Source organism: Sminthopsis crassicaudata, chromosome 2 (assembly GCF_048593235.1).
Source record: "Sminthopsis crassicaudata isolate SCR6 chromosome 2, ASM4859323v1, whole genome shotgun sequence".
In the NCBI taxonomy this organism is placed as follows: domain Eukaryota; kingdom Metazoa; phylum Chordata; class Mammalia; order Dasyuromorphia; family Dasyuridae; genus Sminthopsis; species Sminthopsis crassicaudata.
In genome coordinates this window covers 598,261,949-598,334,037 of record NC_133618.1, presented here as the reverse complement: position 1 = coordinate 598,334,037, position 72,089 = coordinate 598,261,949, and the positions used below count along the sequence as shown (strand labels likewise).

At 34.6% G+C, this 72,089-nt stretch overlaps 1 long non-coding RNA gene across 1 annotated transcript; it reads right to left on the bottom strand.

Moving 5' to 3' along the window:
- Nucleotides 1-25,688: 25,688 nt before the first annotated feature.
- Nucleotides 25,689-45,979, bottom strand: LOC141553761 (uncharacterized). Its single transcript, XR_012485632.1, has 4 exons — nt 45,895-45,979; nt 28,396-28,509; nt 26,908-26,983; nt 25,689-25,712 (listed from the first exon to the last, which is right to left on the bottom strand). It is a non-coding gene; the product is annotated as an uncharacterized LOC141553761 (long non-coding RNA).
- Between the last annotated feature and the right edge of the window lie 26,110 nt (nt 45,980-72,089).

Genomic DNA, 72,089 nt, shown 5'->3' with positions numbered 1-72,089 from the left:
AATGATTTCTTCACTGACTTGTATTTGGACCAGCACGAGTTGAAGCCTATTGTTTAAGCAATAAGAAATTCGAGGGAATTTGCCTGCCAGGTGGGTTTTTCCAAACCCTCAGTGCTAAACTTCTCCACATGTGAACAAGTGTTTACAGTTTTAAAGATGTGTTGAGTAATTGCACATGCGAAATATCTTCTCTTGAATGTTCCCAGGGTACAAGGAGGCTTTCTGGGAGAACACCCTGGTTGACAATGAAACCTTTTGCTTTTCTTGACTTTGTACTGAAGGAGGCACTGGTTTGTGTTGAAATACAATTGGTAGCATTTGGGTTTTTGTGGTCCTTGTACAACTACTGGAAGACAGTGTCATAGTCCTCTCTTTACTTATTCAGATGAGGAACTAGAGCCATAGAACCTTGTCTTCCCAGAGTTCAAGTCCCCCCCCCAAAAATGCTCAAACCATGTGTTTTAGCAAAAAGCCTCATATTTTGGAATGGTTACAAAACCTTGACTCTTGTATACTCATATTTCTCGACTATCTCCTTCATAGTTTTCTTGGATTGTATGAGATATAGCTACACCAAACAATTGAAATAGGGGTCAGAAGACACAGAATCCAGTGCTGATTCTGTATTTATATACTATATAACTATATAAGTTACATATTTATATACTATAAATCATGACACTTTCTTAAGCCTCCATTTCACCAACATGGAATAATTCATAGAGGGTCATTCTTCAAATTGTAGAGTTATAACAATCTGCATTTTGAAAGGGATTCAGAAACCATCTAGTCCAACATCCTCATTTTACAGATAGGGAAATTGAGGCAAGGAAGGTTGAGATTTGCTCAAGATCATGCAAAACCTAGGTTTTAAATTCTGCATCTGATTTATATTATCTATTTGATTATAGAAAAGTCACTATTCCTCAGAGAATCAGGGAACTTTCTCAAACTTTAAGAGTTGCCTTATAGAAAATCTTACAGAAATAAGTTTCCTATAAGTCATAGAAATATGCTTTAAATGAAGTTCTCACACTGGAAGTTCCCTATGTTGATGAAATTACAGAATCATAGACTTGTTGATCTCTAAGAAACAATAATACAAACCAGGTTATTCAAAAAGACACCCAGGAGCAGAAATTGTCACAAGATTAGATGTGGGAGAAATCATTTCTAGCCATAGGGATTAATGGAAGCTTCATAGAAGATGTATCCTCTGGCACTCTATGATTCTATGACTTCAGCTTCCTAAACTTCATCTGTAAAAGGGGTTAATTACAGCTGTCCTGTAGAGTTACTATGAGAATCCAATGAAACACTGACTAAAGAGTACTTTTTAGCAATACAATTTTACACTCCAATACTTCAGTGGGGAAGTATCCAAACAGAATAATATCAGCCACCTTGTCTACCTTTCAGAGTTGTTATAAGGAGCAAAGAATACAACTCATGAAATGTGCTTTGCAGAGTTAAGGCTCCCTGCTATTGTATTCTTTCTTTGCTGAAAAAGAAACATTTGGTGTTTTCTCAAAGGTTTTTAAAAGACTTAAATACTTAACACTTACTAGCTGTGTGACCTTAGGCAAGTCATTTAATCTAAAATTGCTTCACAAAAAAAAAAGGAAGAAAGGAAGAAAAGAAGAAAGGAAGGAAGGAAGGGAAGGAAAGAAGGAAGGACAAAAGGAAGGAAGGAAGGAAGGAAGGAAGGAAGGAAGGAAGGAAGGAAGGAAGGAAGGAAGGAAGGAAGGAAGGAAGGAAGGAAGGAAGGAAAGAGAAAGAAAGAAAAAAAGAAAGAAATGTTTAATTAGACTTTCTCTTTCCATTCTCCTGTTTAGTTTTTCCCAATGTTTTATTATTTTGTTTTCTCCTGACACCAAATCACCATGGATTTCTAAGTTAGGGGACAGGAAGCATATTGTTCTTGATCCCAGAATATCTATTTTTTAAAATAAATGTTCTTTTTACCATTGTTGCTTCCAGTTAATTTGTCTAAAAGCTTTTGCTGGCCCCTTTCTATTAGTTGTTTAATTTCCATCCTGATTAAGGCTCAGATTAAAAGATTCTACCATATTTGTAAATTAGTAGAAGATATTTACCAGGCAAATGATATACTTTCCTAATCATCCTCAACCCACTCCTTAGCAATACTTGTTGACTTTACCCCTGAAGTATCCAGGCAGTGAAATAAAAAAAAAATCAGTACCGAATATTGTTCATTTGTTTTTATGATGACATTTATTAAGTGCCTGACTTGAGGGACAACTTGGTTTAGTCAACAGCACTCTTAACATGGAGTCAGAAACACTTGCATGCAGGTATTGTTTCTGTTACTTTCTAATTCTATCTGTTATCCTCTTTAGGCCCAAATTCCTAAATATAAATTAGCCGATTAGATGAAATAGCCTTTGAGGTCTACCTAAATATGTGATTCTGGAATGGGAGAGATATAAAAATATTGAATGGGGAATGAGAGAAAGATGAATAAATCATAGTATAAATGCACACACACAATCACACACACAACTTTAGACTGGTAAAATTGGTACTATGTATTATTGTTGTTGTTGTTGTTGGGCCTTCATTTTCAAAGAGGACCAAAAGACATCACTGGGTGATATCTTGACTCTCAAGTGAATTGAATATAAGCGAGGCAGAGTTGTGCAAAATCATTAGTTTCAGGCTCTTTTCCTGATTCATCAAAGTCTGTTGGCAGAATAAAAGCTAAAAGATATATGATAAACATTAGATTATGTACAGTAGGAGTGAAAAGTGCTATTAAATCAGATGAGAGAGAGATCACATATCTCTGTAAGCAGATATGAGCTATGTATGTTTATTGATTAATTGATAATCTCTTTCCCAAGGTCCATCTGTCTAAATTTGCCTGAAATTCAACTTACAGAGTCATTTAAACACTAAGACTTCATTTAAACTAATTCATTTTCATACAATAGATAATGTCACATTTATATTGCATTTTCATATTTCCATCATTCTATCTTTGATGAGGTAATAAGGAAACCTCAAAATGATGAGGTAACTTGAACCAAATCATAAGATAAAAACCTAATAATGAGGTATATACCTCAATAGGATTAAGTGAGGTCTAATGGCAGGATTTGGGGTACAGGGAGTCACATGGAGCTCCCCTGCAACCCCCTTAGGATTCGGCGCAAGGATACAAAGTTAAATCAGGTCTACTGGCGCCGAGAGTCCCCTGTAAATGAATTTACAGGCCCGAAAACCTAGATGGGTAAAAGATGTTTATTGCAGGGTTTGGAAGCAAGGTTAAGGTCTGGTTAGCAAAAGGCATTAGATAGAGGAAGATATACACCGAAAGCGGCGGGGACAGAGAATCTCTGATGCAAGCATCTTGGCTGGCATCTTTCAACTCTCTGACCAAAGATGGTTCTAGCTTTGCTCTTTTTATCTGCTTGAAGAAGTAATGGGCGGAGCTCAGGTTAATTCCTAGAAGGCCAGATTTTTGGCGGGCTTTATCCAAGCCAGCTCAGATCCAGTGGGGGGCTGGGTACAAGCCCAGACTAGTTTGACCAGATCAAAGTCCAAGTCCCAAATGGAGTTGGAGATCAAACAAGGAACATCAAGGGGCTACCGCCCTCAACATCTTTACAGCATCCCTGTCTTGTAGGTAGAACAAATATCCCCACTGAACAAAGTAAGGAACTGATTCTCAGAGAGCTTATATAGCTAGTAAGTATTGAGGTCATAGTTACAGTAATTCCCTTCTCCTTGATGGTCCTTCAGTTTTCTTATCTGTAAAATAAATGGGTTTTTACTAGATATTTCTAGCTCTCAGATCTATAACTCCATGGCCTAAATTCCTATGACTTCTAATAATGCAGGATTTCAGAGAGGAATATTGACATGCTCAAGGATCATAGGATCATAAATTGAGAACAGAGAGGGACAAGAGAAGCCTTTTCTTTTAGGCAAAACTGAAGTCCAGAAAAAATTAATTAGCCTGTCCAGCATTACAAACTCAATATCACAGTACAGCTTTGACTTAACTCTCCTACTAACTCCATGAGTAAATTAGGTATCAATATGATGGAAAGGGGTGAATGTGTGTGTGTGTGTGTGTGCGCGTGTGTGTGTGTGTAAGAAAGAGAGAGAGAGATAAAGAGAGAGAGAGAGAGAGAGAGAGAGAGAGAGAGAGAGAGAGAGAGAGAGAGAGAGAGAGAGAGGCAGAGACAGAGAAAGGGAGGGAGGGAGAGAGAGACAGAGTGATAGAGCTACACACAAAGAGAGAGAGACAGAGACAAAATTACAGAGACAGATGCAGAGATAGACAAAAAGAGGGAAAGAGAGACAGACAGATAGGGTTATTGAGAGAGACAGAGACTGGAAAGATAGACAGACAGACAGAGAAAGAGAAAGAGATAGAGATAGAGAGTCGGAGGCAGGCACAGAGAGAAAAAAAGATCCAGAAAGGAGACAAAGAGTTATAAAGAGAGAAAGAAAAAGACAAAAAAAAAGACAAGAGACAGAAATAGAGACACAGGGAGAGACAGAGAGAAACAGTGTTACTGAGAGACAGGTGGAGCTACAGAGACAGAGACAAAGACAGGCAAAGCTACAGAAAGAGACAGATGCAGAGAGAGATACCGAAAGAGACAGAATAGAAACAGACAGATAGACAAAGAAAGAAACATACAGTATTACAGAGACAGACTGGAAAAAGAAAGAAACACACACAGAAACAGAGACAAAGAACTATACAGAGAGAGAAGAAGAGAGGGAGGAAGGGAAGGAGGGAGAAAGAGAGGAAGGTAGGGAGAGAGAGAAGGAGGGAGGAAGGGAAGGAGGGAGAGAGAGGGGGAGGGAGAGACGGAAGAAAGGAGGGAGAGAGAAACAGTGTTACTGAGAGTCAGAGGTGGAGCTACAGAGACAGAGACAAAGCTACAGAGACAGATGGAGAGAGAGAGAGAGAGAGAGAGAGAGAGAGAGAGAGAGAGAGAGAGAGAGAGAGAGAGAGAGAGAGAGAGAGAGGATAGAGATAGGGAGGGACAGAGGAAAGGAGGGAGGGAGGGAGAAATACAGAAAGAACTATTATGTTGTAATACTAATCTAGCATGGTATCATGATTGGGAGGGCCAGCTTGCAAACGGTGATGCTTCATTAAGTCCATGGAGAACCTCTGCTTTAGTTTGCAATCAGTGCCTGTCTATGAAGTAAGGACATCACTGTTCCTCTGTCTTGTCAAATCTTCAGATGAATAATGCCTCTAAATAGTAGTAATGATGATGATAGTGATAATGATGATAAGTGTTTTACATCCATTATCTTATTTGACCATCATTCACACTGTGAGTAGTATATGAGTATTATTATCATTTTACAGATGAAGTCTGAGTATGACAGACAGTAAATGGCTTTCCTAAGGTCACTCAGGTAGAAAGTGAGACAGGATTTGAAGGCCACTCTTCCTGCCTCCAAGGCTAGTGTTCTCTGTAATCCCTGGCTGCCTGAAAGCTGTGGATACCACTCCCACTACTAGCACTTGGATCTTCTCTAGCCTTCTACTGATGTTCCATGGGTCAGCATGGCTGCTGTAGCCTCTTTTTCTGGCCATAATGCTTGAAGTCATCTTTTAAGGCTCTTAGGTGGTGGGGATAAGTCGATCAAGATCAATTGTACATGTTTTATTGAGTGTAGATTTTGCTTCGCACTTAGCAAATTCTCCATCCCTTCATCTTTGCTTTCTTTTTTTTTTCTAAGAGTTTCCAGCTAATTCTGAATTATAATCTTCTTTGTACATAGTTGTCTACATGTTGTCTCCTCCATTAGTGTTAAGCTCCTGAAAGGCTAAGACTTTTTAAAAATTTAATCCCTTGTCCTTTTTTAATACAAAGAGCTTAGTACAGTGCTTGTTTTATTGTCAGTATTTCCAAATGTGGATGGACTTGACCCAGGAGTTTAGGAGACTTGACCAATGTCACCTATCCAGATAAGTGCTGGGGCCAAGTTTTTTTTTTCTCTGCACCTCAGTTTCCTGCCTATAAGATGACTTATTGGTTAGATGAAACCCCTTAAAGCCTTCAAACCTTTAAAGCAATATTTGGACCCAGATCTTCCCAATTATTCACTATTATTCATTGCTTCTCAATGGAATGAACAGCAACAACAAATCACTCTTCTCTAATCAGGTTTACCTGTTCCAAAGCGTGTGGACATTGTATTGCCAAAATTTTCACATCAAGAGGTCATTGTCAGGGATATATCAATATCAACAAGAGAACTTTAAAACTATTGTTTTTGTGGTGCAACAGTGTTCCTTGTTTGGAAATACACAGAATTTATAAATATGTTCCTGGGTTTTCTTGGATCTGAACATATTGTGAGTCTAGGGATTTATTTAAAACGAACAAATTGTTTTTGTAAATTGTGGCTAAACAAAAGAACTGTTTTTGGAGTCCTAAGTAAAAGAAACATTGTTTATTAGCTCTTGGGGGTGTGGGCTGGAAATGGATAGTTTCATAGGGGTTTCTAGGGGTGAGCACGGTCACCCATCTCTTCATGACTTGTAAGCATGTAGAAATAATGGCTCGAGCAATACAATGTAACCTCTATCCATCCATTCTCCTATTTTCCATTCCAACTGCAATTTGCTTCAGCCCCTTTTGTGGTCATGTATCAGCTGCTCTTATTTCATCATTTCCCCTTATTCATTATTCAATCCTGTTCTCCTAGCCAGGAGACATCAATGGGAGATTCCTTATACTGCTTTATCTTGATATAAGTTTTCTCTTCCAAGGAGCTCCCAGCACTTTGGAAAGTCTTTTTTACCTCTCATCAAAAAAGAAAAAAAATCATTAAAGGAATAGACTATGTCAGAATTCATAGGATTCAAATAATGGAAGGGTAATGGAAGTATTTCCCCAAATGCCATGAGTTTCTGTGTCAAGGAAACTGGAGAGAATGTGTTATTTAAAGACACCAAAGCCTTATAGAGTTTCATATATTTACTATTTGGAAATAGAGACCTCACCTATGGAAGACAATTTTTATTATTCTAGGGACTAAATGATTGGCTTAAATTTTATATATTCAGTATCTTTTTTTTCTAGGAAAGATGAATCTTATGGATATTATAGAATCATAGGTTCTCATGTTATCAAAGAACTTCGGAGGCAACGTGGTCCATTCCATACTACTACAAGTAACTGCCTCTTCCCTCACACTCCCTAATGTGTGACTGTCTTTTTTGATTGAAAAATCTGATAGAAACCTTGTGTAATGCACAATTTGGGGAAAGCTCCAATTATCAAGAAATTTTACCTAAAGCTTTCTCTGTAATTTAAAAAAAATCTATTGCTACTGATATTATCCTCTGGGGCCACCCAGAATAAACATAGTCCTTTTTCTATCTTTCAATCCTTCAAATACCTAAAGAAACCTTTCCTATACTCTCTCTCCGCTTTCAATTGTCAATATGCTCTCCCTCTTGAAATTACTTTTATATATACTTTATATCTTTTTAGCTGTTTATTAAAATCATACCATTGACTACAGTAAAACAGTGCATTCAGCCCATATTCTTTTCCTCTTATAGGAAACAGTTTAGTTTAAATTTTTAATTGAAAATTCAATTTTATAAATTCTATTATTATAAATTTAATCTAAAATTTAAAACTTTTAAAACCATTTCAGTAATCTCATTATTCTCCCCTCTCCCTTTCCTGCAAATTGTGTATTCCTGTGTCCAGAAGATAAACTGATTTCTAGAATATTAATTCTTCCTGATCACTGACATATGTGAGATTCTTTGATTTATTTGGGCAGGGGGAAACTGCTTCAATAAGAAAGCAATTTTCAAGGGAAAAGAATCTACATATGAAAAAAAATATAGGAGTTCTTTTTGTGGGGGCAAAGTATTGAAACTGAAGGGATGACCATTAGTTGGGGAATGACTAAACAAGTTGTATATGAATGTAGTGGAATGGTATTGTGCTATAAGAAATGATGAACAAGAAGATTTTGGAAATAATGTGAACTCATGCTGAGTTAAGTGAGCAGAACCAGAACAGTGTACACAGTAAAATCAACATTGTGCAGTGATCAACTATGACTGACTTAACTCTTTTCAGCATTACAATGATTCAAGACAATTCCAAAAAAAATCATGATTGAAAATGCTATCCACACCCAGAGAAAGAACTATGGAGTCTGAATGCAGATTGAAGTATATTATTTTCATTTTTATTTTTGTTCACATTTTTTCTTTTGTTCTGCTTCTTCTTTCATAACATGACTAATGCGAAAATATGTTTTATGATTGCACATGTACCTATATCACATTAATTCCTGTCTTAAAGAAGGGGAAGAGAGAAAAATTAAAAATGAATGTTGATATTTTCACCATTTTTACTTGGTTTTTATTTGTTCATAGTTTTTCTCTTTTGTGCTGATTTTTCTGACACAACATAAATATGTGGAAACTTATTTAAAATGATTGTACATTCATAACCTATATCAGATTCCTTACTGTCTTAGGAAGGGTAGAAATAAGGGAGAGAGGGAGCAAAAATTTTTGTAACTCAAAATCTTATAAAAATGAATGTTGAAAACTGTCTTTACATGTAATTGGAAAAATAATTATTAAAATTTTTAAAGATTGTTGAAAATTGTTTTTTATGTGTAATTGGAAAAAAATATTATTTACATTTTTTAAAAACTAAGCCATTTCTCCTCCCTGTATACTAACTGCTTAATTAATCCCTGAGAAAAATCATGCCTACTATAATAAAAATAACGGTTTTTATTCCATGGTATTGATGTGGACATGTTGTTTCCCTTTATTAAAAATAATCTTACTGAAGATAAAGATTATTTCAATTTTTGTCTTTGAATTCCCAGCACCCAGCTAATAACCTTTATACAACAGCTGTTTAATAAGTGTTTATCTGCATTGAACTGGTTAGTTTTCCTCTAATCTTCTCTTCTCTAGGCTACCCAATTCCTTGAACTACTCCTCATATAGCATGGTCCTGAGGCTTCTTAATATCACAAAGTTGTTCTCTAAATATACACTTGTTGATGAACTTTCCCAAAGGGTACTATCTAGGGATAGCTACATGGTGCTGTATATAGAGTATAGGCCCTGAAGTCAGGAAAGATCTGAGTTCAAATCCCTCCTCTAGCCATTTAATAGTTATTAGCTGTGTAACCTTGGACAAGTCACTTAACTCCAATTGCCCCCCCCAAAGTGCCACCCAGAATTGAAAATCATCTTTCATATGTGTTCTAATTGTAGCCCGTGGCATAACCACTTCCTGTTGTCTGATACTTTTTCTCATTTAATACAGACTAAAATTATTGCAACTAAAGATAGCTAGATGGCTCAGTGGATAGAATGTTAGTCTTGGAGTCAGAAAGGCCTGAATTCAAATCCTTCCTCAGACACTTACCAGCTGTATAATCCTGAGCAAGTCACTTAACCCTGTTTATATGAATTTATTAGAGAAGAAATGGCAAACCACTCCTGTTTCTTTGCCAAGAAAATCTCATGGACAATATGGCCCCTGTGAGACACGACTTAATAACAATAAAAATCCATGCAAACAAAATAGGAGCTACCAATATGTTATGCTTTAAGGATATACCTGACTCCAAAGCATCAGAAAGTATCCAAAATATCAGCCTTTGGCATTGGAATTTTTATTTTTGAACACCTCCTTTTAAAATACAAATTTCCCTGATGAAGGCGTTAAGTATTAGAAACCTATTTTTCAAGGATGGAAAGAGAGGTTGTTAATTTAGTATTAATTTATATCAATTATCCATCTACTTACTTACAGTCTGTTATATTCCCACTAGAAGAATGTAAGTTTCTTGGGTGCAACAACAATTTCATCTTTGTGTCTTTGTTTCCCCAGTGTCTTGCACATATTAGGCAATCAATGACTGCTGAATTAAACTGAAGAAAGTTTGTAGGAAAAGTAATTCTGTCTACAGAATGTATACTATTTTCACTTTTGTCCTTAAAAACATTTGAGTGACTTTTAGTTAAGGAAAGTCTGCGTTCAAAATTGTATTCTCATACTTAGTTGTTCAATAACCTTGACTTCTATTTGTTTGAGGTTAAGATTTTTATCTATTAAGACATAATCAGATGTATTATGGGTTGCTGAAGGGAATTCCCACACAAGGAGTAATACCTAAGCTGATAAAATCACAAGTGTATTCTAATGGATGTTCTTTTAACAGTTTGGAACCATTATGTCTGTTCTCTCTTGAATATAGTAAACATACTATACTAAATATTCTCCTAATGGTAATTTCAGATCTAACTTTTACTAGGGACCTTACTACATCCAAATGACTTAGCATTGCTCAGAGACATGAATTCAGAAGGGTCAGGTTAATTCACAAAGATGATGGGGAACTTGAAAACCAATCTTCCAAGTGTCACCCAAATGATCTCTCTTTTTAAAAACATTCTTTTTATAACCAAACAGAAGTGGCCAATAACAGAAAAAAAATAATAAATTCTGTAATTGGAACTTCATAATTCTAAGCTCCTTTGGATAGTTAAAACAAATGACAACCATATCTACTCCATACTATTCTGCTTGTAGATTCCCATCGATCCTCAATTATTGAGTTTCTAAATTCTGTTATTGACTGTTAATTTATTTTTTATCTGTATCTATGATTACACTGGGTTGGGAAACTTACTTTAGAAAATTCCTTCTACCAATGCAAATTAGCAACTGCTCTATGATTTATAATCCAATGTATCATTTAGAAATGTTGACAGTTTAAGAGATTTATCCAGGTTGCAGGGGCAATATGAATCTGAAGTAGGGTTTGAATCTGGTTCTTCCTCATTTTGTGTTCAGTTTTCTATATCATCACATTGCTTCTATGCAGCTTATTAGTATTCCTTGGAGAAGTATTAAAGAAAGTGTTAGATCACTAGTTAAAATGATTGACTAATTTTAGTGATAACCTTACTTAGCATAGTAAATTAGTAAAGGATCTTTATTTCAACTTGTCAGCTCCCTCTCTCTGATGATATACAAGGAGAGGAAAACATCACTCTGTGACCCATTGTCCCAATGCATTGAATGAACTCTACAATGTTGAACATTTTCTTTGAAGTTGCTTGCAAAGGGAAATTGCATCCCTATCAACTTTGGTAAAAATATTTAGTTTGTAAATATCTTACTGTTCCATGCAATTCAAACAATTTTAAAGGCTAACTGAGGGACAAACATTCACAAGGCAGTAAGACAACCAAGAGATAGCAAAGAACTATTAACACTCTCCCATTGTTTAGTTTTCCTCTATCATGGCAACTTAAAAAAAGTAAACAGGGTCATTGAGTCCCACTTGTATTATTTATTAAGTTTCTCTCTTCTGTCCGGACTGGCTCCTTCTAAATAGCTTGTCTGGTTCCGATGAGCTTCTGGATTGTGCCCAAACTACTTAAGTGTCTTGATTTGACTAAATGAGGGAATAAATATTTTAAAAAAGAACTTTCTTACTCAACTTCTATTAATTTCTGATTTCAAAAATGGTTAATGGTAATATACTGTTTTACCCCTCTGGGAAAATGGAAAATTGATTTTATGGGGAGCAATTAGAGAAAAGAATTGTAAAAAGAATAAAATTGAATTTATATGATATTGGAGAAAGGGGATGCTATTTACATTTAATCCTTAAAGGTTTTTGAGAAAACTATCTATCAACTGAGATCTACATACAGCTGAAGTAAGTTGTCCATATCTAGATTTGTGTAATGAAGAAGTGGGAAATGTTGATGTAAAGGCAAAAAGTAAGAATGACAATTTACAACATAAAACTGATTGCCTAAAGCAAGGAATTCCCAATCATTTTTGTGTCATGACTGATATTTTCAGTAGTAATCCTACCTACTATACATATATATATATATATATATATATATATATATATAATTTTATTTTATTTTACTTGGAAAAAACAGAAAAGGAATACAAAACAAAATAAAGCAAAACAAAAGAAAAAAATTGTCATGTGCCCAGAACATCAGGATTCAAAATATTTAATAACAAATTAAACTGTGTGTGTGTGTGTGTGTGTGTGTGTGTGTGTGTGTGTGTGTAACTGTTCCCACAATTTTCTCTCTAGGCTCTTTTCATCACAAGATCATTGGAACTGGCCTCAATTATCTCATTGATCTGCCCTATTGTTGCTGTGAATCTTAAACATATAGTATAAATTTGCCATGTTAAAAAAAAAAAGAAAAACAAACTTAAACAATATCTCCACATTTAAATAGTTTGTCTATGACAAATTCCTTAAAAGTGATCTTTGATATTGGCTCTCATATGTTAAATTTTCTTGTTAAGTTTGGGTTTGGTTGATAGAAAGTTCTGAAAAAACTGCAAGTTCCTTGAATGTCCATTTTTTCTTATTCAAAATTATAGATAATTTTTCTGGATGTGATATTTTTGACCACAGGCCTACTTCTTTTGATTGTTGGTAGATATGATTCCAGTACCTATGGTATTTTTTTTTGGTAGCTGCTGATAAATCTTATACAATTGTAATGGTAGCTCCAGCATATTTGAAATTTGTTTTCATGTTTCTTGCAAAATTTTCTCTTTGATGTGGAGAATTCAAAATTTGACAATAATGTTACTGTGCATTTTTTCCCCTGAGGCTGGGGTTAAGTGACTTGCCCACGGTCACACAGCTAGGATGTGTTAAGTGTCTGAGACCAAATTTGAACTTGGGTGCTCCTGAATTCAAGGCTGGTGCTCTATTCACTGCACCACCTAGCTGCCTCCTACTGTGCATTTTCTATTAAGGATCTCTTTGAGATGGTGATTGCTGTTTTTTGGTTTTTGTTTGTTTGTTTGTTTGTTTGTCTGTTTGTTTGTTTTTGTTTGTTTTTTGTTTTGTTTTGTTTTGTTTTGCTTTTCTTCTATTTCTACTTTTTGCTCATGTTTTATCACTCCAGGACAATTTTATTGGATTATTTCCTGCATTATTGTAGCAAGGTTCTCTTTTTGGTCACACTTTTCTGGTAGTCCAATTATTCTTATATTTTCTCTTTATCTGTTGTAGAGATCTGTCATTTTTCTTATATTTTCACATTGTGTTTTATTTTCTCATTCTTTATAATCTGTTTTGTCATTTCTTGGACTCTCATAGCTTCACTGGCACTTGCTTAATTCTAATTTTCAAAAAATTATTTCACCTTTGATACTCTTCTTGTTTTTCTTGGAGAGGTTTTTTTTTTTTTTTTTTTTTTTTTTTTTTTTTAGTTTTTCCTCAATGTCTCTCATTTGAATTTTTAAATTTTTTATTATTTCAATAGTTTTTATTTACCAGATATGTGCATGGGTAATTTTACAACATTGACAATTGCCAAACCTTTTGTTCTAATTTTTCCTCTTCCTTCCCCCCCTTCAGATGTCAGGTTAACCAATACATGTTAACTATGTTAAAGTATAAATTAAATCATAATATATGTATACATATCCAAATAGTTGTTTTGCTGTACAAAAAGAATTGGACTTTGAAATAGTGTACAATTAGCCTGTGAAGGAAATCCAAAATGCAGGCAGACAAAAATAGAGGGATTGGGAATTCTACCTCATTTAATTTTTAAATTCTTTTTAAACTAAATTTTATTTATTTATTTATTATTTTTTATTTAGTTACTTTAGTTATTTGAGGTAAATTTAAATTTTTAAAATAAATTTTCTATAAATTCTCTCTGGGTAAGTAAGCCATTTCACATTAATATTTGGAATAGAAGCTTTTTTTTTTAACTTTAGTGTACTCCTCTGAAGATTAACCCTGTTCTTTCTCATTCCCATAGTATGTTTCAATAAAATAATGGGGTTCTTTCTTCTTTGGTGGTTCATTTTTTTTAAATGAGGTACTAGTGTAAGCACCTTAATTCATTGATAAAAGGACAGTGAGTATCTCAAGTTTCCCTTCAGCTCTCCAGTTTGAACAGGAACCCCAAACCAAGAGCTCCAATCTCCTGCAAGTGCCCACAGCCAGCAGTGGCTTAGAAAAATATTAAAGGATTCATATTTCAAATTTTCATTTGCCTCTCTCTGATGATACACAAGGAGGCTGAAACACCGCTATCTGAACAGTACTCTAACATTGTGAATGAACTCTAAGATAGCTAACATTTTCTTTGAAGTATTTCGCAAAGGCAAATGGCATTCTTATCCATTTTGGTAAAAATATTTAGTTTGCAAATAACTCACTGACTTTCTTGATAGCCTGGTGAACAGCTTCCGTGTTTGGCAGTCTAATGAAACATGTGAACCTCCTCAGTATAATATTTTTAAAATGCATACTATAAAATAGGATTATAAAGTACTAAAATAGGTTAAGAACCTTTGCCCTAAAGTGTTATATCATTAAAAAGGTATCTCATAAAGTTATAAAAGTTTGGAGACTTTAAAGTGCCTTACTAGTTAACTATAAACTCAAAGACGGCAAGAATGGTTTCATTTTTGTCTCTTTCCTTAACAGCTAGCACAGTGAATGGTACAAAGTAGGTACTTAATAAATGCTTATTGAGTGGTTTGTTGGATGCTGTCTGGTCCCTTCATTTACAGGTATGAAAATGAAGCCAAGAGAGACAGTGCCTTCCTTAAGATTGTGTAACTAGTTAGTGGAAGAATCAGAATAGGAACCCTTATCTATTTCCTTCTTTAATGCTCTGTCTACTGAAAGACTCTGTTTCTTGCTATGACGCCAATAATATCTCCTCTTTCTCCCAATATGGAAGTGATCTCACCTTCTAATCACTCATAACACCTGGCTCCTCTCTTATTGCCCTTCAACATTCTACCTTGTTACATAATTATTTGTGTGTGCCTCATTACTCTGTTAGACTCAGAGCTATGTTTCATATACCTCATACATCACATAGCACTTGCACACATAGTAGGTGCTCAATTGGTATGTCTTTTTTGTTTTTAATGAAGGGATGGATGAACAGACAGGAATATTTTTTTGGCTTCTCTCTCTGTGGCTTGAGAAAATGGGATTCTCAACATCCAGAGTGATGCAATCCAGGGGAGTGGGAGGAGGAGAAAAGAGGCTAACACTTATAAATAGTCCTCCCACCAATACTAACAAGAAAGCAAAGTTAAAAATAAACAGGACATTCTCCCACAAAGAGTCACTGACAATGCTAATTAGTTTGGAGATACATAAATGAACATCTGGAATGTTATCTGCCCTTTTTGGAGTCATGCAATATGCAGTTTGGTGTTGTTCACTTTAGTCTTACACAGACAGAGGTTTCTTACTGGGACTGTGAAGATGATGTCGTAAAACATCTGGTTAGTTCACTTCATGACCAGATCAATTCGGTGCCCTGCTTTACATCTCATGCTCTTAAAGCAAGAGGCCTTGAACCCTTTGCCTCCTTCACAGATATCTGGCAATTACTCTCTTTTTGAAGTGACTGAGCATTTGGTTGTATTGGACACTGTGCAGACTTTTAGTCAAGATGGGCCTCCATTACTATTTACTTTAACATCTTTCAGACTTTGCTTCTAAGTACTGCTGCAAAAATTCTTCTTCTCTGATTGTAGCATTTTCCCAGTGAGACTGCCCAGACCAAATCCAGGCTTAAAACTGATAACCCTGAGCTCACACATCCTGTGTATCGAAGCATTTTGCAAGACACTCCAGTTCTAATTTACAAATATTTGTGCCGAGGATATTAGAATTAGAAGGGACCTCAAATATTATAAATATTGGACTCAGCTTGCAAACTTTCATATTTATCTATGTAGATAAATATGCTTAGATTATTATAAATCTCATATTTCATTGTTGATCTATTCATCTATCCATTCATTCATCTATCCATCTAACATATTTATGAAATGCATTTTCTTTGGATACAAGAGCAGAGAATATAGTTGAATAAGAGAACACTCTCATGAATAACATCAATAATGAGCTTTATATATTCCTTCTATATCTGGGTCCAGGTAGAAGAGATGTTTAAACTAGATTTGCCCTGCATATAGCATTGATATATAAACAAATTTATAAATCTTGAAAGTAGTTTGTAGTACAATCTATGGATGAATTTGGGAGGGAATAGCCAGGTAAGGCTTGCAATGATGCAGTTGTGGGTATTTATCATTTCCTTCTCACCTCTATGTTTGTTTTGTGTGAATGTGGCTTTTGACTATCTAGGGGATACAACTAAGAGTCAATGTTGCCTATCTTTGTTTCCCTAGGTATATAGATGTTTTTACTTGTCTAGGTGGGTCCATGGTCAGATCCTCTGTTCTTCTAGAACCCAATTCTGAACATCAGACAATCAATACTTCATAGTATGAGAATCTGAGCAAGGAGGGCCTTTGTCACATGAAGTAAGTCCAAGAAACATGTGTCTAAGCCTCTGCACATGAACCCACTTCCCCATTTCCTGGAGAAGTCATCTGTACATAGGCACCATAGATAAAAGTAGCAAATACATCTTTGGGAACCAGGAGACCTGAGTTACAGAGCTGGATCTACCACTAATTGGGCTTAAACAGATCAGTTCATCTCTCTGGAATTCAGTTTTTAATTCAATTAGAGGAGATGGTTTCTATGATTCTTTCCATCTATAGCCTCATATGATTATACAAATATAGTTCTATGTTAGGTACTGAGCTAAAACTCAGACGTGTCATAAATGGTCCCTGCTCATAAGAATGTTAACAGTCTAGTTGGAAAGATAAGACTTCATGAAAAAATAATAATACCAGCTAAAATTTATAAAACACTCTAAATTTTTTAAAGTACTTCAGATATATTCTCAGTTGACCTTTACAACAACCCAATTACAATCTAGAAGGCAAATAACAATGTATAACATTGGAGTATATTATTTTTTTTATTCTTACCATATATTTTTCTTTCTTTTTTAAAATTAATTTTTATAATTATAACATTTTCTTTGACAGTACATATGCATAGGTAATTTTTTTTTACAACATTATCCATTGTACTCCCTTCTGTTCTGAATTTTTCCCCTCCTTCCCTCCACCCCCTCCCCTAGATGGCAGGCATTCCCATACATATTAAATATCTTATAGTATATCCTAGGCACAATATATATGTGCAGAACCGAATTTTGTTGTTGTTGTTGCAAAGGAAGGATTGTATTTGGAAGGTAAAAATAATCTGGGAAGAAAAACAAAACAAAACAAAACAAAATGCTCACAGGTTACACTCATTTCCCAGTGTTCCTTTTCTGGATGTAGCTGATTCTGTCCATCATTGATCAACTGGAATTGGATTAGCTCTTCTCTATGTTACAGATATCCACTTCCATCAGAATACATCCTCGTACAGTATCATTGTTGAAGTTTATAATGATCCCCTAGTTCTGCTGGTGTTCAATCAGCATCAGTTGATGTAAGTCTCTCCAAGCCTCTCTGTATTTCTACTGTTGGTCATTTCTTACAGAACGATAATATTCCATAACATTCATATACCATAATTTACCCAACCATTCTCCAATTGATGGACATCCATTCATTTTCCAGTTTCTAGCCACAATGAAAAGGGCTGCCACAAACATTTTGGCACATACAGGTCCCTTTCCCCTTTTTAGTATTTCCTTGGGATATAAGCCCAGTAGTAGCACTGTTGGGTCAAAGGGTATGATAATTTTTTGGGCATAATTCCAGATTGCTCTCCAGAATGGTTGGATTCTTTCACAACTCCACCAACAATGTATTAGTGTCCCAGTTTTCCCACAGCCCCTCCAACATTCATCATTACTTGTTCCTGTCATCTTAGCCAATCTGACAGGTGTGTAATGATATCTCAGAGTTGTCTTAATTTGCATTTCTCTGATCAATAGTGATTTGGAACACTCTTTCATATGAGTGGAAATAGTTTTAATTTCATCATCTGAAAATTGTCTGTTCATATCTTTGACCATTTATCAATTGGAGAATGGCTTGATTTCTTATAAATTAAAGTCAATTCTCTGTATATTTTGGAGATGAGGCCCTTATCAGAACGTTTAACTGTAAAAATGTTTTCCCAATTTGTTACTTCCTTTCTAATCTTGTTTGCATTAGTTTTGTTTGTGCAGAAACTTTTTTAATTTGGTATAATCAAAATTTTCTATTTTGTGATCAATAATGGTCTCTAGTTCTCTCTTGGACACAAACTCCTTCCTCCTCCACAAGTCCGAGAGGCAAACCATCCTATGTACTTCCAATTTATTTATGATTTCATTCTTTATGCCTAAATCTTGGACCCATTTTGATCTTATCTTAGTATGTGGTGTTAAATGTGGGTCCATGCCTAGTTTCTGCCATACTAATTTCCAGTTTTCCCAGCAGTTTTTGTCAAATAATGAATTATTATCCCAAAAGTTGGGATCTTTGGGTTTGTCAAACACTAGATTGCTATTTTTATTCACTATTTTGCCCTGTGAACGTAACCTATTCCACTGATCAACTAGTCTATTTCTTAGCCAATACCAAATGGTTTTGGTGACTGTTGCTTTATAATATACAGATACAGATACAGCTAGACCACCTTCATTTAATCTTTTTTTCATTACTTCCCTTGAAATTCTCGACCCTTTTGTTGTTCCATATGAATTCTGTTGTTATTTTTTTCTAGGTCATTAAAATAGTTTCTTGGGAGTCTGATTGGTATAGCACTAAATAAATAGATTAGTTTCGGGAGTATTGTCATCTTAATTATATTCGCTTGGCCTATCCAAGAGCATTGAATGTCTTTCCAATTATTTAAATATGACTTTATTTTTGTGGCAAGTGTTTTGTAGGTTTGCTCATATAATTCCTGACTTTCCTTTGGTAGATATATTCCCAAATATTTTATACTATTGACCGTTATTTTGAATGGAATTTCTCTTTGTATCTCTTGCTGTTGGATTGTGTTGGTAATGTATAAAAATGTTGAGGATTTATGTGGATTTATTTTGTATCCTGCAACTTTGCTAAAATTCTGAATTATTTCTAATAGCTTTTTAGCAGAGTCTTTGGGGTTCTCTAAGTATACCATCATGTCATCTGCAAAGAGTGATAGTTTGATTTCCTCATTTCCTACTCTAATTCCTTGAATCTCTTTCTTGGCTCTTATTGCCGAGGCTAGCATTTCTAGTACTATATTGAATAGTAATGGTGATAGTGGGCAAAGTTGTTTCACTCCTGATCTTACAGGGAAAGGTTCTAGTTTATCGCCATTACATAGGATGTTTACTGATGGTTCTAAATATATGCTCGTTATTATTTTAAGGAATAGTCCATTTATTCCTATACTCTCAAGCGTTTTTAGTAGGAATGGATGTTGGATTTTATCAAATGCTTTTTCTGCATCTATTGAGATGATCATATGGTTTTTATTAATTTGATTATTAATATGGTCAATTATACTAATAGTTTTCCTAATATTAAACCAGCCCTGCATTCCTGATATAAATCCTACTTGATCATAGTGTATTATCCTGGGGATGATTTTCTGAAGTCTTTTTGCTAATATTTTATTTAAGATTTTAGCATCAATATTCATTAAGGAGATTGGTCTATAGTTTTCTTTCTCAGTTTTTGATCTACCTAGTTTAGGTATCAGTACCATGTCTATGTCACAAAAGGAATTTGGTAGGATTCCTTCAATCCCTATTTTTTCAAATAGTTTATATAGCATTGGAGTTAGTTGTTCTTTAAATGTTTGGTAGAATTCACATGTAAATCCATCTGGTCCTGGGGATTTTTTCTTAGGGAGTTGGTTAATAGCTTGTTCTATTTCTTTTTCTGAGATGGGACTATTTAGACTACTTACTTCTTCCTCTGTTAATCTGGGCAAGCTATATTTTTCAAGGTATTCTTCCATTTCATTTAAGTTATCGAATTTATTGGCATAAAGTTGAGCAAAGTAGCTCCTAATTATTGTTCTAATTTCCTCTTCATTAATGGTGAGTTCTCCCTTTTCATTTTTAAGACTAACAATTTCTTTTTCTCTTTCCTTTTTTTAATCAGGTTTACTAAGGGTTTGTCTATTTTGTTGGTTTTTTCATAGAACCAACTCTTAGTTTTATTAATTAATTCAATAGTTTTTTTACTTTTAATTTTATTAATCTCACCTTTTATTTTTTGAATTTCAAGTTTTGTGTTTGTCTGGGGGTTTTAAATTTGTTCCTTTTCTAGCAATTTTAGTTGTAAGCCCAATTCATTGGCCCTCTCTTTCTCTATTTTATGCAAGTAGGCCTGTAGAGATATAAAACTTCCCCTTATTACTGCTTTGGCTATATCCCACACATTTTGGTATGATGTCTCATTATTGTCATTTTCTTGGGTGAAGTTATTAATTATGTCTATGATTTGCTGTTTTACCCAATCATTCTTTAGTATAAGATTATTTAGTTTCCAATTATTTTTTGGTCTATTTTCCCCTGGCTTTTTATTAAATGTAATTTTAATTGCATTGTGGTATGAAAAGGATACATTTACTATTTCTGCCTTACTTCTTTTGATTTTGAGGTTTTTATGCCCTAGTATATGATCAATTTTTATATAGGTTCCATGAACTGCTGAGAAGAAAGTATACTCCTTTCTTTTCCATTTAGCTTTCGCCAAAGATCTATCATATCAAACTTTTCTAGTATTCTATTTACCTCTTTGACTTCTTTCTTATTTATTTTGTGGTTTGATTTATCTAATTCTGAGAGTGCAAGGTAGAGATCTCCAACTATTATAGTTTTGCTCTCTATTTCTTCTTGCAGCTCTCTTAATTTCTTTTGTAAGAATTTAGATGCTGCACCACTTGGTGTGTATATGTTTAATATTGATACTGCTTCATTATTGATGCTACCCTTTAGCAGGATATAATGCCCTTCCTTATCTCTTTTAAGTACCATGAATTAAGAGAAGGAATAGTTAATATAGGCTGGAGTAATTAGGAGAGGCTTCAGGGAGAGTTACTACATGAGTGAGACCTTAAAAGATGAGTAGGATTTGTTAAAGGGGTAGGGGAATCATCCTAGGTCAAGAGAATAGACAGAAGTGAAGTTTGTGTGTTGCAGGGACAATGATTTTACAACTACAACTACAGTAAGGTATAGAGTCTGGGAGATTAGCTTATTCCAAGGCTGGTTGAAACCTTTTTAGAGAGTTTGTAATCCTTTTAGTTGTTGTAAGTCTCCTCTCAATCTATCAAAATACATTAGTTTCCAACTGCCTGGTACAGGAATCTTTGATGAAATTCTGATCCATGGAAGTGCATTTTCCAGAAGTCTGAGTTCTTGGTAAAGATCTTTCATTTCCACTCAGAACAGAGACAGTTATGTGGTGCAATAGATTGATTTCTGGATCTGGAGGCAGGAAGACATTAGTTCAAATTTGATCTAACATGTAACCCTGGGCAAGTCACTTTATCCTGTTTCCCTCTGTTCCCTCATCTCTAGAATGAGCAGGAGAAGGAAAGGGCAACCCACTTGTTGGCAAGAAAGAGAGGCTGAAATAATTCAACAAAATACAGGGTTTATCTCCTGACACTGTTCCAATGACCTCCATGGAAAATTTATACATACATATATAAGCAACTTGCCCAAGATTTGTTTGATAAAGTGACCCTAAACCATAGAGCCAGGTCTTTAAAAGCCTTTGGAAAGCTATTGTTTCCTTTTTTCCTTTTTTCCCCACTTCTATAAATATCCAGTGAATTGTGATTAAAGTGATCCAACTTGACATGTCATCAGAATCAGGATTCTTGATATGTGGTTAAAAAAGCATTACCTGGAAACTGAAATGAAACACACACATGCAAAAACACACACATACACATGTGGAGGTCAACAAGAGAATGAGGGGAAGAAATTTCTTAATTTGATTCTGTTTCTGCTAAGCAAAGAAACAAAGGTTCTTACAGCCTATCTTCTGGATCATTCAGTAGGATATGAGGGTAATTGCCCTGAATACTTTTGCAAAGGCAACATTCTCTTTCTATTCCACTGTAAAAAAAACAACAAAAACCCCCCCCAAACTATTAAACATTTATTTATATTCTTCCATCCCTCACAGAGGTAGATCAATATGTGTTTTACTCTACTTTTGAGAACTTTCTGAATTAGGAGATTGACCAAATCAAAAACTGATTTGGATGGTGTATACAGTGTTTTGGAATCACTTTCTCAAAACTTATTTCTAATCATGTAGAAAAGGCAAAGGGTAGAATTCCTCAGGAATACCTTTACATGTGGGGGCAGTTAGGTGGTTCAGTGGATAGAGCACCAGCCCTGGAGTCAGGAGGACCTGAGTTCAAATTTGATCTCAGACACTTAACATCTCCTAGCTGTGTGATTCTGGGCAAGTCACTTACCCCCAATTGCCTCAGGGGAAAAAAATAAAGAAAGAAATAGCATGTCAATATTCTTTCTCATATGTCCAGATCTTTTTCTTACAATTTTGTCTCAAATGATAATAGGTCAGACTAATTCTTCCTAGTTTCTCACTAATCTTGAAAGTAGACTTTGTTTTTCAAAATGTTTTGGTGTCAGGAAGATATGACATTGAGGCTTGCCTCAGACAACTGTTAGCTTTGTGATTCTGGGCATATCATTTAATCTCTCCAAGTCTCAGTTCCCCCATCTGTAAAGGAGAGATCATAACAGCATCTATCTCACAGACTTTTTGTGAGGATTAAATGAGATAATACAAGTAAAGCATTTAAAGAGCTATATGATATTTTTCTAATTATTTATGATTTCTAAATATATTAACCTGTTCACTTACTTTACTGAGCAACTATGTCATACCAGTTACTATACTAGTAGATAGTAGCTTTAATTTGTCATTTTTTATATTTTCCTGACCAAGTTTAAGGGAGAAAAGACTCAAGTTTTCCTGACCTCTTTAGATTGTAAACTCCTTGAGGAAAGGTACTATCTTTTTCCTCTTTTTGGATCCTCAGTATTTAGCATAGTGCCTGGCACATAGTAGGCAATAAATACTAATTAATTGACTGGTTTTAGGTCTAGGATCCTATTTACTGAAATACTTGACTGCCTCTAAAAATGCAGCTCAAGTAATTCATTCCAACTGTGTCATCTGGGCCAAAGAATGGTAGTGTTCCATAAAGAAAGTCTTTTCAGACTGCCTTACAGAATGTGGGACTCTCCTACTAGCTAGAAAGTAAACCTCTCAAATTAGTAAGGTCAGTTAAAACAAAATGATTATTTGGAATGAGGGTCCAAACCTTTTAGTCCATGAGCTTCATTTTAAATTTACAAGCTCAGCTCCAAAATAAAAGAACTAGGCCCAATGACCCTTTATAAGATCTTTCCTTTCTATTAAGGAGTAACAGATTCATTGAAAGATACAAATATAAGGAATCCATGAAAAATTCATCTTGACTTTTTGGTGTTGAAATATGCACCACAAAGAATGAAAATGGAGCACAGGATTGCATTTACTAGGGAGTAGGTATGGGGGTGGGTAGGGGTGGTAGTAATGACATGTTGACGCAGCCCTAGACTTTCCAATTAAAATATTGCTATTTTAATCAGTGGAAATGAATCAGTCTTATATAAATGTAGACAAAATACTAGAATAGTTATATTTCCACAAGGAAGTATAAATGAATCTGACTAAACCATTTAACACATCTTTAAAAAGAATCCATTTTTTCAGAAATGAAAATATTCAACTTTTTTTTCTGTTCTCCCTCCTTTTTCTCTTGTTCATTTTCTACCCACCCACTCACTCCTACCCCTAAAAAGCACTGAAAATTTAACTTTTGATCAACATACACATTTTGTAACTTCACTTACAATGACAAACAAAATTTGCTGGCATCAGAAATCTTGTAGTAGGTAGGCCAGACCACCCATATGAACACGTTCTAAAGCACTATTGGAAAATCTCTTCATTTCAGCCAAAAGTGTGACTGAGTTTCTTCAAACTTGGCTCTTCCATTAGCTAGAGAAACAGAGAAGCTTTTTGTTCAGTGTGAGCTTAAAAATGCATGCCCCAAATGTCTTTTCCTAACGGGCTTCAAAATTCCAAGTTATATTTTGTCTCCTTTTCTCTCAGGAATTGAGAACATTGCACACACGTGTGATCTAGGGCTTTGGTATTGTTTTCCTTACACTCAGAAGAATGCACTCCACAGCCAGCTACCAACTGGCCCATTTTAAGCAGGTCCCATTTCGTGGAATGCAGTTTTTCATGAATCCTGTTTATTTAGGCTTCCTTGTGCATTTTTCTTATATGTGCAGTTTAACTACTTTAGACTATGCATATACTTAATTAACTCCTCAATCCTATTTCAGGAGGCAAACAAAAGTTGTAATAACCTGGCATATCAGCTAACCTGGACAGAGGCACTGCTATTTAGAAGCCACTGATTAAATTGATGCAGAGACAAAAACACTCAAATGTATTTTAAAATTCCACATCCCCTCCCCTGCTGAGTCCCCCTGCTTAGAAAAATCCAGCTCATTATCATTATTAAAGAAGGGAAAAGAGTGTTTTTAAAAGGGTCATTTTACAAATGCCTATTTAAGAAAAGGCTCCAGTAGGTTGGATAGATTTTTGATGGAGGATCAAGGAGAGAGGAAAAAAAAAAAAAAGCAACCTAACAGAATAGTATCTCGGGTTTAAAGTCAGAATAGACCTGGTATGTTAATAGTCCAACCTCTTCTTTTTCTAGAGAAGGAAAGAAGATGTAGAAAAGTCAAAGGGCATGTCCAGTGTCTTATAGAGAGCAGGCTACAAAGGCAGAAAAGTGATTTGAGCAGAAGGAGAAGCGATACAACATGAAGGATGCTTTGTAGGAAGGCATAAGCAATAAAAAGACTTGTTAGGGGGTTATTATAATAGTCAAGGTCAGTGGTATATATATATATATATATATATATGTACATATATATATATATATGTATGTATGTATGTATGTATTATATATATATATTATATAACCTATAATATATATGACTCTTCTTCCCACCTCTCTTCCCTTCTCTCTGTCTCCTTCTCTCTCTCTCTCTCTCTCTTCTCCTTCCCTACTTCTCTCACTCTCTGTCTCTCTTCCTCACTTTCTCTCCCCCTTCTCTCTCTTCCCATCTCTCCTCTCTGTTTCTCTCCTCCTTCCATCCCTATATCTCTCTTCTCCCACAATGTGCATATACATATCTTGCATGTATACTATATGCACATCTATAGATATTCATTTACATATATGTACATGTATATATAGGTATATACTTGTATAATGGATACATTATTACCCTATCATAAATTTTTAACATTTGACAATTTACAATTTTACATTACAATTTAACAGTTGACTTTAGCAACTGAACCTTTTCAAGTCTCGGTTTCCTAATCTGTAGAATGTCAGATTTGTGGCAATAAAATGAAATACTAAATGTAAACATTTTTAAAGCTTAAAGCATTATATAAATGTTAAATATGACTGTGATTATTCAATACTTATACTCTTAAGCTATAGAAGATTCTGATTTATTAGTAGAGAATAAATTTTAGTTTTTTCCAGGATCTTCATGATGAATTTGCAGTGACCCATTAGTATTCTTTTTCTCTTTTCCAACCAATTTCCAACCATTCCTTTTCAAAATTGTTTGTTAGAATGAAAGCCACAGGCTATGATTTAAATACTTTATATTTATTTTAATTAGTCAAAATCTTCAGCCTCTTCCTCTTCTCCAAATCCCCCTAGTTGAGAACACAGACAAAACAAAACCCATTACAATACCCTATAGTCAATCAAAACACAATTTCACATTAGCCATGTTGTAATAAATATTTTCCGAGTTATATACCCTGAGTTTTTCACCTTTCTATCAGAAAGTAGTGTAAAGCTTCATCCTTAATCCTTTGGAATTGTGATTGTCATTATTTAATCACAATTTTATCACATTTGTGTGCTATAATTTGCTTATCAATTCCCCAATTTATGGATATCCTCCCCCTTAAATTTTCATTCTTTAAGGCATGTTACCTACCAGGTAGTATTTGCAACCATTCACTTAATGCTTTTCATCAAAAAGGATCTATGACCTAGGGAATTTCATGTTCACTCTGGTTGTCATTTCCCCGTGTGCTGCTGGGAAGAATTAATTGCTAAGCTCTCTATGACTCTTAGGGAATCATCAACATGCTGTCCCTTCATTCTACCTCTCTTTACAATATAGCACTTATTCCTAGTCAGAGGTGACTGGATTTGTAGATATATCCAATAAAGAAGCAGTCCTCAAGTGTTCACCAACAGCCAGACCCTGCTTTCTTCTCGAACTAGAGTTCCATGAGCCCTAGGATTTTGGCTCCCCAAAGAAATAGGCAAGCATGCACACATTTATTTTTATTCTTGCATACAAAACAGTAGACAATACCCAACAACATTAAACTTTCCTTCTCAAAGAGGACCAAGACATCAGGGAGGTGATACTAACTATGCCTTGCAAGTGAATTGGATTTAAATGAGGGAGGGCAGTGCATAGTTATTTGACCTGCTTTCTCCTCCAGAGCAATCTGGATCCAGCAGACAGATATAGATAAGATGACTGGAGATGAACACCTACCAAGCAAATATAGAAACTGATTCAGGAGCTCTAGTAAATGCCCAATTTGTGTTTGTTTACATTTCCATGTTTGACTCCCCAGTAAGAAGGCAAGGAAATGTCTACTCTGCGTTTGATACAAACAACCAGTAGTGCAGTTAAAGAAATTCTGGACTCAGGATTTTAGTTAAATCTAGGCTTGGACCTCAACTGGAGATCTTGAGAATAGAGGCTAACCCTAGCCCTGATTGGTCACTTCTGGCTACTTTCGATCATGATGAGGCAAGCCAGGAGCAAATGCTACAAGAATGAGTACTTTATTTGTGATTCCTGGCACTACTGTCTCCTACCTTTAACTGAGAATTTTTATTCCTACAGTCATGTCTTGTCACTTTCTTTCCACCATCAGCCCCAAAGTCCTTGTTACTGTGAGAGAGGACAAAAGTAAGAATGTGCCATTATATATGGGACAAAGAGAGCTTCACTAAACTTCATGGCAAAGCTTGTTAATATGTTCAAGAACCACTCTAATTCTGTGGATATATTTCAGGAGGTCTGCGAACTTTGGGATAGGATGGGGAATCACATATCTATTTCAATAAAATTGGTTTCCTTTGAAATCCAATGTATTTTATATTCTGCATTTAAAATACCTTTCTGAGAAGGGATTCATAGTGTTCCAAAGGGTTTCTAGACATAAAATAGGTTAACATTAGGAAAATTGAAATTTAAAAATATTGCAAAGTATTTGAGACAACCAATGCAGTATATATATATATATATATATATATATATATATATATATATATATATATATATATATATATACACATATATATATATATATTTTTTTTTTCAATCTGGAAGGCAATAACAATATATTGCAAAAATATTTTTAAAACAAAATGATAATAAAATGTATCAATTGATACATCTATTACTTTTAATTAAGGACCCCCTACTATTAAAGTTTAGAAATAACTTCTCTTGAAAATTAGTTTCATATGTGAATATCTCCATTTCCATGGAACCCCTTTTCTTTTCCAAAGTTTTCCCAAAATGAGATAGATTGCAGCAAAGAATAGTGACTTTGTTGAATGAACTGAATCCAAGTCAAACAACAACACAGAAAGAAAAAAGAAAAAAGAAAAACAAAACAAAACAAAAAAACAATGTACACCTCAGAAATCCAAAGAGAGAGAGAGAGAGAGAAACATTCTACCCCCACTCCACCTCATTCCCAACACCAGTACTGTTGCTACCTTATTAGACATTTATATTTAATGGAATACCATAGTTATATATATATATATACATATATATATATTCATATCCCTAAATTTATACTGTCTGTAGGAATTACACAACTAATCTATTTTCCAATCATGTATATTTTCTATGAGTCTTATCTTGTTGGTCTCTCTGCATTGGCATATAACTTTCTGGAAGAGAAAATGATGCCATTAGGTTTGTTTATACCTTTAAGATGCTTCTGCCTTGGGAGTGAAATACAGAATAATTTTTTTTCTTCAGAATTTCAACTTTTATTTGTATGACTTTGGGCAAGTCACCAAACCTTGATTTTCCCATCTTTAGCTCCCACCCCACCCAAAAATTGTCATATTTGAGAAGACAGTCTTCATCAACTTTAACCCTCCCTAATAATGTTTTTATCTTTCCTCTGAATTTCTTGAGTGAGCTACTACGATTTATAGTTCCAAGCTTAAAAAGAAGAAAAGTTAGGGGAAAAACCCTCTTACTTAGCAGTCCTTAAGAGCTTGTAAGGGCAGAGTAGGGCAACAGGCCATGCTATCAAGAGGGTTCAGGTGATAGGCTACCTGTAATCTGTGATAAGAGAGTTGTTGGCAGTTCCATAAATCACATATTCCTTGGCCTTGTCACAAAAATGTACTGCTATTCTGATAGGGTTGAAATTGATGCTACATCCGCTCCTTGGAAGGAAAGATTCAATGTAAAGATTAGTCCAATAAACAAAGGCCCTTTCTTCAGTTCCATTTTTATGTTGCTCATTCCTCCTATTTCGTTAGCATTCCCTGGTCATGAACAATAAAGGCCTTGTCAAAAATTGTTCTGCCATATTTTAGACATGTTTTAGAAAACACAACACAGCACAACAAAACAACAAAGTTGGTGGTCTCTCTGCCTTCATCTGTGTAAACTTTATTATTCTAGATTGAAGAGATCAATGCTTTTCATTCATTCCACCACTTTTATTTTAGATTTTTGACAATCTAGCAGTGACTTATTCCTTGAATTTTTCTTGTTGGATTTTTTCCAAATGAAGTAATATTAACAATAGTGATTATTATTGGCTAACATCTAAATGGTAATTTCAGCTTTGCAAGCAATGTTTTTGGTTCTCACAATAAGCCTGCCTTATTGTTCTTATTTATTCATCCCCATCTCAACTCTTTTATGTGTGTGTATGTATATACATATTTGTACATATATATCTATATAAATATGTTTTCTTTTGTTTTAGGTCTCAAATATTTTGGTAAAAAATTCAACCTTATATCATTTGTTAGTTGTATTCTACTACTAAGTAGTATAATGGACAGAATATTGGGCCTAGAATCAAGAAAATTCATCTTAATGGGTTCAAATTTAGCTTTAGATACCTACTAGCTGTGCAATCACAGGCAAATCACTTAACTCTGCTTGCCTCAATTTCTTCATCTATAAGATAATTTGAAATGCAAAATGGGAAACTACTCCAGAGTCTTTGCCAGAAAAACAAAAACAAAAACAAATGGGATCATGAAGAGACAGACATCACAGAAAAAAATTATTTGATAACTAATGATAACCCATATTCTGAAAGCTCAATTACAGTTACTACAAATTTTATTTTAAAAACAAAACAATTCACATGAAACAAATATAGCTAATATTGTCAGTATTAGAAAACATGAATTTTTATGTCTCATACCAGCAGCCACACCATATAAAAACATATCCATCAACAAACCAGCATTTATAAGTGCCTACTATTTGCCTATCACTGTGCAAAATGCTTGGGAACAAAGACAATAATGAAAATCATAAAGATAATGGGATTTAAAGATAGAAGAGATCTTTAAAACCATCAAGTCCACCTTATGATTTTATAAAGGAGGAAGCAGATGTCTATTGTGTAGGCATTATGCTAAATGCTGGCGATGCAAAAAAAGATAAACAACAGTCCTCTCCTTCAAAGAGGGCACAAGTCCTCTTGTGCTTATAGAAGAAATAAGTACATAAATTTTTATCAACAAATACAAGATAACTAGGAAATAATTACTAGAAAGAAAGCATTATAATTAAGAGGGATTGTGAAAAAGTAAATCATCTTTATGTAAAAGATGAAATTTTAATTGTTTTTTGAAAGAGAGAAACCAATAGGTGCAGAAGAGGAGGGTGAGTATCTCAGGTATGAGGGACAGCCAGAGAAACTTCTCAGAGTCAAGTGTGTCTTGTTTGTGGAACCTACCAAATTCTGAGATTTTGACATCCCATTGATCTCTTGGAAACCACAGAAGGTAGAGAAGTAAGATTGGAGAATGGCAAATGGTTTTGTTTTAAAAATAAGACATAGAATCTAAAAATTATAGACAAATTTGATTTTGATTTTTGGCAAACTTTAAAGATTGAGGAGAATTCAGAGAGTTATGCATATTCCAAACCTGATGAAAGAAAACATAAGAGAAAGCTAAAGACCAAAATATTGAGAGGGAAAAAAAACCTGAATGAAAATCTAGTTTACAAACAATTAAACTATTAGAAGAGATAATAAAACCTGAATGAAGAATAATTAAAACCTCAAAACACTTGTAACAATTTTATCATGTGGGAAAAATGAACAAATAATATCCTAGAAAAAATAATCATTTAATTATAACAGAGAAAAGGGTTCAAAAAAGAAATCAGGATTGTGAATGGGATGTAATTGCAGAAATACAGGGAAAACCTCTATTAAAAAAATTCCTTCTACCAAAGCAACACTTTTTCTGCCTTAGAGAGTAGCCCTAAGAAATGAGAAAATAAATGGCATGCCCATAATTATACAGACAATATGTGTAGGAAATGGAAGTCAGGGCTTCTTATCTCAAAGTTCTCTAACCATGATGGCATGCTAATTCTCAAAAATAAAATAAGATAAAACTTTTAAAATAATAAATTAGAAATAAATATAGGAAAACATCAGAGCTCTCAATGCAGAATTTTTTTAAAAATAAGAATGGTGCATGAACAATTGAATATTTCATAAAGAATCTCTTTAAGAAAAAAGAACAGATTTGGAGCACAAAAATGCTCGATTTGAAGAAAGTTTAGCAGAACAGAAGCAAAGGGCAATAACATTAAGATAAAACACATACTTTATATGACAAAAAGCAACTGGTTTTGAAGACAAGAGTTGTAGTGTTAAGTTAAGGATCATGGACCTCTAGAAGAACATAACAGATCAAGTTTATTGTGCTTGTGCACTTCAACATGGAATTGTACCAAATTTGGTAGTCATAGCAATATACGTTGAGAGACTAATATATCTATCATTTAAAATCATATAATTTTGAGTCTTTCGAAGTTGAATGTTGAATTGCTCGTTTTAGTGATGATAAAACTGAGTTCCACAGAGGCATGAGTGAATTGTACAAGGTCTCTTAGAAGAATAAAGCTAGTAAAAATAAATAAGCACATCCATTTTATTAGCATGCAAATTTGCTCTCATTTTTAATAAATGGTAAAATCATATATATATATATATCAAACTGTATTAAAATAAATTTCTTTATAATTTAGTATCACTAAATGTTTGATTTGTATACCTATTTTATATGCCTACATATCCAAAGTAGCATAAAATTTTCTCTGGTGAAGGAGGGTTATGAGTAGAAAAAGATTAAGATTTTTGCATGTCAACTCTAACAGATTTTTCTTGAGAATTCCTCAAATGGGAATTTAGCCTCTAGATGACTTCAATGAGAAAATCACTTTAATTCTGGAATAGTGATAATCATAAGTTATTGCTTTTATGATCTGGTCTTACAAGAACCTGGTTTGGTGGCAGCCTGAGGCATTTCCAATTATCTCAATTAAAGCCATGGAATTCTCACTAAGTTTTCTCTAAACATGTATGCTGATGAACTTGATATAAAAATGATCCATATTGCAATTTTAATATAAAGCTAAAGTTTCTCAGAGAAAATAAACAATAGCATTTTGGGATCTTCAATGCCCCAAATTGAAGAAACATGATCTGCTTTGGTTTTCTTCATAGCAAGTATCCCATTCCTTGGTACAACATTGATCCGAAGTCTTAACGTGGCCACTGTATACAAGGAATTTTTTTGAGATTTTATCCCAACTTTTTTGTCCTTTGGAGAGCCATTCCACTGATTCTTTTTTTTTTTTATGAAAAGGAAATACTTGTAATGTTAGACAGTAATTCAGCAAATGTACTTTCTCCATCATCATCATTATCATTTTATTTAGAAGGCAGGATTTTTTTATACATAAAGGCCCTTCTAATAAGCAATGTTAGTGACTGCCAACTAATATGTAGATCAAAGGAATAAGAACAAAAGAGAGTCATTAATTGTTTTTTTTTCCCTTTGTAAAGATTCTTTTGTAAAAGCTGCATACTTCTGGATTCTTTAAGATTCTGCTCTCATCTTTTAGCCTCTGTCATTTAGCAAAATCCCTATGGTTCCAGAAATATAGTACCTGAATGACTTGTAAAGTATAGCCTTGTTAACAATTGTCTGAGGAAAATATATTAGCAATATCATGAAAATGATACTCCCTGGATAAGGAGATTTGAGTTCTAGTCCCAGTTCTGTTATTAATTGGCATTTGACCTTGAGTAAGGACGGGCCTCAATTACAACTCTTCTAATTCAGTTTGATAAACATTTTAAATGTCCAACAATTCAAACAACAGCAATACATGAGAGAATCAGAGATAAAAATGATGTTTTGTGCATAAGAAACGTGTAGGAGATACCACATGTATGCAAATAAATATAATAGAGGAAAATGGAATCTCTTCTTTCCAGAGGTGGAAGAGAACTCTTGGGCCTTCTTGTTCAAGTCTTTCCTGAATGACTAAACTAAGGCCCAAGAAAACTGTGACTTCTCCAAAGTCATAGGTCACAAATATCAGAAATATGATTAGGACTGAGGTCTTTGACCTCAGTTTGACCTAGAAAACAAATTCTTAACCATTGCCTATCTCATGAAACCAATGAACCCTTTCTTAAAATGGTATTTCTTAATCAATGAAATAAAATAATGAGTCCCAATTAGTACAAATTATGGTTCTTGTGAAATGATTCCCTTTAAATTTCCATTGCCTACTTGCATTGGTCTGAGACTCAATGACTTCAAATAGATTTGGATTCTAATGCTAACTAATTGTCCATTTAAGATCAATGTGACAATTTGAATATGAATATATGAAGCCACTTCAGATAGTCAAAATTGTACTATTTAGGATCTTCTTGTATATAGTATACAAAGGAAATTGATTTTGTCAAAATACAATTATTAAAGTATTAAAAATCAAAACAAGTAAAATAAAAGACATCAGATTAAGGACTCACTCTATGTCAGGGGCTTTGTACTTTGCTATTCAAATGTATCTTCTATTCAAGGAAATTCATATTATCACACAGATGGGATATATTTCAATTGAGTAAAAAAAGGATTTTAAGATAAAAATCCAATAAATATACAAAATATCCTATTTTCTTATTCATTTTAGTTAAATAATATAGTGGGGAATTAAGTTATGAAGTGTTGGATTTTGAAGACCACACTTAAAATTATATTATTTGAAGTGTGTGTATGTGTGTGTGAATGCACATGTGTATTTATGGGATAGTGATGATTGTCATCATAGTAATAGTAGTAATAGTAGAGATGATTGATTGATTGATTGATTTAGAAGATATTTTGCTTCCTGGCACTCAAGTTCCCACTTAAAATTTGCTTTCTCTTTTTGTCTGAGAATTTTTGTTTCAGTATTATTTGAAGAAAGTTGATTTTATAGTGAATATAAAGAGATAAAACATTTAAACTTTATTTTCTATAACTATTCAGATATATCAATTCTCACTAGGACTCTTCCATTTTCCAATTTATCCTTTTATTCAACTACTAAATTAATAATTCTAAAACACAGTCCTAACCATATTACCCCTCTGCTCAAAAATCTTCAGACTCATTATTGACTCTAGGATAAAACAAATATTCAGCTTTTCTTTTAAAGTCTTTTACTCCTTTCCCACTCTTCATTCCATTTTAATTTCATTTAACTTTATTTCTATTCTCTGCTCCAATAAAATTGACTTTTTAGCTGTTTCCAATACATGACACTCCATCACCATGTCAGAGTCATTCCACCAATGGTCTTCCATGCCTGGAATTCACTTGTTCTGCATCTCTCGTAATTTCCAGCTCTCTGCTACCTATGCAGATTTTTCCTGATACAAAATATAAAGCAATAAATTTTCATTTCAAGAAAACCTTTATGATAAATGCTAAATATTGTGTTTGGAGCTGTCCATCTTTTCTTTACTTCTTTGTAGGTTTCTTTTGATCTCTACTGTGAACTTTTTACTTTCTTCTGTTCTTTTCTTTTCTTCCTCCTTATCAAAAGGCTATACTTAATTAGAGATATACTCACAAATATATATATATATATGTATATATGTATCCATACATATTTTTATATACACATACATATATATCTGTAATCATACATATGCATATAATGTAGCTTGCTGCTGCTGGTTCTTTTTTGATTGTGGCTCTGCCATATTTGAATTGATTTTTCTTGTTGTTTCTAGTATTTTCTCCTTGGACAAAGGGTTTCAAAATTTGGATATCGTTTTCCTTACAGAATCTCTTTTAGGTTGTCACCAGTGGATTTTTTTCTATTTCTATTTTCCATTCTTGTTATAACACTTGTTAACACTTAGGGACATTTTCTTTAATTTTGTTTTATGTCATTGTATCAAGAAACTTTGTTTCTCTTATGTAATATAAATATTTTTATGATTACTCTTCTTGATCTGTTCTCCATATCAGTAGTTTCTCTTATAATATGTTGCACATTTTCTTCTATTTTTTAATTCTTCATATTTTGTTTCATTATTTGTTGATCTTTTTAAACTAAGTTGGCTTCCCCTTGCCCATTTTAATTTTCAGAATGTTGCTTTCTTCCTTAAAATTCTGGATCTCCTTTTTTAGGTGGTTGATTTTCTTTATATAATCTTGGGGGGTATTGTTCTCATTTTCTTAAAAAAATTTCTTTAATCTTTCACTTGACTTGTAAAATTCTTCTATGAATTCTTTTGGGGCAAGTGACCATTTAATATTACTCTTTGGGGTAGAAAAAGCTTTTGTTGCCTTAACTCTGATGATGAATCCCAGTCTTCTCTGTTCCCATAGTAACTTTCTATGATTGGGTTCTTTTTCCTTTGCCTGCTTATTTTGTTATTATTATTAGCATCTTATTATTGTAATCACCCGTAGTCCTGGAGTGTGAGGGTTGGTGCCTTTGACTTCAGGTGCAACTTCAATAGACCTCTCTGTTCAGGAATCCCAAACCATGAATTCTGCATTCTTATGAGTGACCACAGCTACCACTGCTTTTGCTCTCACCTGGCATTTGTTGGTTCCTTCTCACTCAGGGCCATGTCTGGGTCTGTTGTCTCTGCTGATAAGAGACTCTTATCAGCAGAGACTTCCTCAATCTCTGTCTCCCCCTCAGAATCCCAACTCCATACACTGTCTAGGAGGTGAAAATTTTTTTAAGGTTGAGGCCATAGCTACCTCACAACCCAGCTAAATTAAGTGTTCTCAGCTTGTTTTTCCAGTGGAACTAGCCTGGAGGTCTTTATACTCCATAGGGCCAAAAGTCAGTCTTGGTATCTTTCTTCATATCTTCTCTGATTTTCCTAGGAAGACCACTCTTCTATTCAAATTGTTGTTTGTTTTTGCCCTCTAAATTCACCCTGAGGTGCAATTTTGTCTTGTTTGAGAGGGAAATCTAGAGACCTTGGAATTTTCTGACCTATTCCACTATTTTCCTAGAATCTTCCCAGAGGTAAAAACTTTAAATATTGACTAGTCAACTAACCATAGAAAAATTACTACCTTGGATAAGATACTCTGTCTCTGTCTCTCTGTCTCTCTGTCTCTCTGTCTCTCTGTCTCTCTGTCTCTCTGTGTGTGTGTGTGTGTGTGTGTGTATACACCATTATCTGATATGTTAATGATTATGTGACATGATCTTTAACTCTTGTAACATATCTTCCCTTTTTAGATCTTAATGAATCATAGTTAAGATTACAATTATAGATCTTTATAAAACTGGCACAAGGGTCCTTTTTTGGTTGTTTCTCCAGTACTAGTGAACAAAATGCATTTTTAAAAGTAGATGAAAAAATAAGAAGTTGGGTGGAAAACATAATAAAATGAATATTCTACTACTGAGCATCAAACTCCCTTTTTACTACAATATTTTAAAAGAGCAAGGATCCTAGGGGAATGTGTTGGTCTTGCTTCAATCAGTAAAGCATTCCAGCCAAATAAGATATTTGGACCTCCTCTTATTTAAAGAGCCCTTTGTGAAAGGAGAAAGATGTGAATAAGAGGAGGAGATTGGCAAACTTCTGGAAAGGGAATTCCAAACAAGTCCTCTTTTCCCCTTGCAAAATCATCCTTCTGAGCTGTTGGATATTCAGAGTAAATCTTGTTACAAATTATTGTTACAACAACAACAATAAATATATACACACATATATACATATATCTATATGTCTATATGTATCTAAAACTGTATGATTAAAATCATGTTTAGTTCTGTCAGTATATCTATCTGTCTATCATCTATCTCTTTATCAGACCATACCTTTGATAATAACTTCCTTTGGCACTGTAAACCAATATTGTTTCTACAACTTGCAATCTTAGATCATAAGTTTTTAATCTACAATCCATGAACTACCCAAGAGCTCACCATGTCAGTGACAATCCTAGTACAAATACTTGATTGTCTTTAACTCAGAACTCCCAGATTCCCAAACTGATGCACCAGAATCAGTTTTCTCATAGACATGTATAAGAGGCACTGGGTCTTATGCACTGAAAAACATTCTGAAAATGTAGGTATCACCAGACTTCTAGCGAGGTCCATGACATCCCTCTTAGAGGCTTTCCAGGAAAACTAAGAGGGTATTTGATTTTTTCAGTTTCTCATAGCTAATATTTATCAGAAGTAAGACTCAGACCCTTCCTGATTTGATGAACTGGTCTTATTTGTTTATTCTCTCAGTAGATTGTGTGATTGTATGTATACATACCCAGCAACAGGTATCTATTGAGTCCCCATTTTGGACATGATCTTATTTTTAGTTTTAGAAGAACAAAAAGGCATAAAATATGATCTCTATCCTCTAAGAGCTTACAATATAGTCATAAAATACACTATTTACATAAAGGCAAGCTTCAATAGGAAAAATATAATTATTGAGTGCTATGAATAATTATAATAATTATTTATGTCAGTTATAATATTTATTAGCATTTCCATTGTACATAAAGTTTACAAAATACTAAATGAATTAATTCATTCCAACTCCACAACAACCCTGTTAGGTAGGCACCCTCAAGTTGTGTTATACCCAATTTATGGATGATGCAACTGAGATTATAGTGGTTAAATGGCTTGTCCATGATAAATCAACTATTAAAAGTTAGAAGTTCTGAACTATAAATTCTGTGCTCCATCCAAAAGAGGGTGAGATAATTTTCAGTATTATTGCTCAAAGAAGGCAGGTAGGTGCCACTTCTAAATCTGGCCACAGACACTGACTAGCTATGTGACCCTGAGCAAGTCACTTAACCCTATTTGCCTCAGTTTCTTCATCTGTAAAGTGAGCAGGAGAAAGAAATGACAAACCATTCCAGTATCTTTGCAAAGAAAACCTCCAAGTGTGGTCAGAGTCAGGCATGAATGAAAAAATGACTAAACATCAAAAATTGATCAAGGAAGCCATCACAAAGGGATAAGATTTGAAATGAACTGTGAAAGGTTGGCAAAATTTAGATAGATGGGGCGAATGGTAGAAGGAGAAGACATTATAAGTCAGAGGAACTTCTTGAGTAAAGACTAGAGATAATTTCAGGAATGGTAGGTTGAACAAATAATACAATTAGAAAAATAATTCACAGGCCAACTACAAGACTAGAAAAGTAGTACTGTTTTTCCAAATTCCCTCTTCACATTGTTTCCTTTCCTTTACACCCACTCTGTGCCTTGCTAATTTTATACTTTATAAAAACATCCTCTCTTCTGTTTAACATGTTTTCTTTGAATTGCCTTTGGGAAAGTGCATAGTTGTCTTAATAACCCCAAGTTATTTTATGAACAAAAGTTCTATCTTTTCAACACCAATTTTCTTCTGATAATGATGTATTTCCTGAAAATTTGGAGTTAAGATTCATTTGAGAGGTGATGGGAGCTATAAGATGTAGCTAGATAGACTTCTTTTATTGGTACATGTATTTTGGACAGGCACTGCAAATGTATAGTTAATTACTACAAAACCAGACAGAAAAAGGAGAAAGGGTTAGATTTTTTTCTAGAAAATAATTTACTCTAAAAATTATGTAGAGGCAAATAGTGATTATGAGTTTTCTATAGAGTATTATCAGTTCTCTCTGGATATCCTCCATGACTGGAATGTTTTCCCTCCTGTGTTGTAACTATTCCTGACCTCCCTGACCTCCTTTCATTCCAACTAAAATTCTACCTTCTACAAGAAGCTTCCCCAGTCATTCTTAAATCTAGTACTTTTCCTCTATTAAGTATTTCCTATTTATTGTGTATATAGCTTTTTATATAGTTATTTTTGTAGATATTTGTTTGTGTGTTACCTCCCTCCTTAGATTTTAAGCTTCCTAGGGGACTGCTTTTTTCCCATTTCATATCGCTGGAACTTAGCACTATGTCTAACACATAGTAGGTGCTTAATAACTTCTTTTTTTATTAATTAATTGAATTAAGCAGCAGTGATGCAAATATCCTTAACAAATCAGAAAAATTTGGGATTAGAATTAAATTTTGTAAGACTGAGAGATCATAAATCAACAGCCTGAATATTCTACTATTATACATGTCAGATAAAAGAGAAAGTATCTGTCACATTAAATAAATAAGATAGGAAGGAAGGAAAAAAGAAAAATAAGTATTTATTAAGCATCTGATATGTGCCAAGCACTGTGCTAAAGGCTTTACAAATATTAACTCATTTGACTCTCACAGAAAACCTATGCTGTCAGTGCTATTATTTTCTCCATTTTACAGTTGAGGAAACAGAGAAAGAGATTAATTGATTTATCCAAGATCACACAGGTACTGAGATATGAGTTGAATTCAAGCGGATCATTTTGGTTTGAGGCCCAGTGTTCTATTCACTGTACCTTCCAAATAGCCACATAAAAAGGGCAAGAATAGGTCAATTATGACTTAAAGATCAGTGGAGAGATTACTAAAATTGAAAACCACATAAATCCATTAAATTATTGGAGCAAGTTCTCTTTGAATTTTCCTTACACTTTGGATATTATTATTGTTCAACCAAACAAACAGACTCCTGTTAGCATAATATGATAGATTATATAGGACATGTGACTCAGTCATATTATACTACCCATAACTTTTAGGAGTTTGACCAGATGAACTTGCATTTCTTCTATTTCAGTTACTACATGCTAATATTACAGTTCTCAAAATATGCTTTTGTTATTGATTGATGAGAACTCAGTCAATTATAACCATGTGGATAGAGTATAATTCAATTATCAAACATGAATTAAGTAGCTATTATATCTTAGGCACCATGCTAGCCAGTAGAAATACAAAGAGAAAAACAGGTCCTCACCTCAAAGAGAATATATCATATTGAAACAAACAATATGTACACACTAATGACAAAAAAGGGCTATAATTAGCTACTAAGTGCCAATTATTATTTGCAATGGAATGTTAAGTATGTTTTCTCCAAGTGAAAAATTTAAGTTTGATCAATTGACATAATGAAAATATCCAGAAGACATCTTGTTATCAAAAAATATCAAAGGATATTACTATTGAAGAAAAAACAAGTGAGTTTTTAACATATCTTATGGTTCTAATGATAGACTGAGGATAATAATCAGCCCCAGATTTCCTGCATTACTATGCAAATCACACTACTACTAAATTAATAGTTGTCATTTATTTTGTTTCCTGGTTTCTATTATCCCCTTTCATTTTGGTATCAGTGACTAAGAAAAACGCATGCTTCTGTTATTGGTCAAATTTTGATGACTTGCCTTCTTATTCTCTCTGGCCAATCTCTGGATCAATTGTATGCTTCAAATGGAAAGAATAATAGTGCCATTAAGAAATAATTACAGATTGAAAAAAAGCAGATTTGCCTGTATGGTTATAATAGGATATGTTATGATTAGAGTCTTAAGTTTAACTGAGAAGATCCTTGTTTTAGGTGCTTTGGGAAGAAAAAAGAAAAAGGATGAATACATTAAAAGCTATTTTTTCTTGTAAGCTTATTTTTGGTTGGAAGCAACAATCTGAAATAAAATTTGCTGTTGTTTGGTCTATTAATTCAGGTAAAAAAGACTTGAATATATTGAATAACTGAAAAAAAAAAGACCATTATTATTCTTCCCTCAGAAATCTATCAAAATCAGTAGCATTCAAAGCTGTAATTAGCAATATTTGTGCCTAAGGCAAGTGGAAAGGTTAATGGGGAGGGACATCATTTGGATTGTGGCTGCTGAAAGTAGGAAGATATTCCATGACATTGAGAGATTTCAGTACTACTAAGACTTGCTGCTTTTAGGGAGTGAGGATGCCTTGACTACAAGGAAGGATATGTTATAGAATAAAGCTGCTGCCACTTGAAGTCTGGGCTATATAAAATAGGAACTGAAAAGGTAGGAACTCAAATGATGGAACTTGTTTCCTCTACATATTTAGTAATTGAGAAAGGAAATACACCATGGGTCAAACTTAATTCTGTTACTTCCAAAAGATAATCTGAGGGTTGGAAATACACTTCAGATGGCATCAGCACTTTCTAAAGATCTTCTTAATTGTGAGGTCCAACGTCTTTGGTCTCATCCTAGTTGCAGCTCTGACAGAATTTCTTTATCAATGAAAAAAACTAATTTGAAGAAGTAGATCCAAGAGCCTTTGGTAATCCAACCTTCCCAAGTTTTACAGTGTATAAATAGCATTATTAAAAATGAGAAATGACTCACTTATGCAAATGCAAAGCATCCAGTAAGTTTTGAATATATGTTTCTCAATTGAAGCTCCACTCTATACCCCACTAATATAAGTAGTAAACTGTCAAGAATGTTGTGTGCCTGAGTCACCCACCGTGGCTTTGATTCATGAAATAAAAGATAGTGAAGGCAAGCTCAATGTTACATGTTTTCCTGAGATGATGATACTAGCTGTCATAAAATAAGTGTTTCAATTTGCAGCACTTTTTCTTCAATCACTGTACATAGATCGCTGTTTTGTTTAATTCCTAAGTAAAAATGTTCAAAACCAAACACAATTATATACTATTATAATCATATTGGACAAGTTTTAAAGTTAGCTTCATTTTTCTACTGAAAGTGGTAAAATAACCTTACTCAATCACAAATTACTTAACTTCTACTTCTTAGCCTCATTTCATTTCAACCTGGTAGAGAAATTGACACATAATTACTTGAGAATATACTGTCTCAGGATATATATATATATATATATATATATATATATATATATATATATATATATATATATATATATATATACAAACAATAGCCTTCAAACTGCAAGACTGGAACTGTTTTCCATTCTCAAGATTTGGAGATTTAATCTGTAATTATTCTCAATATATTTTGGTGGCATTTCATGTTTCTTTTCCTTTGTAAGAGAGCACATTTTTTACTCATTGTTTCAGGGATACTGATGCCTAAAAATGAGTGGAACTTTAGGGCCACTACTGAGCAAAAGACCATTTGAGAATTGAACAATGCATGTAGACTAAGGCTAAAGCCTTCCCTTTATGCTCTCCTAATTCGAACTCTAAGTGGCTTGGGTTGAAAAAAAGAAGGAATTACACGTCAGATTCTACATTTATTTTAAACTGAGAATGAGTTATGGGATATTCCAGTTAATCAGTTAGGTTGGTCATACTATATAAGGCATTTTTCAGATCTGCCTCAAACATTAAAACAATCCCAGCTGCTTTAGCATAAAATGTAAGAATGCATTTAGATAAGTCATTTGGAAAAATGTTTTGTGCCTCAGTATCTCCATATGTAAAATAGAAGGCTTGATATCTTTGAGATATCTTCTAAGGAGACTGTGAGAAAAATTGAGGTAATAAGTGCTGTGAAATCTTACTATAAGCAAAGGTACTTTATAAAAAATGAGGCCTTATCTTTTACTATTTATTTTATATATATATATATATATATATATATATATATATATATATATATATATATATATATATATACATATATATATATATATATATATATATTTTTTTTTTTTTTTTCATTTGGGCAGATTGAATGAGTTCCCTATCCCTCTCTGGGCAAGTGTCCAGCTCTGTACTTACAGAACTCATTGCCCCTTATAATGCTATTGAACCCAAAAGTCATGGAACCAAGTTCCTGTGTTAGATTACAACTGAATTACATTCAATCTATTTGTGTGGTCCACACAACTTCATACATATTTGGTGTTGTATGATTTTAAGTATCTTGGCTGTGGACCATGGGGATGGGAGGGTAGGAAGAGAATGAATCACAATTCTGAGTCAATGAGTCGCAACAGTTATGTAGCACTTTCTGATTTATCAATCACTTCATCTCCACCAAGCCATTTGATCCTTCTAATAACTCTATGAGGTAGACAGCTTGAATAGCCTTATCCCTATTTTGCAGACAGGAAAACTGGGTACAGAGAAGTTAATTGCCTTGTCCAAGGTCACACAAGTAATAACTGGAAGAATTGGGACTGAAACCCATATTTCCTGATTTTAAATCATTTTGTACCACAATGATCATTTATGTTCTTAACACTTTTTTACAATGCTATACAATTGTTTTCTACATTTCAACTAAACTACCTGATTGATCAAGAATGACAAGATTTTTGCTATTTGAGCACAGAAATGATCATTCTACCCTTCGACCGTAATAGATTTCAGAGTTTGGAAGAAGATATTCTCCCCCATTTGGACACCCCCATACCCTTTATCCACCCAAGTTAGATTTGCTTCCTGGGGAGAACAAAACATTTCTTGGCATCTAATGCTGGAACACAAAGAAAATTATAAGGGTGTAAACTGTAGTGATTACAAAAGAAGTAGAGACATGGGCTTCTATCAAATGCATATGTTCTCTGGCAAGATATAATCCATTCCAACACTTATTGTGCAAACAAGGGCCAAAAGGCTGCCCCATCAGACTCAAGGTAATATGCCAGAAGATGGCAATGTTAATTTCCTTCTACAGTAGCAGGATTGCATTTTGTAATTCTCTCCCTATTTTTTGGCATTTTCTTTTTCTTTTTGTTCTTCCAAAGAATATCGCTTAAATGTTTTCTTAATATATAAGCTATAACAAAGAAGTGAGTGACTTTAAATAACCTTTTCTTCACCATCTCATTTCAGTGAATGAGTTTTCTCTGGCTTCTATAGTGAGCTGATTCCCTGCCATCAGAGTTCCAGAATGGCAATGGGCCCAAACCTGAAGTTTATCATATGGTGTCATCCTGAACCTACAGTGATCTACCCTAAGAGTGTCTAGTTCTTTGTCTCAGCTCACGTAAGAGCAACTCAGTGCCCAGTTGTCTCTAAGGTGGGGATGAAGGCTTGGGAGGGTTCAGAAATATCCAAATGGTGTATGAAAATCATGAACAATGGTTTGTTTTGTGGAGCGTCCCCATTCCTTTGTAGCAAAGAGGCTTCTTTCTGAGCTGGTGTGGCTTCCCCAAGCCTGAAGGAGGAGTTCCATTGTGTAGCTGCCAGGGTATAATCCTGAGGGTAATGATAGTTTATATGAGCATTTCACTTAGGAACCATGTAATTAATGCAACAGCATGAATACAATTGCAAATTCTGTCTCCTGAAATTAGGTCAAGAAAGGGCAGTCCTCTCAAATATAGATAGCCATCCTTGGAAACCTAGGACACGGATGAATGCCCAATCAATCTAAAAATTCCATCCTCTCCTAGCCAATGTCTCCCTACCGGGTAATATTTAGTAATATATTGCTAAACACTATACAAAGAACACAAAAGAGCCCATTTTGAGCCTCAGTGAGCTCATATGCTAAGACAAAAAAAAATCCTCAGACATCTTTTGAGCATCTATTGGTTTCATAATGTACCAAATGGCTTACAGAGTTGGCAGAAGAGGACTCTAGTCTCACATAACTTCAGTCTTGGGGGGGTTGATATCAAAGTGGGGTGCAGATGTGCTGGCACTGATTGTTCAGTTTTCAATGTGAGCATTTCACACAAACACTACATATCAGGATTTAATTTAATTGTTAATTATTCTGTTGATTGTCTAAGTTTAAAGTGATGGGGGGAATGCTTAAGATTCAGATTAAACTTAAAAGTGTGCTATCTTACTTCCCCCACACAATTTGGTTGTTAAAATTTACCAGCACACTTTGGGAAAAAGGAAGATTCTTTTTTTTTTAATCTTTTATTGACTCTGACCCACCCTGGAGCAAAATTCTGGGGAAATTCTAAAACAAGGTGTAGGTATAGTTCATGATTGCAGTTTTCCCAATAATAGGTGACCATATCCCTTCTAAGAAAGGTACTGGATCATGATAGCAGTGTTAGATATAGGATGCGTATTTGTTTCCTAATCAAAGAGTCTGTGTTAGTTGCAAAAGACTCAAAAGGCAAATATAGGAAATATAAGATACCTCAATAAAGTTTTAATGCTACTTGTGGTCCTCCTTCCCCTGCAAAAGAAAGGTAATTCTGTGGAACTGCTGAATAGCTATAGTTCCAATCATCTCATACTTGCACTGTCTGGGCAACCTACAAAGTCCAGATCTCCTGACTGATAAGGCTACATACAGCCTTCTTTAGTCTTTCAGTCATAGGATCATCCTGGAAGAGATCATCTCCTCTGAGAAGTATGCTCTAAAGAAATGTCTAACTTAAAAATTCTTGAAGTAACTACCAAGACTGAGAAGATCCATTTTTCTGGATCAATAATTGCTAAACTGTCGCTGGGAAAGAAACAGAAAGGTCAAAGAAGGTAGCCTGGGATTTAAACTTACTCAGGCAAACACTTCTCTGAAAGCTGTTAATGCTAGTGGAGGAGGGAGTATAGCACTTACAATAAGACAGCCCTAACAATTCTCTTCCTGCTTGATTCTGTGTATGTATGTGCATGTGTGTGTGAGGGCAGGGTGGGGGGGAGACAGACAGAGAGAGAGAGAGAGGAGAGGAAGGAGAAGAAAGACAGAAAATGGACAGACAGACACTCAAACACACAAAGAGAAAGACAGAGAAAGGGAGAGAGACAGAGTCAGGCACACACACACACACACATACATGCACACACACACACACACACACAGAGAGAGAGAGAGAGAGAGAGAGAGAGAGAGAGAGAGAGAGAGAGAGAACCAGAGACGCAAAAAAAAAAAAAAAACAGGTACATAGAGAGACAGAGAGAGCAAGAGACAGAGATTCACCTAAAGACAAAGAGATACAAAAAGACAGAGAGAGAGAGAGAGAGAGAGAGAGAGAGAGAGAGAGAGAGAGAGAGAGAGAGAGAGAGAGAGAGAGAGAGAGAGAGAGAGAGAGAAAAGGGGTGGGGAGGGAGAGAGTCAAAGACAAAGAAAGAGAAACAAGACAGAAAGATAGACAAAGAAAAGTCAGAGGTGTTCAAAAGGAGGGGGGGATGACAGTCATTTCTTCTAGATTAGAGAAGAGGAAACTCCTTCACAAATTTGTGTCCAGCCATTTGCTCATTCATCAGTCATCTTTAACTCTAACCCCCAGTCATTACTTGCCAATAAGGAATTCTTCATGTCATGACATCAGGGAAGTAGGTCCTTCAGCAAGGATGTAGAGGATATATTCAAACTTAAGAAATTTAGTCTAAAAGAGATCATGTGACTTGTCCAGAGTCACATAGCTAGTTAGTATCAAGATGTGAATACAGACATTCTGATTCCAAGTCCAGAGTTCTATTGACTATGCTATTCACATACCTGTGATTTGATGGATTCAAAGGTTTCCCCCTAACGATGCAGATCACAACCTATCTTACCCTTTGCAACTTTTGTCTATCTTTTCTAATAAAGTCTCTTCAGTGGGTCCACCCAACATTCTGGAACCCTGCTTTGCTTTTTCATGACATAATGAGCATTCTGCCTATCTACCTGTGATCATTCACCCTCAGCATGTGCCTTACTGACCTTCTCTTTTTATCATATAACTCCCTGACAGCATATTTTCTGTCTGCTCATCTGTCACTCCCTGCCAAAAATAAAGTAGAGGAAGTGTTGGTGCATGATTTTTTTGTTTGCAGATGATTGTGCGCTCAACGCAGCCTTTGAAGCTGACATGCAACAAAGTATGGATCAATTCTTTGCTGCTTGTGCCAATTTTTGCCTAACAATTAACACCAAGAAAACACGGGTTCTCCAAAAGCCAGCACCATATCATCCATCTGTGGACCCATCCGTTACAGTAAATGGTGACAGTCTGAATGCTGTGTGTAAGATCTTATCTTGGCAGTACACTTTCCAGGGATGTCCATATTGATAATGAGATGGACACACACAACATCAGAGCTAGCTCAGTATTTGGGAGTCTCTGAAGGAAAGTGTGGGAGGGGAAAGATATTAGATCGACTACCAAACTGAAGGTCTATAGTTGTTGTGCTGACTTTGTTGCTGTATGACTATGAAACCTGGAGAGTGTACCAGCGCCGCACAGGAAACTGAATCACTTCCATTTGAACTGTCTCAGGAAGAGTCTGAAGATCATCTGACAAGATTACTGAGATCCTTTCTAGAAGTAAACTGCCAAGCATTCTAACTCTACTGCAGAGAGCATAACTCCTTTGGGCTGGCCACTTTATTCAAATGCCAAATGTACGCTTGGCAAAATAATTATTTTAAGGAGAACCTCACACAGGGCAAGCATGCACAAGGTAGTCAAAAAGGCGATACAAGGATACTCTCAAGGTCTTTCTTGAGACACTGGCACAGCACTGCCCAACATGCCGTGCCCTCATCAAAAAAGGTGCTGTGTTTTATGAGCAAAGTAGAATTGAATTAGCCCAAAGGAAATGCAAAATACAAAAAATTAGAGAAGCTGCCCCAAAGGTTCATTGGGACTATTTGTGTCCAATCTGTGGCAGAGCTTTCCAAGCTCATATTGATCTGATCAACAACATTGGACACACTATAACTTGATTCTAATATAATGATGTCATTTTGGTTGTCTTGGAAATGAAGCACAACAACAGGGACTCACACCCACCATTCTTTTCCATTGTCTTGATAGATTTACTTTTAATTCTTTATAGAGTCTGACATCATGAATACACTATTAATATAAAAATGAAAAATATGAGACTTTGCTTTCATGACAAACATGTGATCATTCAAGTTTTGCAACTTCTCCAAGGCAATCCAGTCTGGTCTATTTTTCCTATTTAATGCTAGGCCCAATTAATTGTCCATCTTTGTAATCTGTCCCAAATGTACTAATGGAAAAGTTCATGGATTGTACACTTAAATTCATGTTGAAAACTAGACAGTAGACATTTTTCTTCTGTTTGTTCTCTTCTATGTAAACAATCACATTAAACTCCTTTATTCATACGTCTCTTCTGGTGTTCCAGGGCATCATCTAAAAATAAGAACACCTGGAGGACTTACTGTCTACAGACAGTATGCACCAAAGGACCAGAGGGCTCGAATAGCAGTTTGCTGGCCCTAGGACAAATCCTAACATGCTACTTACAACCTGAGTGACCTCTACTGAATCAGTAACTTCAATCTCTCATCTGTCAAGTAAAAGTGTTGGACATAGTGATCTGTACAGTCCCTTCTAGCACTAGGTCACTGGTTCTATGATTCCACCATAAGGAGATAGAGAGCTCCAAAGGTATCACTGAGATTTGATTGGTCAAGCCTCAGAACCAGAGTATGGCTCTGGGAATCAATCCATCAATGACTACATATGAAGTATGTATTAAGTGCCAGGCACTGTGCTAGGTGCTGGGGGTACAAATACAAAGAAGAAAACAGACCTTATTCAGAGGAATTTTATAGTCAAATTGGGAAGACAACACGCACCTATTTAGATTTATCATCTATGTAGGAATCAATTGATCTTTAATCTATCTCTTGATCTATGTAGTTGTTGTCTTCCTCATTTTAATGTATTTGTATGTTGGTTGGTTGAAGAGGACCAAAATGACATCACTATATTATAATATGTCCAACTGTGGTTCATCAAACCAATAAAATCTCAAAATGCTCTGCCACAAATTGGCTACAAATCATCCTTGTGAACATTTGGGATGGATTCTCTAACTTTGAACATCCCATGCTTCTTTGAAGCTACTTCAATTCTGCTTTGCTCATAGACCAAATCTCTCATAAGGGCACACCATGCTGGGAAATCAATAGCCAAAGATTCCTTTGTCCTACATTCAATTTCAAAGTTCTTAAGAGAGACCTTGAGAGTGTCCTTACATCTCTTTTTCTGACCACCATCTGAGGGTTTGCCCTTTGTGAATTCTCCATAAAAAAGTCTTCTTGGCAAATGTACATTGGACAGTTGAACAACGTGGCCCGCCCAATGGAATTGTGCTCTCTGCAATAGAATTGGAATGCCTGGCAGTTTAGTTTGAGAAAATATGTCAATGTCTGGTATCTTATCCCTCCTGGTGATTTTTAGGATCTTCCTAAGACAATTCATATGGAAGCGATTCAGTTTCCTGGCATGGCACTGGTACATGGACCAGATTTTATAGACATACAACAATAAGAACAGCACAATGGTTCTGTAGCTCTTCAGTTTGGTGGTCAGTCTAATACCTGTACTTTCCCACATTTTCCTTTGGAGCCTCCCAAACACAGAGCTAGCTATGGTAATGTGTCCATCGATCTCATTATCAATGTGTATATTTCTAGAAAGTGTACTGTCAGGGTAAGTGAAATTATTTATAGCATTCAAAACATTTTATTTGTTGTAACCAATGGTTCTACATATGAATGGGGGGGGGCTGACTGGTGGAGCACCTATGTTTATTGGTGTTAATTATTAGGCCGAAGTTAGCACAAGAAGCAGAGAGTCCGTCCATACTCTCCTATATCTAAGCTTCAGAGGTTGCATTGAGTGCATAATCAGCTTCAAATAAAAACATGCACAAACACCTCCCCTCCATTTTAGTCTTGGGTTGTAGCTTTTTCAAATCAAAAATTTTACCATAAGTGCACTAACTGACTTTAATGTTGTGTTTGTCCTCAAAGACATTTGACAACATGGCTGAAAACATGCTAAAACATGCACTGGTAATTTTGAAAGCATGAGAGTGTCATCCATTATCCATAACCCAGACAAATATACAGTTGTGAAATTGAGTTACAATACTGAGGATCTGTCCTGGCAACCAAATTTTGACATAATTTTCCTTAAGCCCTCCTGATTCACAGTATCAAAGACTTAGGCCAGATCTACAAACATAGTGTATATAGATCTCTGTTCTGGATTTATTTTGGAGTTGTTGAGCAGCAAACATCATATCAACTATTCCTCAGCCCTTTCTGCAGTCACACTGGCTTTTCAGGTAGATGACCATCTTCAAGATGAAGGATCAGCTTACTGAGGAGGTCTTTTACAAGAATCTTGCCAGCAGTGACAAAGATATAGGGCTTTTTACTTCCACTGTGCCCCCTGATTGTCACAGGATCATGTTTTCCCTTTATGTTTATAGAGATATACAAAAGAAGCATTCCTGTACACCTGAGCTATAATCTTCTCTTGCTATATAAACCAGAAAATTTTGATCACTTTTTTGTATGAGCAATGAAAATTCCTACCCATTTTGTAAATCTAAGCTCTAATAGGATCAGCATTGGGTGCTTTGTCACATGAATAGAAGGGCATTCAAAACCTTCTTCAGTTGCACTTTAACCTAAAGAGGGATTGACTTTAGATAAATCGTCAATCACATAAGTCTTGATTGATGATAGTCTGATTAACAGGGAAGTGTTAAACCCATCTCTCTAGGATCAATATGATTCTATCAATACTGAAAAGTTGAGATGTACTATAACCATAAATAATTTACAGGAGGTGGCCTGACTGTATCAGACCTAAAACTGTAATATAAAACAGTGGTCCATCAAAACCATTTGGTACTGGCTAAGAAATAGAGTTAGTTGATCAGTGGAATAGGTTAAGTTCACAAGACACAATAGTCAATGATTATAGTACTCTAGTATTTGATAAACCCAAAAATTGTAGTTTGTGAGATAAGAACTCACTATTTGAAAAAAAAAAATTGCTGGAAAAATTTGAAATTGTCATGGCAATAACTAGGCATTGACCCATACCTAACACCCTCTACCAAGATAAGGTCCAAATGGATTTATGATTTAGACATCAAGAGTGATACTATAAGCAAATTAGAAGAACAAAGGATAGTCACCCCCCAGATCACCTTTTTAGAAGGAAGGAACTTGTGGCCAAAGAAGAACTAAAATAAATTATGGAATGCAAAATGGATAATTTTGATCACATTAAGTTAAAATGTTTTTGTACAAACAAAATCAATGCAGACATGATTACAAGGGAAGTGATAAACTGGGGGGGGAAAGCTTTTTTATCTAACGATTCTGATAAAGGCCTAATTTCTAAAATATAGGAGAATTGACTCACATTTTATAAGAATTCAAGCCATTCTCCAATTGATAAATGGTCAAAGAATATGAACAGACAGTTTTCAGGAGAAAAAATTAAAACCATTTGTAGTCAAATAAAAAAAAAATGCTCTATACTATTGATCAGAGAAATGCAAATTAAAACAACCCTGAGGTAATACTACATACTTCTCAGATGCTAAGATGACAGGAAAAGATAATGATTTATGTTGGAGGGGATTTGGGAAACCTGGGACACTAATATATTGTTGGTTATCTAACTATTCTGTAGAGCAATATGGAAATATGCACAAAAGTCTATCACACTGTGCATACCCTTTGATTCAACAGTACCTCTACTAGGCCTGTATCCCAAAGAGATCATAAAAAGGAGAAAAGGACCTATATGTGCAAAAATGTTTGTAGCAGCTCTTTTTGTAGTGGTAAGGAACTAGCAATTGAGTGCATACCCATCAGTTGGAGAATGGCTGAATAAACTGTGGTATATGAATGTTATGGAATATAATTTTTCTATAAGAAATAATCAGCATGGACTTGGCTCTCTTCAACATTGAGATGATTCAAACCAGTTCCACTTGTTCAGTGATAAAGAGAGTCATCTTCACCCAGAGAGAGAACTGTGGGAACAGAGTGTGGAACAGAACATAGCATTCTCACTCTCTCTGTTGTAATCTGCTTACATTTTGTTTACTTTCTCAGGTTTTCTTTTTTTCCTTCTTGATCTGATTTTTCTTGTGCAGCAAGATAACTGTATAAATATGTATACATATATTGGATTCAACATGTATTTCAACATATTTAACATGTATGGGACTACCTGTCAGCTAGTGGAGGCGGTGAGGGGAAGGTGGGGAAACATTGGAACAAACAATTTTGCAAAGGTCAGTCTTGGAAAAATTACTCATGCATATGCTTTGCAAATAAATAAATAAATATCTTCTTTAAAAAATGATATAATCAATCAAAATCTTTGGGATGCAGCTAAAGCAGTAATAAGGGGAAATTTTATATCTTTAGAGGCTTATTTGAAGAAAATTGAGAAAGAGAAGATTAACGAATTGGGCTTACAACTTAAAAGGCTAGAAAAAGACCAAATTATAAACCCCCAACCAAAAATTAAACTCGAAATACAAAAATTAAAAGGAGAAATCAATAAAATTGAAAGTAAAAAAACTATTGAATTAATAAATAAAACCAAGAGTTGGTTTTATGAAAAAGCCAATAAAATAGATAAACCTTTGGTAAATTTGATCAAAAAAAAGAAAGAGGAAAATCAAATTGATAGTCTTACAAATGAAAAGGGGGATCTTTCCACCAATGAAGAGGAAATTAGAGAAATAATAAGGAGTTACTTTGCCCAACTTTATGCCAATAAATTTGATAACTTAAGTGAAATGGATGACTTCCTCCAAAAATATAGGCTTCCTAGATTAACAGAGGAGGAAATAAATTGCTTAAATAGTCCCATTTCAGAAAAAGAAATAGAACAAGCTATTAATCAACTCCCCAGGAAAAAATCCCCAGGGCCAGATGGATTCACATGTGAATTCTACCAAACATTTAAAGAACAATTAGCCCCAATGTTATATAAATTATTTGAAAAAATAGGGGATGAAGGAGTCCTACCAAACTCCTTTTATGACACAGACATGGTACTGATACCTAAACCAGGTAGATCGAAAACTGAGAAAGAAAATTATAGACCAATCTCCTTAATGAATATTGATGCTAAAATCTTAAATAAGATATTAGCAAAAAGACTTCAGAAAATCATCTCCAAGATAATACACTATGATCAAGTAGGATTTATTCCAGGAATGCAGGGCTGGTTTAATATTAGGAAAACTATTAATATAATTGACCATATTAATAATCAAATTAATAAGAACCATATGATCATCTCAATAGATGCAGAAAAAGCATTTGACAAAATCCAACATCCATTCCTACTAAAAACTCTTGAGAGTATAGGAATAAATGGACTATTCCTTAGAATAATCAGGAGCATATATTTAAGACCTTCAGTAAGCATAATATGCAATAGAAATAAACTGCAACCTTTCCCAGTAAGATCAGGAGTGAAACAAGGTTGCCCACTATCACCATTACTATTCAATATAGTACTAGAAACGCTAGCCTCGGCAATAAGAGCCGAGAAAGAGATTAAAGGAATTAGAGTAGGAAATGAGGAAATTAAACTATCACTTTTTGCAGATGACATGATGGTATACTTAGAGAACCCCAAAGACTCTGCTAAAAAGCTACTAGAAATAATTCAAAATTTCAGCAAAGTGGCAGGATACAAAATAAATCCACATAAATCCTCGGCATTTTTATATATCACTAACAAAATGCAACAGTAAGAGATACAAAGAGAAATTCCATTCCAAACAAATGTTGAGAGTATAAAATATTTGGGAATCCATCTACCAAAGAAAAGTCAGGAATTATATGAGAAAAATTACAAAACACTTGCCACAAAAATAAAATCAGATTTAAATAATTGGAAAGACATTCAATGCTCTTGGATAGGCCGAGCGAATATAATAAAGATGACAATACTCCCCAAACTAATCTATTTATTTAGTGCTATACCAATCAGACTCCCAAGAAACTATTTCAATGACCTAGAAAAAATAACAACAAAATTCATATGGAAGAATAAAAGGTCGAGAATTGCAAGGGAACTAATGAAAAAAAACTCAGAGGAAGGTGGTCTAAGTGTACCTGATCTAAAGTTATATTATATAGCAGCAGTCACCAAAACCATTTGGTATTGGCTAAGAAATAGACCAGTAGATCAGTGGAACAGATTAGATACAAAGGACAAAAAAGGGTACATCTACAGCAATCTAATCTTTGACAAACCCAAAGATTCCAACATTAGGGATAAAAATTCATTATTCGGAAAAAACTGTTGGGAAAACTGGAAATTAGTATGGCAGAAATTAGATATGGATCCACACTTAACACCATATACCAAGATAAGATCAAAATGGATCCATGATTTAGGCATAAAGAGGGAGATAATAAATAGATTAGAGGAACAGAGGATAATCTACCTCTCAGACCTGTGGAGGAGGAAGGAATTTATGACTAGAGGAGAACTAGAGATCATTATTGATCACAAAATAGAAGATTTTGATTACATCAAACTAAAAAGTTTCTGTACAAATAATACTAATGCAAACAAGATTAGAAGGGAAGTAACAAATTGGGAAAATATTTTTAAAAACAAAGGTTCTGACAAAGGTCTCATTTCCAAAATATATAGAGAACTGACCCTAATTTATAAGAAACCGAACCATTCTCCAATTGATAAATGGTCAAAGGATATGAACAGACAATTCTCAGAGGAAGAAATTGAAACTATATCCACTCACATGAAAGAGTGTTCCAAATCACTACTGATCAGAGAAATGCAAATTAAGACCACTCTGAGATACCACTACACACCTGTCAGATTGACTAAGATGACAGGAACAAATAATGATAAATGTTGGAGGGGATGTGGGGAAATTGGGACACTAATACATTGCTGGTGGAGTTGCGAAAGAATCCAGCCATTCTGGAGAGCAATCTGGAATTATGCCCAAAAAGTTATCAAACTGTGCATACCCTTTGACCCAGCAGCGCTACTACTGGGATTATATCCCAAAGAAATACTAAAGAGCGGAAAGAGACATATATGTGCCAAAATGTTTGTGGCAGCTCTTTTTGTTGTAGCTAGAAACTGGAAGATGAATGGATGTCCATCAGTTGGAGAATGGTTGGGTAAATTGTGGTATATGAAGGTTATGGAATATTATTGCTCTGTAAGAAATGACCAGCAGGAGGAATACAGAGAGGCTTGGAGAGACTTAAATCAACTGTTGCTGAGTGAAATGAGCAGAACCAGAAGATCACTGTACACTTCAACAACAATACTGTATGAGGATGTATTCTGATGGAAGTGGAAATCTTCAACATAAAGAAGATCCAACTCACTTCCAGTTGATCAATGATGGACAGAGGTAGCTACACCCAGAGAAGAAACACTGGGAAGTGAATGTAAATTTTTAGCACTAATATCTGTCTGCCCAGGTTGCATGTACCTTCGGATTCTAATGTTTATTGTGCAACAAGAAAATGATATTCACACACATGTATTGTATCTAGACTATATTGTAACACATGTAAAATGTATGGGATTGCCTGTCATAGGGGGGAGGGAATAGAGGGAGGGGGGGTAATTTGGAAAAATGAATACAAGGGATAATATTATAAAAAATATATATATAATAAAAAATTAAAAAAAAATGAAAGGATGGTAAACAATTTGGTGGGTCTAAATCTATTTACTTTACCATGGTACTATGATTCTATGGCAATATATACTTTATGATTTTTCTACCTACAAAAAAAAAATGATATAATCAGCAAAAGTATTTCAGAGAGGCCTGGAGAGACTTACATAAAGTGATGCTAAGTGAAGTGAGTACAACCAAAAGAACATTATATACAGCAACAGCAACATTATATGATGATCAATTCTGATGGGATGTGGCCCTTTTCTACAGTAAGGTGATTCAGGACAATTCCAATGGGTTTGTGATGAAGAGAGCCATCTATAGTCAGAGAGAGGACTGTGAGAACTAAGTGTGAATCACAACATAATATTTTCACATTTTTGTTGTTTTTTGCTTACATTTTGTTTTCTGTCTCAGTTTTTCCCTTTTTAATCTGATTTTTCTTGTGCAGCATGACAATTGGGCAAATATATATATTTATATATAAGAATTGTACATGTTTAACACATATAGGATTATATACCATCTGGGGAGATGATGGGGGAAGGAGGAAAAATATGGAACATAAGGTTATGCAAGGGTGAATGTTGAAATTTATCTATGCATATGTTCTGAAAAAAAATTAATAAAAAAGTTAAAATTAAAAAAAGAAAACTCTAGTAGTAGAAAGGATAAAATGGACAATTATTATCCAATTTCTATTTTCCCTGCTAAATCCTAACTTTTAAAAAATTATCTTTCCATATATTTTGGAGACTGTATTTGGCTTGAAGAACTTTATTTAAAATGATATTCTTAATTTTGTATAGATCAAATTTATCTCTAAATTATTTTGGGCAAAATTTTTGTTGGTGCTAATTCTTTATTTCTAATGTGATTTCAATGTCCAAGGTTAAAAAATAGCCTTCAGAGTATCATAAAAGTACTTTGGATTGTTACTATCAACATAAAACCGAATTTCATCTGCCTCTTTACTGAGCCAAGATTCCTGTATCTGTCTAAACTTCACTAATGTGTTATTTTTTGATGGAATTACATGATTTCCTCTTAGCAAAGGACAAACTATCCTGCTAATATTCTTTATGAAGTTCTCACTTTTCATTTATCAGCTTCTACATTTTCCCCTTATTTTCATCAAACCTGTCTTAATATTTGTGATTGTCCCGACCAGATGAGCAAATGCAGTGCTGTACAGCAGTCCCTGAAAGTTACCCACTTCTTTTCTGCTTCACTATTGTTGTGTTGGCTCAACTTTTCCTCCAAGTTATTAACAAACTATTCCCATTCAAAGAAATGCTCTAATCTATTGACCTTAATTCTTCTGCAGCTTTTGTTGATTGCAAATATTTAGCTTGGACAAGACTATGATCAGTAGAGTACCAGCCCTGAATTCTGGAGGACCCCAGTTCAAATCTGGTCTCAGACACTTAACACTTCCTAGCTGTGTGACCCTGGGCAAGTCATTTAACCCCATCCTCAGGAAAAAAAAGACTATGATCAGTCCTGCACTCACCACCACATATTGCCTTTGTCACACATCTTGTTTGTCTCTTTTCCTTACAGTCATGTCGTCTATTAAATGCCAGTGTTTACTGCAAGACTGCATCTATGAAGTTTTGTTGCCTTTAAGTAAGTGGTGAAACAACGTCATGAGATGCACAAGTCTTTAGTAGTAAATGACAATTGGTATTGCTATTTTCAAGTCCATTCCTCCCAAGGACTTCCTACTCTAGCATTAAAGTAACCCATAATTATAAGATTTTCCTCTTTTGCCACATTGATGATAAGGGATTTTAGGTGTTCATAAAATTTTTCTTTGACTTCATTAGGGTTTATTATGATGGGAACATAGATATTGATGATGATGGCTTGGTGTTCAGTAAGCTGGCCTTCATTTGCCAGCTTTTTTCACTCAGGTGGTCTGCTATTTGGATGTGATACCTATTAATTTCTCTCACAATAAGAGTTGTTCATCTTTAAGTTCTACTGGATTTTGTGTTATCTCTAAGTATGTGCACATTCCACATACTAGTAGTGAGTAGAATCATTTTTGCAGAAGTTGTGCATTTTTTTGTGTGTTTTTAACTCAGGGTGAAATTCCTGAGTAGTAATCAAGCCAGGGTTGGGTAAGCAGATAATTCTAGTGCACCTTTTCTAGCCCTTGCCCTACAACAAGAGGTGAGCAGTATGGTTCTTAAAAAACTGCTCAGACATCCAGTCCCATTGCTGTTTCCAATAAGAAGACTTGGTGGCTTGGGACACCGGTCTGTAGTGTTGTGACTATAGACTCCAGTGTATCTGCACTTCCTGCTTCATCATTTACCTGTTGCCACAAGACTTTGAAAAAGGTAAAAATGGTGCAATGGTAGGGATGATTTGTACATAAATTTGATTTAATTTAGGTAGAATTGCTCAAATCATCTGCCTCCCTCTCTCTTCCAGAGTCATCACTATTCAGTGGCAGGAAAGAGTCAAGATGGCTGTTGAAGACTTGAGATGTAGTGGCTGACCTTGATATCTTCAATGTCTAACCAAGCTCTAAGTGCTCCACAATACCTACCTCAGTTGTTTTCATTATTGGAAAAGTTTTTTCTTATTCACTAAATCCTCCTGGGAAATCTTCATGTTTTTGAGTATACAGGCCCTGCAACTCACTAATGGGTTTGACAGCCCTCAGTTAGCCTCATTCTGATTTAGTGTGTCTGCTGAAGGGTGTTCACTGTATAAGCTATAGCTTCTTAGAGCCACAGGTGGGAATTAGGTGTATCAGGTGAACACCAAAGCTAGAAAGCAACCTTTAAAAGGATTCAGCAACATTCATATCAGAGGTAGTAGACTTTCCTGCACATACTACATCTCTTGTATCTATGTATCTAGGTCAATATATATGAATAGAATAGATCAGATCATACATCTAGAAAGGGAAGAGAATTAGAACTAAGAAGCCGTGTAGTCCAACCTTTTCATTGTATAGATGAAAAAAACTGATTAAAAAAAGAAATAGTATATTTTAAGAAGAGAGGTTCTCTCTCAGGTTACTTTAAGAGAATGGTTCTCTCTGGGTTAGTGCCCATCATTAGAAACAAAATATAAGACAAAGCAAAAGAGCTTTATCTACTCATCTATTCCAAGAACTGCTGTAATGATCTAATTCTTTATCCTGATTAGGAATGAAACTCTCCATTTCCAATGAACTATATTTTTGTATAATGACTCAATTATTTCCTAGCCTTGGCTTCACATAGCATTTCTGGCTTCCTTGACTTTGTAGCTCTTTGATTAACCCATAAATTTATTTAGTGCCTACTATGTATCAGACACTGCACTAGGTTAGAGATACATATACAAAGAATAAAATAACCTCTACTCTGTTTTTTTTTATCTTCATCCCCTCTTCCATTCATTTCTGACTACTTCTATGGTTTGTGTTTATTTCTGTATCCATTAATATTATAAACCTTGCTATTTGACCTCCTATTAGAGCCTCAACTTACTTGATGGCTTGCTTCTCCACTTCTGTAGTCTGTATCCCATTTCCAATTCCTTGTAATTGTAAAGGGGTATATGTAGCTAGTCTTGGATATCACTGTGGAGAATTTTTCTTGATAACCATCAGTTTCCTTAATTCTTGCTGACCTAACACTAGTTGCTACTAGGATAGAATTTTAATTTTGCCAAAAGTTTATGGTAAGTTTTTAGTTCTTACACATCAATAGGAGAAATTCTGTCTCTCCTCTTCTCAATACTCACAAAATTCCTCATACCTCATAAAAAGAGTTAAAATATTAATCTTGCTTTCCTGTTTTGATTTTGAAGTAGTGTTCACTTTGTGCTCTGCTCATTAGTGTCAAAGACAAAGACATTATGAATTCATCAAGATGTGTTCTTTTCAAAGGATGCCCTAGTTGGTGGTTTGGCCCTGCCCTTGAAGTGCCAGTCACTAACTTGCCCTCTTAACATTTTGGATTGAAATACCACCCACATGTAAGGGCCACACAGTGTGGTCCAACTTTGTTAACTCTATACAAATCACAAGCCCTGAGCAATATCACACAACAAAGCATTTGTGTGTAATTATCATGGAATAAACAAGGAGCTGTTCAAATACTCATGTGCAGATGCCAATTTCTTGAGGGAGAAAATCATTACCTCAAGAAAAAATGTATGCAGCTTGGGTTGTGTCTTTATATGCATGCTTATTTTCAGAATAGCACTCTAGTGTTTAGAAATTCAATGGTTCAACTAATCTATCCTCCTCCCTTTAAAGATAAAAAACTGAGCCCTATTGCATATTAATTTCTGATAGCATCTTATTGAGTCCCTAATAGCATAAAAGTAAATGTAAAACCCAAAAAAGTAGTTTCTTTGAGTTCCTAGGCATCAGTTTTTGGGGGTGTTAGGTCTCAAAGACAAACAAAGGAATTATTTCAGGAAAAAAAGATTCACAATCTTGTAATAAAACTTCTAAATAGGATGAAACTCAAAATATTTGGAAGCTAGTCCAGTGCTATTTAAACTATTCAGTAATGATGTGGCTAGTTTAACTTTTAACTCAAAGAAGACAAAGTCCTTATGATCCCTTCATGATATCAGTGTATTCTATAGAGGGTCTGTTTTCAACATGACTATCCTCTTTCTTAAGTAGAGATTAAAGAAGAAAATTTGACTCAGGAACCCATAGAGTTTGGAGGGTCTTTAGAAGTCAGCAAATAAGGGGCACAGCCAAGATGGTGGAGAGCAGACACAACTTTCTGTGACCTCCTCTGACCTTCTCTCAAACCAATAGTAGATTAAGCCTCTAACTCTAAACAAATATTTGGAGTACAATATATTTCCAGAAGAAGATACCTTGGAAAAGCTTCAAAACAAAGATTGGCATAAAAGTATTGTAACATGATTAACAGAATGATTAAAACAGGAACCAGTACTTATTCCTATTAGCACAGTTAACTAGGAGATCAATATTCACATCTTATGAAGATACAAAATAGTTCTTAAAGCATCCATTTTATCTGCACATTAGCCATTGTCCTAATCAGCCACACCAGCTTGATATGGAATTTTCCAGTTCCTATGATTTCCTTGTCAGAAATCCAATGCTACTACTGATGTTGCAATTGCAGTCATTTCATTTGTCCTACCCTAATTGCTATCCAGCCAGCTCTTTCCTCTGTTGAAATTTCAGACATACTAGAAGACAGAAACTTCAAAGGAAGATTCTGATCTAAAGTTACCTATGTAAGTCTCTTGTTCTTATGTATCAATGGATGAGACCTTCATGACCTCAGATTCAAGGGTCTTTTCTCATCCTTTACTGTATCACATATTGTTGTCCTGAGAGCAACAGCTAGAAACAGACCAACCAGAGCTTGCCTCATCTTTTCTAAAAGGTCCCTTGCATTCTAAGGCTCTTGCATCCTAAGTTTTTCTGGCTCAGGAGTCCATTAATGTAATTTCAGTGGATGAGTCATATGTAGCTAGTAATGTGCCTACCAAGTTCCCTTGTGGTCAACAGGAGGGTATGTCTTGAGTTGGATATAGGCATCTATAATGAATATGGAACCACCATCTATCTTTCCTTAATGTTCACTCATTTCCCCTAATTTTGCCTTCCCACATTCAGTAGAAGTATAATTCTTCTTTCATATAAATCATTTAAATGATTGAAGATGGATAAAATATACTATTATCTCTCTTCCTCCAAGTTATAAGTACTCAGTTATTTCACTAATCATTATATGAAATAGGCTACAATCATCTCACCATCCTAGGTGAAATGCTGGAAATGCTTTGGTTTACCAATGGCTTTCCTAAAATGTGACATTCAGAATTGAACACAATAACCCAGATGTAGTCAGAGACCTTTTGAATTGGAAGAGATCTTAGATATCTAGTTTCAGTTTACAGATGAAGAAACTAAGGTCCAGGGGTGTAATGTGATTTGCCTTTGAAAGGTCAAAGACACCAATTATAGTAATCTGACACATATTGGGGTCAGTTCAAGAAACTTGCATTCTGATCTCTAGTTCCAACCATCAGAAGATAAAACCTCCCTCTAGAAAAGCACAATTGATGAGTTTATTGTTGTTTATCCTTTGTTCTCAAAGAGGACCAATGCCATCTCAAGGGGATTATCCTGACTGATGTACTCCAAAGACAGAATTTCCAGAGTAGGTTCTATGAGTTAAATCTTTGTCATACCTTTGTCTTTCATATGTGCTTTACTACTATCATGGTCTAAGTTTAAGCTTATTCCTCCCATGGAAGCTATGTGTCTTTGTGAGAAGGAGTAAATCACATGTTTGGAAGAACATTTTTGTATTACCATGTTACCTCTGAGTAGTAATTGCTTTCTGAATAGCCAACCTCTTCAATGAGGACCTACAAACAATCAATAAACTTAATTTTTTTTCTCTGAACCCTGAGTGGGTTCATTCTAGCTTTCCTAAAATACAATGACTATCAGTACAAACCTTCCATGACTAGAATCATACCTTAGGAATCTTCCTCTTCATAGATTGTGAGACACACAGAATAGTCATACACTATTTCATTCAAGATTTCTGTGTACTTCTTCCTGTTTCGTGGTATTTTTTCTTTGTTTTGTTTTTCTGGTGATTTTTTTTTGTAAACTCAATGAGGCATTTTTGCAGGAAGTAGAAGAAGGGGGAACAGCAGTAAAGAGATCCTGTTTATTTTTTAGTCAACAGTTTCAGTGATTACTTTCATATGACCCTTATCAGTGTCAAACCAGAGTTTACTTATGCATTGCTAAACTTATAAACATGCCCCCACACACTTACTTTCATGCTTATACAAAGAAACACAAATAAACATTTTAAAACTTTGCTGGGGGTGAGAGATGCAATTATTTTTCCCTTGGGGAAATGATCTTATTTATGTTAATGAGTCACAATTTGGAGATAACTAGTATTAAAATGGCTAGCTACAGGATCTTTCAACAATTTCAAATGCTTAAAAAAAGAGGCTTTTGATTTAATAAAAGTTTTTATTCTAATTTCTAGGAGTCTCACAGTTTTGTCTTCATGATTTGATATGGAATGAGTGGAAAGGAAATGCTATTGTCATCCTTTGAGGGGAAGGTATGAGAAGACTTGACTCTTAAAGATCATTCTACCATTTTTGAGTATAAGAACTCCAGTCTGTGATGCTTTCTATAACTTCCTTCCCTCTTTCTTCCTCCTTGTTTTTTGGATTAGTTTTTTTATTCTATGCCCCCTTTTATTGAAGAATATTTATGTGAAGATGAGATTGGTGGGGAAGGAGGATGGCCAAGATTGATTTAAGTAGAGCTTGTCTAGGAATTTCCAGTACTTCTCTTTCCTATATCAAACCATAAGAAAATCGGTTATCTGTATATAGCCATTCCAATTATCTCATGAATAAACACTGTTTGTCAGTATTCTTTCTCTGAATCAGAGATTTCCCTACTTTTTTGATCATGCATCCAGTTTTTTTTTTTTTTTTTTCTCATGGTAGTTATACTAGTGAGTAGAGAGGTGTTTTTCTAATGACACTTGCCACAATTGCTAAAGTTGGAGTTAGGTTATAACTGCATTGAGTTACTAAAACCTATTTAAAAGTAGAAAGTTTACACAGCTACAGTAGGAGACTATTTAGCTATTGGAAACAGTTCCAATAACTGACTATTGGGGGAATGAATGGGATGCAATCCTCATCTTCCCACCATCTAATTGACTGATCATATACACTTTAGGAATGTCATCTATTCTCTGGAATTGTTCTATTTAAATGAGTTTGTGAAAGAGATTCTATAGTAGAAGGAATAGAAGGAAAAGCAAGGACCCTAAGTATATCAATCCTAAAAGAACAAGATTCTAATCTTCCTTGAAGTTAAGATGGAATCTTTAGGATCAAGGTAAGCATTCCCAATGAATACCATAGAGGTTACTTCCCCTATTTAGGTATAATGATGCCTTTTTATCGTTAGTTTGGTTTGCTTTTGTGTGTTGGGAGAGGTAGCAATGGAGGGAGTGGCAATGGCTGGGAATGGAGAAGAAATGGAATCTCTTAGAGATTGTATACAGAATGATCAACCAATTTATAGGTTTTGGATGAAAAAACCCTAAAGTTGGTCAGATTACCTTTAGAATTATTATGGCTAATCAGTAAGCATCATATGTAATGAGGATAAATTGAAACCATTCCCAATAAGATCAGGAGTGAAACAAGATTGCCTAATATCACCATTACTATTCAATATTGTATTAGAAATGCTAACCGACAATAAGAGTTGAGAAAGAGATTAAAGGAATTGAGGAAATCAAATTATCACTTTTTGCAGATGATATGATGGTATTCTACTACAAAGCTATTAGAAATAATTAGCAAAGTTGCAGGATACAAAATAAACCCACATAAATCATCAGCATTTATATATATATATATATAAACTGTTGGATTTCGTTAGTGATGTATATTTATATATCACTAATGAAATCCAACAGTTAGAGTTAACAAAGAGAAATTCCATTTAAAGTTAGTACCAATAATATAAAATATTTGGGAATCTATCTGCCAAGGGAAAGTCAGGAACTATATGAGAAAAACTACAAAACACTTTCCACACAAAGTCAGATCTAACCAATTGGAAAAATATTAAGTGCTCTTGGATAGGTTGAGTGAATATAATAAGGATGACAATACTACCTAAACTAATCTATTTATTTAGTTCTATACCAATCAGACTCTCAAAAAACTATTTTAATGACCTAAAAAAAAAAAACAACAAAATTCATCTGGAAGAGCAAAAGGTCAAGACTTTCAAGGGAACTAATGAAAAAAATCAAATGAAGATAGCCTAACTGTACCATATCTAAAACTATATTATAAAGCAGCAATCACCAAAAACATTTAGTATTGGCTAAGAAATAGACTAGTCGATCAGTGGAATAAGTTAGGTTCACAGAACAAAATAGTCAATAACTTTAATAATCTAATGTTTGACAAACCCAAAGACCCCAGTTTTTGGAATAAGAATTCACTGTTTAACAAAAACTACTTGGAAAATTGGAAATTCATATGGTAGAAACTAGGCATTGACCAACTTACCATCATACACCATGATAAGGTCAAAATGGATTCATGATCTAGGCATAAAGGATGAGATTATAAATAAATTAGAAGAACATAGGATAGTTTATCTCTCTCAGACCTGTGGAGGAGGAAGGAATTTGTGATCAAAAAAGAACTAGAGACCATTATTAATTAAAAATAGAAAATGTTGATTATACCAAATTGAAAAGTTTTTGTACAAATAAAACTAATGCAAACAAGATTAGAAGGGAAAAAATAAACTGGGAAAACATTTTTGCAGTCAAAGGTTCTGATAAAGTCCTCATTTCCAAAATATATAAAGAATTGATAAATGGTCAAAGGATATTAACAGACAATTTTCGGTTGAAGAAATTGAAACTATTTCTATCCATATGAAAAGATGCTCCAAGTTATTATTAAACAAAGAAATGCAAATCAAGACAACTCTGAGATACAACTACATACATGTCAGATTGGCTAGAATGACAGGAAAAGATAATGCTGAATGTTGGAGGGGATATGGGAAAATTGGGACACTGATACATTGTTGGTGGAATTGTGAATACATCCAGCAATTCTGGAGAACAATTTGGAACTATGTTCAAAAAGTTATCAAACTATGCATACCCTTTGATCCAGCAGTGTTACTACTGGGCTTATATCCCAAACAGATTTTAAATAAGGGAAGGGGAGCTGTATGTGCAAGAATGTTTGTGGCAGCCCTCTTTGTAGTGGCTAGAAACTGGAAATTGAGTGGATGCCCATCAAATGGAGAATGGCTGAATAAATTGTGATATATGAATGTTATGGAATATTATCTTTCTGTAAGAAATGACCAGCAGCATGATTTCAGAAAGGCCTGGAGAGACTTACATGAACTGATGCTGAGTGAAATAAGCAGGACCAGGAGATTATTATATACTTCAACAATAATACTATATGATGATTAATTCTGATGGACATAGCTTTCTTCAACAATGAGATGAACCAAATCAGTTCCATATGTTCAATAACGAACAGAACTAGCTACACCCAGCAAATGAACTCTGGGAAATTAGTGTGAACCACTACATAATATTTCCAATCCCTCTGTTTTTGTCCACTTGCATTTTTGATTTCCTTCTCAGGTTAATTTTACATCATTTCAAAGTCTGATTTTTCTTATGCAGCAAAATAACTGTATGGATATGTGCACGTATATTGTATTTAACATATTTAGCATGTATTGGTTTACCTGCACCTGGGGTGGGGGGAATGAGGGGAAAAGTTGGAACAGAAGGTTTTGCAATTGTCAATGCTGAAAAATTACCCATGCATATATCTTGTAAATAAAAAGCAATAATAAAAAATGAATTATTATGGCTAGTCCTGGGTTGATGGAAGGAAGAAGTTAGATGATTTCAAAATATAGAAACCATGAACATGAGTGGGAGGGGAATGACGTTCAGTCTGGGACCCTCCATAAAACTGCAACTCCAAGAAGAACTCTGAGAGAAGGGAGTAGGCTTGGCAGAGGGATTTTCCAGGTTGACTGGGCCCAAGGGGTGGTTGTATATTTGAAGATGAGAAGGGTTCAGACCCTAAGACAAGTACCAAGATGAGACAGCTATCCAGGCTGCTTCACAAAACAATATAATCTATTGCTAGAACTATTTGAGCAGAGGCTAGATAGCCACCCATCTGTAATACTATAGAAGAAATTTCTATGAAGGGCAGGAGATTGGTTTAGGTCAGGACTTCTTAAACTTTCTTGACCCTTTTCAACTGAGAAATTTTAATGCAATCCCAGGCATAAAGGTATATAAAATAGGTTTACAAACCATACTTTTACAGATAATAAAGCAAAATGTTATGATTCCAATATTCAGTTACATGATCCTATGTATGGTTGCAACCCACGGTTTAAGAAGGTTTGATTTAGGTAACCTTAGTGTCTTTCCAAAATCATCTAATTACTAAAGCATAGAAAATAAAAATAAAAAGTGGACTCTAGTGCCATCATAAGATACTTTTTTTCAGTTTGGTAGATCTGGCTCCTCTTTCCCCCTAAACATGAGCTTCCTAATGTACTTCAGATTTTCCTGGAGTAAATAGTTGAAAGGCGCATGTAAGAAATGCGCATATTCTGATGGAACTAACTCCATACACTGTGGAGTTCCATGAAATGCAATAAGATGATAAGAATCTTAGATTCCTATTAACTATACTACTGTTATTCAGTCATGTCTGAGTCTTTGTGACCACATTTGGAGTTTTCTTGGCAAAGAAATTGCCAGTTCCCTCTCCAGCTTATTTGACAGATGAGAAAACTGAGGCAAACAGGGCTAAATGACTTGCCCAGAGTCGCACAGCTCATAAGTGTCTGAAGCTGCGTTTGAAGTCAGATCTTCCTCACTCCAGTCCTAGCATTCTATCCACTGTATCACCTAAGTGTCTCCTATATACTACTACAAGTAACTCTAAAAACTCTCTTTAATCAGGTCTTTTATTTTACCTCTTTGTAAACTACTGAAAATTTTCATATTCTTTCTTTTATATAAATTTATCTAAAACAACTGAGAAAAGTTATTTCTTCTAGGCAGGTTCTAATTTTTTTTTAAAAGTTACTTATATGTATGCCTTAACAATCTTACTATAATATTAAAGGTAGGGACTAACTCTCAAGTACTGTATCTCATTTCAGACCTGGTTTTATGCAGTTGTGCATTTCTTTTCTTTTTGAAAAACATGTCCTGATTAACAACTTATATTTACACATTTTGAACATTAGAATGATTTGCCACATGAAGATGATTTCCTACATGAAGACACCTTTTAAAATATGAAATCTTAAAAAAAACATGAAATCTTACTGACAAAGCAATTCATATTGACAGGATCTCTAGCCTTTCACACCTGAAGTCTTCTGTTCCTCAGGTGAGAGGTGCATGATAAGCTTCTTCCTTTTATCTGAGACCTGAATAAATTGTTTTGATGAACTTGAATGTCACAGTATTTTCATTTAAAATACTGTAATAATAATATGAAATAGTATCCTGCCCAAAAAACACCAAAACAACATCATGGAATTAAAGATATATTTATGAAAGAATATAAATGTCTATCCATTCCTATTTTTTGGTAGCTTTATGATTTTCTATCTCCATCAACTTGAAGTTTTACTGAGAATAATTCTCTAGTTTCTTATTTTGCAGAGTTATTACAACATTCTCTATGATGCCTCTGAATTTTCTTTTTTTTTAGCTTATTCTTTTTTTATTAATTTTATAATTATACATTTTTGACAGTATATATGCATGAGTAATTTTTATAACATTATCCCTTGTATTCATTTTTCCAGATTTTCCCCTTCCTCTCTCTACTCCCTTCCCTAGATGACAGGCAATATCATACATTTTACATGTGTTACAGTATAACCTAGATATAATATATGTGTGTAAATCCAATTTTCTTGTTGCGCATTAAGAATTGGATTCCAAAGGTATAAGTAACCTGGGTACATAGACAGTAGTGCTAACAATTTACATTCACTTCCCAGTGTTCCTTCTCTGGGTGTAGTTGTTTCTATCCATCATTGATCAGCTGGAAGTGAGTTGGCTCTTCTTTATGTTGAAGATATCCACTTCCATCAGAATACATCTTCATACAGTATTGTTGTTGAAGTTTATAGTGATCTTCTGGTTCTGCTCATTTCACTCAGCATCAGTTCATGCAAGTCTCTCCAAGCCTCTCTGTATTTCTCCTGTTGGTCATTTCTTATAGAACAATAATATTCCATAACATTCTTATACCATAATTTACCCAACCATTCTCCAATTGATGGACATCCATTCATCTTCCAGTTTCTAGCCACTACGAAAAGAGCTGCCACAAACATTTTGGCACATACAGGACCCTTTCCCTTCTTTAGTATTTCTTTGGGATATAAGCCCAGTAGTAGCACTGCTGCATCAAAGGGTATGCACAGTTTGATAACTTTTTGGGCATAATTCCAGATTGCTCTCCAGAATGGCTGGATTCTTTCACAACTCCACCAACAATGTACCAGTGTACCAGTTTTCCCACATCCCCTCCAACATTCATCATTATTTGTTGCTGTCATCTTAGCCAATCTGACAGGTGTGTAATGATATCTCAGAGTTGTCTTAATTTGCATTTCTCTGATCAATAGTGATTTGGAACATTCTTTCATATGAGTGGAAATAGTTTCAATTTCATTATCTGAGAATTGTCTGTTCATATCCTTTGACCATTTATCAATTGGAGAATGGTTTGATTTCTTATAAATTAGGATCAATTCTCTGTATATTTTGGAAATGAGGCCTTTATCAGAACCTTTAACTATAAAAATGTTTTCCCAATTTGTTACTTCCCTTCTAATCTTGTTTGCATTAGTATTGTTTGTACAGAAACTTTTTAGTTTGATGTAATCAAAATCTTCTATTTTGTGATCAATAATGATCTCTAGTTCTTCTCTAGTCATAAATTCCTTCCTCCTCCACAGGTCTGAGAGGTAGACAATCCTCTGTTCCTCTAATCTATTTATTATCTCATTCTTTCTGCCTAAATCATGGACCCATTTTAATCTTATCTTGGTATGTGGTGTTAAATGTGGGTCCATATCTAATTTCCCGGCATACTAATTTCCAGTTTTCCCAACAGTTTTTTTCAATAATGCATTTTTATCCCTAATGTTGGTGTCTTTGGGTTTATGAAACACTAGATTGCTATAGTTGTACCCTTTTTTGTCCTTTGTACCTAATCTGAATTTTCTATAGTGAAATTTATCTTTTCAGTAGCATCATCCAATGGCATTCTCTCTAAAATTAGCTTTGGGGAAAAAAGCATTGAAGAGGAAGTGCTACTGATATTAGATCTAGATTCATGAGTCCTTTTCATAACACATTTCCAGTTGGCCATGGACTCTGGTACTGGTGTTCTTCACATTTGTTATCACAACATGGCTCTGGACTATGAGCACTAAGGTTCACACATTCCTGGGAAGCATCACCCTGGTGAAAGCTTCCTTTTACTCCTCTGGAGACAGCCTCCAGAGAGATACATACCTTGGTTTTCTGTGGCTGCTTAAAGGTCTGGCAAATCAAATGAATCATGACTTTAAATTGCCTTCTGCCTTATCTGCCCCTAGTCCCAACAACACTGACCTATTTTATTCTGGAGGAAATACTGATTTTATGAAGTTTATAGTTTATACTAAAACATTCTCCCTCACCGCTGCCCAGACTTGACCTTGGTTGTTACAGATCTACTGTATACTTCCATGTAATTAGGGGAAGTCATGTAGCTCCCTTTTAAGGAAAAGCATGCCTTTGCAAGATTTAGATAATTCCAAATTCACCAAGTCATTCAATATTCTGTTTAATGAGGTGACATAATACAAGAACATGGTTCTGTTTATTGTTTGCATTATGTTATCATGTTTTAAAGCTAACTGCCCTTTAAATTGAGTTGAATAGTAGTATCTTACCCAGTCAGTATTCTAACCAATTTTTTCATGATTACCTCCCCTCATTATCCTTACTGTCTCCCATATCGCTTCTTTTTCATTAAGTTTATTGAATAACAACATATTTGGCTCTCTGCCTCTCTCGCTTTTTTTTTTTTTACTCTCTCTCTCTAATTTTCCAGATACTTTTTCTTGTCAAAGCATTCAAACTTGTTTGTTGGCACTCCTTAAGCTGGTTAATCTATATAAATTGGACTTTTCTCTTCTCTTTTTTTTGGAAAACATACTGAATTGAACGTATTTGGCCAATATCAGATTGTTTGCTTTGTTGGGGAGGGAAGAGATAAGGGAAGTAGGGAGAAAAAAATTAGGACAAAAACGAATGTTGACAATTATCTTTATATATATTTGGAAAAATAAAATACTATTGAAGAAAAAAAAAAAAGAAAAAGACATCCTGAACATGATATTTTCTGATCTGGAACAATAAGCCAGAGTTTTAGTTAAATTTAAAAATGTTAAGGCTGTGGTTTGAAACTTCTATCTGACCCTATCTGGGTGACCAGGGTCAAAACACTTCATTTCTTTGTTTTGGTAATCTCATCTCCTTCTTGGAAGTCTCTTTTGTGTCACTTCAAGCTCCTACCTTCACTGGCTTTCTTTTAAAGATAGCTCAAATTCCCAAATTTTCCAGATCGCTCCCCACATGCCTTTAGATTATCTGCTGTTTTCCTGTATGTACATAGCATTTTCCTAAAGATGTAAAAGCTCCTTTAGGGTAAATACTGTTTTACCTTTCTTATTTGACCTCTCTCCTTTCCTTGGATCCCCCTCCCTTCCTTAGCCCCTTATCTGATATACAGTATCAGCCTCATAAACATTTGTTGAATGAATGGTTAAAAATGCAGGAAAAAAATGGATTATAGTAGACTGAGAACACTTGCTTATTTGAATCAACATACATATAATACCATGTTTAAAGGACTATGTTTGATTCTGGGTAGCCTTATGAAGCTAAGTTCCAATATCGTCACAAATTTGTTGTTTTTTAAGTTATTTTTCAGTCATGTTTGACTCTTCATGACTCTACTTGGAGTTTACTTAGTAAAGATACTGGAATAGTTTACTGGAGTAGTTTACTATCTCTTTCTCCAGTTCATTTTAAATATGAGGAAACTGAGTCAAACAGGGTTAAGTAACTTACCCAGGGTGACACAACTAGTTAAGGTCTGAGGTCACATTTACACTCAGGAAGATGAGTCTTCCTGACTAGGACTGGCACTCTAACTACTTTATCACCTAACTGCATTATCTTAATGAATTATTAAAATACAAAAAGTTCAATATCTGCTAATCAGAGAGAATGAGTACTGGCAATTTATATAAGAAGTAGGAAGAAGAGAGCAGATAGGAACAAATACACAGAGGGTGGAAATCAGTGAAGCATGCATGAAGACCCTTAGTTGGCAGATAGTTAATATTTTGGGACACATTGATGGAAAATGGTTCTTTCTAGAGTCACTGGAGCCTTATCTTACTCTACAGCTTGTAGTGAATTCTACAACAAGCATAGAAAGTTAGGCTGCTATATCTGTTACAGATGAAGGTCAGTTGTCATTTCTATTATAAAGCCCATTTTTCATGGATATAATGTTTGGCATTTGAAATTACATGGAGCTTAAACTTTACTTAATGTTTTTTGATTTAAAACCAAGTTGAGGAAAACAGTTATTATTCCTTCAAGCAGATAATGTCATTACAGCCTTGTCAGTATAGGTTGCTTTTTTAAAATTAGCATTGCATAGGACTTTTAAAAATGACTTAGAGCTTTAACCAATGCTAGCAAACCAACACTTTAAAAAAAACATGTAATCAATGTTCTCTCTCTCTCTCTCTAAAGGTATGGAAGGATAGTTAGTATCTTAGCAATATTTGTGTTCAGGCATTTTAATGAAGACTTGTAAGATACTTGTAAGATAATCAGCTTATGAGTCTCCCAGGGGCATCTAGGTGGTACAAGGAATGTAATATTGAGTCTTCAATTAGAAAGATCTGAGTTTAAGTATAGCTTTAGATGTTTGTTGGCTATGTAACCCTAGTCAAGTCTTTTAACCTCAATCTGCCTTAGTTTCTTTCATTGTAAAATTGAGATTATTATAATACATACCTGTTAGGGTTATTATGAGGATCAAGTGAGATATTTGTAAAATGTATAGTTTATATGATGATCAAATGTGATGGACTTGTCTCTTCTCAACATTATAATGATTCAAGGCAATTCCAATAGACTTGGGATGGAAGATGCTATTCATATCCAGAGAGAGAACTATGGCGACTGAATGTTTATCAAAGCACAATATTGTCACCTTTATTTGTTTGTTTGCTTTTTTCTTTCTCATGGATTTTTCCCCTTTTGATATGATGTTTTTCTTTTACAACCTTACAAATATGAAAATATGTTTGAAAGGATTGCACACATTTAATCTATATCAGATTGCTTTCAGTCTTGGAGAGGGAGAAGCTAAAGGAGAGAGGGAGAAACATTTGGAACAAATGTCTTACAAAAATGAAGGTTGAATAATATCTTTGCATGTATTTGGAAAAACAAAATACTATTGATGGCAAAATGTATAGCTCGATGTCTGGCACATAATGAATGCTTAATA